General features: G+C 43.0%; 2 protein-coding genes across 2 annotated transcripts; both read right to left on the reverse strand.

Moving 5' to 3' along the window:
• Positions 1-21,535: 21,535 nt before the first annotated feature.
• Positions 21,536-29,870, reverse strand: MMP10 (matrix metallopeptidase 10). Its single transcript, XM_053562825.1, has 10 exons — positions 29,769-29,870; positions 28,455-28,699; positions 28,215-28,363; positions 27,670-27,795; positions 26,062-26,226; positions 25,720-25,873; positions 24,709-24,842; positions 23,444-23,603; positions 22,665-22,768; positions 21,536-21,642 (listed from the first exon to the last, which is right to left on the reverse strand). Exons 1-10 carry the CDS (start codon positions 29,868-29,870, stop codon positions 21,542-21,544), a joined length of 1,440 nt encoding a protein of 479 aa, XP_053418800.1. The 3' UTR covers positions 21,536-21,541.
• Positions 29,871-50,123: 20,253 nt separating this feature from the next.
• On the reverse strand, positions 50,124-57,634 carry MMP1 (matrix metallopeptidase 1). The gene is made up of 10 exons (XM_053562826.1): positions 57,477-57,634; positions 56,740-56,984; positions 56,497-56,645; positions 56,178-56,303; positions 55,332-55,487; positions 55,078-55,195; positions 53,311-53,444; positions 51,789-51,951; positions 51,181-51,284; positions 50,124-50,704 (listed from the first exon to the last, which is right to left on the reverse strand). Exons 1-10 carry the CDS (start codon positions 57,573-57,575, stop codon positions 50,595-50,597), a joined length of 1,404 nt encoding a protein of 467 aa, XP_053418801.1. The 5' UTR covers positions 57,576-57,634; the 3' UTR covers positions 50,124-50,594.
• Positions 57,635-72,089: the final 14,455 nt, after the last annotated feature.

Consider the following 72,089-nt stretch of genomic DNA (forward strand, 5'->3'; position numbering starts at 1 on the left):
TTCCAGCTTAGTGACAACAATATGTGGAAAGTCCACATTCCAGAGGGTGTCTGTGATATAATGCAGTCTCTCACAAAACCCCTGAAAGATATGTACCATTTAATATTTTTTGCAAATAAAGAAAAATTGGGACTTAAATTTTCCTCCCTAGGGTGGGACAAGGGGTAATGTAATAGATTTATGCCCCAAATGAGCTGTATTCAAAGTCAATGTTCCTTCTGGTATTCGTGCTTTATAGCTTCAACTGATGACTTTGAGGATAGTTATACATGCATGAGGAAGGAGGAAGTTGTTTTGTACCTTCCACACAGTGTTTGAGACAGAGTTAGAGTCAAAGGTACACTTGATCAGAGCTGGGGTTGAGCCCCAGCTCTACCACTCATAAATACTGGGAACATGGAGAAGTTTCTAGACTGTGGAATGCTCAATTGTTTTAAGGAAACAACAATATTTAGGCCACCAAATTATTATAATTATAGTATTATAGACTTTTTTTTTTGGTAGTGTTTGGCTGGGGCGGGGTTTGAACCTGCCACCTGCGGTATATGGGACCGGTGCCATACTCCATTGAGCCTCAGGCGCCACCCAACATATATTTTTATGAACTGAATTAATAGAACACTAATCATTATTTCTCTGGTATTAAAAATTTTCTCTGTGATTAGGTGTTTTTTTTTTTTTATTAAATCATAGCTGTGTACATTGATATGATCATGGGGCATCATACACTCGCTTCATAGAACATTTGACACATTTTCATCACAATGGTTAACATAGCCTTCCTGGCATTATCTCAGTTACTGTGCCAAGACATTTACATTCTACATTTACCAAGTTTTGCAAATACCCCTGTAAGATGCACCACAGGTATAATCCCACCAATCCCCCTCCCTCTACTCACCTCCCCTCCCTTTCCCCCTTCCCCCTATTGTTAGGTTGTAACTGGGTTATAGCTTTCATGTGAAAGCCCCAAATTAGTTTCATAGTAGGGCTGAGTACATTGGGTACTTTTTCTTCCATTCTTGAGATACTTTACTAAGAAGAATATGTTCCAGCTCCATCCATGTAAACATGAAAGAGGTAAAGTCTCCATCTTTCTTTAAGGCTGCATAATATTCCATGGTCTACAATTTATTAATTCATTCATGGATCGATGGGCACTTGGGCTTTTTCCATGACTTAGCAATTATGAATTGGGCTGCAATAAACATTCTGGTACAAATATCTTTGTTATGTTGTGATTTTTGGTCTTCTGGGTATATGCCCAGCAGAGAAATTATAGGATTGAATGGCAGATCTATTTTTAGATCTCTGAGTGTTCTCCATATATCTTTCCAAAAGGAATGTATTAATTTGCATTCCCACCAGCAGTGCAGAAGTGTTCCCTTTTCTCCACATCCACGCCAACATCTCTGGTCTTGAGATTTTGTGATATAGGCTAGTCTCACTGGAGTTAGATGATATCTCAAAGTAGTTTTGATTTGCATTTCTCTGATGATTAAAGATGATGAGCATTTTTTCATATGTCTGAAGGCCATGTGCCTGTCTTCTTCAGAAAAGTTTCTCTTCAAATCCCTTGCCCAGCCTGCGATGGGATCCTTTGTTTTTTTCTTGCTGATGCGTTTGAGTTCTCTGTGGATTCTGGTTATTAAACCTTTGTCAGAGATATAACCTGCAAATATCTTCTCCCATTCTGAGGGCTGTTTGCTTGCTTTACCTACTGTGTTCTTGGCTGTGCAGAAGCTTTTTAGTTTGATCAAGTCCCAGTAGTGTATTTTTGAAGCTGCTTCAATTGCCCAGGGGGTCCTCCTCATAAAATACTCGCCCAGACCGATTTCTTCAAGGGTTTTCCCTGCACTCTCCTCTAGTATTTTTATAGTTTCATGTCTTAAGTTTAAATCTTTAATCCAATGAGAGTCTATCTTAGTTAATGGTGAAAGGTGTGGGTCCAATCTCAGTCTTCTGCAGGTTGCCAACCAGTTCACCCAGCACCATTTGTTAAATAGGGAATCTTTTCCCCACTGAATGTTTTTAATTGGCTTGTCAAAGATCAGATAATGGTAAGTAGCTGGATTCATCTCATGGTTCTCTATTCTGTTTCAGACATCTACTTCTCTGTTTTTGTGCCAATACCATGCTGTTTTGATCACTATCGATTTGTAGTAAAGTCTGAGGTCTGGTAGTGTGATTCCTCCTGCTTTGTTTTTATTTCTGAGTAATGTCTTGGCTATTCGAGGTTTTTTCTGATTCCATATAAAACGAAGTATTGTTTTTTCAAGATCTTTAAAGCATGACAGCGCAGCTTTAATAGGTAGTGTGTTGAAATTATATATTGCTTTGGGTAGTATGGACATTTTAATAATGTTGATTCTTCCCAGCCATGAGCATGGTATGTTTTTCCATTTGTTAACATTTTCAGCTATTTCTTTTCTTAGTTTCATAGTTCTCTTTATAGAGATCTTTCACGTCTTTTGTTAGGTAAATTCCCAAATATTTCATCTTCTTTGGCACTACTGTGAATGGGATAGAGTCCTTAACTGCTTTTTCAACTTGACTATTGGTGTATATAAAGGCTACCGATTTATGGATATTGATTTTGTAACCTGAGACGCTGCTGTATTCCTTGATCACTTCTAGGAGTTTTGTAGTAGAGTCCCTAGTGTTTTCCAGATACACAATCATATCATCTGCGAAGAGCAAAAGTTTGATCTCTTCTGACCCTATATGGATACCCTTGATCGCCTTTTCTTCCCTAATTGCGGCGGCTAAAACTTCCATTACAATGTTGAAAAGCAATGGAGACAATGGGCAGCCTTGTCTGGTTCCTGATCTGAGTGGAAATGATTCCAATTTAACTCCATTCAATATGATATTGGCTGTGGGTTTGCTGTAGATGGCCTCTATCAGTTTAAGAAAAGTCCCTTCTAGACCAATTTTCTTGAGTGTTCTGATCATGAAGGGATGCTGGATATTATCAAAAGCTTTTTCTTTTGATAATATCAAAAGAATATTATCAAAAGAATATTTTGATAATATCAAAATAATATTTGATAATATCAAGAGAATCACATGGTCTTTGTTTTTTAATTTGTTTATGTGCTGGATTACATTTATAGATTTACGTATATTGAACCAGCTTTGAGATGCTGGGATGAAACCAACTTGGTCATGGTGTATAATTTGTTTGATGTGTTGCTAGATTCTGTTTGTTAGGATCTTGTTGAATATTTTTGCATCTATATTCATTAGTGATATTGGTCTATAATTTTCTTTTCTTGTTGGGTCTTTCCCTGGTTTGGGGATGAGGGTGATGTTTGCTTCATAGAACGTGTTGGGTAGTCTTCCTTCTTTTTCTACATTTTGGAACAGGTTGAGTAATATAGGTACTACTTCCTCTTTAAAGGTTTGGTAGAATTCTGACGTGAAACCATCCGGTCCCGGGCTTTTCTTTTTAGGGAGGTTTTGTATAGTTGATGCTATTTCCGAACTTGATATGGGCCTGTTCAGTATTTCCACTTGATTCTGGCTAAGTCTTGGAAGCTGACGTGCTTCCAAGTATTGGTCAATTTCCTTCAGATTTTCATATTTCTGAGAATACAGTTTCTTGTAATATTCATTAAGGATTTTTTGGATTTCTGATGAGTCTGTTGTTATTTCGTCTTTGTTGTTTCTGATTGATGATATTAGAGATTTTACTCTTTTTTTTCTGATTAAGTTGGCTAGAGGTTTATCTATTTTATTGACCTTTTCAAAAAACCAGCTTTTTGATTTATTGATCTGTTGTATTATTCTTTTGTTTTCAATTTCATTTAAATCTGCTCTAATTTTGGTTATTTCTTTTCTTCTACTGGGTTTGGGGTTGGAATGTTCTTCCTTTTCCCGTTGCTTTATCTTCATTGAAGACTTTATCTTCAGTGTCAGAAATCCTTTCTGTTGCTTGAGATGTCCCATTAAGTTGTTAACTTCCTCTCTTTCCATTCTCTTGAGGAAGGCTTGCAGTGCTATAAATTTCCCTCTTAGAACTGCCTTTGCGGTGTCCCAGAGGTTCTGATAGTTTGTGTCTTCATTGTCCTTTTGTTCCAAAAAATTAGCGATTTCTTTCTTACTCTCATCTCTGACCCAGCTATCATTCAGCATAAGGTTATTTAACTTCCATGTTTTTGTATGAGTATGTAGATTCCTGTTGTTACTCAGTTCAAGTTTTATTCCATGATGGTCTGAGAAGATGCAGGGAATAATTTCTATTCCTTTAAATTTACTGAGGTTAGACTTGTGACCTAAAATGTGGTCAATTTTGGAGTAAGTTCCGTGGGCTGATGAGAAGTATGTGTATTCAGTTTTGTTGGGATGAAATGTTCTGTAGATGTCTGCTAAATCTAAATATTGGATGGTTAGGTTTAAATCTAAGATTTCTTTGCTCAGCTTCTTGCTGGAGGATCGATCCAACACTGCCAAAGGAGTGTTGAAATCTCAGACGATTATGGAGCTGGAGGAAATCAAGTTGCTCATGTCTGTTAGAGTTTCTCTTATAAATTGAGGTGCATTCTGGTTGGGTGCATAGGTATTAATAATTGAGATCTCATCATATTGAGTGTTACCCTTAACAAATATGAAGTGACCATTCTCGTCCTTCCTTACTTTTGTTGGTTTAAAGCCTACTGTATCTGCAAATAAAATTGCAACACCTGCTTTTTTCTGATTACCATTTGCCTGAAATATGGATGACCATCCTTTCACCCTGAGTCTGTATTTGTCTTTTAAGTTAAGATGTGACTCTTGTATGCAACAAATATCTGGCTTGAGTTTTTGTATCCAGTCAGCTAACCTATGCCTCTTTAGAGGACAGTTTAAGCTGTTCACATTCATGGAGAGTATTGATAAGTCTGGTGGAATTTTGGGTATCGAATTTTTCAAAGGTCCAGTGGACATTTTTAATCCTTTCGCCAGTGTGGAAGTTGGAGTTTGATCCGAAGTTTCTGAGTGAGTTTACTTTAGTGGTATAGGATTGGGTTGGTCATTGTGGAGGATAGGTCTGAGAATATCCTGAAGAGCTGGTTTACTTATGGCAAATTTTTTCAACATATGAATGTCATTGAAGTATTTAATTTCTCCATCATAAATGAAACTCAGTTTAGCTGGATATAAGATCCTGGGTTGAAAGTTATTTTGCTTTAGGAGGTTTAAAGTCAATGACCACCCTCTTCTGGCTTGAAAAGTTTCAGCAGAGAGATCTGCAGTTATTCTAATATTCTTTCCTTTGTATGTAATGGTTTTCTTTCACCGGGCTGCTTTGAGAATCTTCTCTTTCATATTAACTTTAGTGAAGCTAATTATGATATGCCTGGGGGATGACTTATTGGGGTTGAATTGTGCTGGGGTTCTGAAGCTGTCTGGTATCTGAATTTCAGATTCTCTAGGCATGTCTGGAAAATTTTCTTTCATAATTTCATGCAGAAGGGCCTCTGTGCCCATCGAGGCCACTTCATCATTCTCAGAAATCCCAATTATTCGTATATTGATTTTCTTCGAATTATCCCAGAGTTCTCTGAGTGAATGATCCGTTTTGCTCTCCATTTCTCTTCCTCTTTGAGAGATTGGGAGTGTTCAAAGACTTTATCTTCAATGTCAGAAATCCTTTCTTCTGCTTGCTCCATTCTGTTGCTGGGGGATTCTACTGTATTTTTCATATCTTTGAGGGCTGTTAATTCTTGCTTCAGTGTTTCTAAGTCTTTGGTTGTTTTGTCTTTAAATTCATTAAATTCTTGAGACAACTTTTGAATTTCTCCTCGAATTCCTAACTCCATTTTATTAATCTTGTCTGCAATCCAAATTCTGAATTTGATTTCTGACATCTCAGCCAGTTGTTTATGAATGGGATCTTCAATTACATCTGCTGTATCTTTTCTTGGGGGGGGGTTGATTTATTCTGGTTATTCACGTTACCAGAGTTTTTCCACTGATTCCGCCCCATGGTTATTTTACTCCCTTTGATTTTTCCCCTGGGGCTTTATCAAGGGCCCGTACAGTGTTGTGGCCTGAGAAACTGGGGCCCTGTCTTGTGTGGTGGGGCGAAGTGGTTCTGTCTTGTTTTCAGCTGGTTTCTGTTCAATCCTATTGTAACATTTACTCTGGCTTGAAGTCTCAGCTGTGCGGAAAAAACTAGCAATTACGTCACCCCGCCCGCCCACCTCTGGCACCAATTAGAAAAGGAAAATCAAACCTTCCTACAACCTCATACCCAGGGCACTGCCTGAAAAGTCCTCAGTCTCTTAGTTCAGTTCAAAAGGTCCAAATCAATCGTCTCAATCAGCACCTGTCTCAGGTGGGAGAGTTCAAGAGGTCTCTGGGAACTGGATCACAGGGGTCTGGTGACTACTCTGATATGGCTTACTCCAGTGCTGCGTGGAGTCAGGAGGAGCCACCTAGCAAATAGATCAGTCTGGGAAGGTCTATTGTCTCCTTCCCCACTTTGCCCCTCTGTCAGACCCAGTCACTGGTATCTTTGTAGATGGCTAACCCAGTTGCCTGTAGTGAACAGATACTGCAGGGGGTTGCACCTGCCTGAATTGCAAGGAAATCTGCCAGGCCCCTGCAGGCTGCCGCTATCTAGCAGGAGGAGATGGGGCCTGACATCTTTGAGTGCTTGATGCAGGTGGGAGGGGGCGGAGGTGTTCACTCAGGCTTAGCCTCGTCCCTGATTGATGTTGCTAACAGAACAGAACAGAACAGAACAGAACAGACAACTTTGCGGGATTCTGTCTGTTTCTGCTAAAATCACCTGCAGAAGACAGGCTGTTCCAAGTTCAAATGACTTTGCTGCTAGAGGTTTGTGTCCGATTATCTCTCTGAGTTGGCCCTGCCCTGGAAGCTTCTGGGGTTTGTGAGCAGTGTCAGGCAAATCCTTTGCTCACTGGTGGCCTCCTCTGGTTGCCCAGGGAGACAGGGGGTGTGGCTTCAGAATATCCAGAAGTGAGCCGTTTTGCTGTTAAAGAAAAAACGGCTGTTGATTTGCCTCCAGGAACTGCTGTTCTGGTGTGGGAACCCAGCTCACCCTTTTCTCCTCTGTCTTGTACCCCAGAGTCAGCACTGAATGGCCACAGTTTATGCTATGTCCACACCCCTCGAGAGATCTCCCAAGAATCCGGACTCCTGAGGGGCAGGCCCCCAGACCCCCGAGTAAGAGTTGGGGGGAGTGCTGGGAGTTGAGCGCTGGAAACGGGGAAGGTACAGTTTTACTCAGTTTTATGCCTGGCCGTATTGTTGCCCGGGGAGGGCTGCTGCACCGCGCCGCAGGGACTCCCCCTCAGTGGAGTGCCCTCTCCTCGCTCGCGTGTCTCAGAGTCAGCGCTGACCAGTTGCAGCTCGGGTACTGTGTACTTCCTTTAAGAAATCACCCAAGGGGACGGCACCTGTGGCTCAGTCGGTAGGGTGCCGGCCCCATATACCAAGGGTGCCGGGTTCAAACCCGGCCCCGGCCAAACTGCAACCAAAAAATAGCCAGGCGTTGTGGCGGGTGCCTGTAGTCCCAGCTACTCGGGAGGCTGAGGGAAGAGATTCGCTTAAGCCCAGGAGTTGGAGGTTGCTGTGAGCTGTGTGAGGCCACGGCACTCTACCGAGGACCATAAAGTGAGACTCTGTCTCTAAAAAAAAAAAGAAAGAAAGAAATCACCCAAGGATCCGAACTCCTGGGGGACAGGACCCCAGATCCTGAGTGAGAGTGGGGGGGAGTGCTGGGAGCTCAGCGGGGAAGCTAGAGTTTCATTCAGTTTTATGGCTGGCCGTATTGCTGCCTGGGGAGGGTTGCTGCACTGCGCCGCAGGGAAGTGCTGCCGAGGCGTGACTCCCCCTTAGCAGGGTGCCCTCTCCTCACTTGTGTGCCTCAGAGTCAGCCCTGACCAGTCGCAGCTCTGGGACTGTCCACTCCCCTTTAGAAATCACCCAAGAATCCGAACTCCTTGGGGACAGGCCTCCAGACCTCAATGTGAGTGGGAGGGGAATGTTAGGGGTTCAGGGTTGCCGGCAAAGGATATTTAAAGTTTTATACAGTTTTATGCCTGTCAGGAGAATGCCATGGCGCCCTAGTAGGGGAGGTAGGTCCAGTTTTTAGAAGGTCTCTCCCGTGGAGTGTAGTGGGAGGGCCTTTAATTTCTGCCCATTTGTTTAATTGTGGGGCTCTTGAGCCGGTCTCATGGGGGAGGGGGACTCCCATCCGCTTGGTGATGGATTTTGTTCCTTTTGTTTGTGTCCTTGTGATCACAGCTTGCCTCAGCGGTGTTGATGTGCATTCTTCAACCTTCTCTCTTGGTGCAGCTCAAATCCACCAGGATACTTACTAAATTTTTGTCCCTTAACTCTCCTTCTGGACAGGAGCCTCTGTGGAAAGCTGGCTTCAGTCCACCATCTTGTCTCTCCCCCCCGCCCCCTGTGATCGTGATTAGGTATTATATAGTAAGAAAAGCTAAACAGAGATACTCAGGGAAATGTAGCTCATGTTCTTGGCACGTGGTTAGTATCTTCTTGCTTTAAAAGAAGGAATATAATCAGGCCACTAAAAATATGAGATGACGTGTAAACCCCATGTGATCATCACTCTAAGTTGCTGCATTGCAAATGCTGGGTAATTTCATACCATGAGCTCATGGAATGCTGAATGAGGGGCATAATGTGAAGGTAGGATTTAAGCGTGAGGTAGAGATTTAGATAGAGATTTGCAATAACCCTACTCCTTACTAGATATGTAGGCTCAGTTAAGTTCAGTTCCCTTGACTAATGCATTATAATAATAGCAATAACACCCCCCAAAATGGTTTTCAGAAGAATGAAGCAAAAACTTGTATACACATTTTAAGAGCTGTTATTTATGTAGTACTTTTTGAAGTTGAAGATACTGTGAACTGATCAAGTGTACCTAGACATGCTATGTATATCCATTTTTCCTGCAATTCCATGCATCACAGAGGATGATGAATTTTACTTCCAACAAGATTGCTTAAAATGTGTATACATTTTTCTGGCATCCCCAATATACCTATTTCAATGTTTGGCACATAGTGTTTGAGTGCTGTTTCTTCTTAGAGTTGAAAGATATGTAATTATAGTTAAAAATATCTAGTTATCAAGGGTACAAAAATACAGTTAGATAAAAGGAATAAGACCTAGCATTTGATAGTGCAGTGGGGTGACTACAGTTAATAATAATTTGTAATATAGTTGAAAATAGCTGGAGGGAGGCTGGGCACAGTTGGTCATGCCTATAATCCCAGTTCTTTGGGAAGGTAGGGCAGGAGGATTATTTGAGGCCTGGAGTTCAATACCAGCTTGGGCAACATGGTGAGACCCCTTCTCTACAAAAATTTTAAAATAGTAGCTGGGTGCAGTGACCTGTGCCTGTAGTCTCAGCTACATAGAAGGCTGAGGTGGGAGGATGGGTTGAGCTCGGGAGTTCAAGTGAGCTATAATTGGGCCACTGTACTCCAGCTTGGGTGACAGAGCAAAATCCTGTTTCAAAATTTAAAAATAAATAACTGCATGAGAGGAATTGGAATGTTCCCAACATAAAAAAGGGGTGAACGTTTGGGATTGATGGATGTCCTAATCACCCTGGTTTGATCATTACACATTATATGCACATATCAAAATATTACATGTATCCCCAAAATACATACAACTATTTTGTACCAGTAAAAAAAATACCTAATTAATCTTTCACACACTGTAAATGAGGAAACTGAGACCTTGATATTCTTAGTTGTTTTGTTTCTTTGAAAGCAAAACGATGTGGCTATGATTCAGCAGACAGGGTGCGTTCATTTTAAGAATTCACCGAGGAAATGACTCGTGAGGAAATTATTGCTGTGTGGTGAGATAAAGCAAGGACAAAACAAATATTTTATGCTGAATCCTCATAATAAACCAAGTAGAATCATCTTCTTTAAAGCAATTTATTTATAAATGGCTTCCAAGTATAAGCAGGTCTATCACTCACATGTCCTTCTAAACATGTCCTTGACCTAGTGGGGGGAGTTAGGAGCTGAATTCCCTGCTGACCTTGCAGGGATTGAGCTGGTTATATGGATCTTACACCACCTCTTTTGATCCTTAAGCAACTAGAGCACTCCTTTGGTGCATGCTTTTTCCATCGCTGAAGTAATTTTTGCCTATTTCATAGTTGCCAAGAAAATGTATTAATACTACACATGGAGGGGAAACTTGGGTTACATAGCTGAGGGAGAGAGAAATTTAGTTTTCATTAACATGCTTCCTACTTCAAAGACAAATATGAAGATGAGATGAAATGATAATTAAATGAAAAAATGTGCTCCATGGGTAACTAAATGAAAAAAGTTGATGAGTTATAAGATTCAGGGAGAAATTTTACTCAATTGCCTTATCTACTGAATGGAGTGTTTCATTTAGTTTCACACCCTTAATCACATGTTAGAAAGTGGGTGCTTTCTATGTTTTCCCTAAAGTATAAATCAATGTGACCATCCTCTCTTTGACTCTCTCAACTGCTCCCTTGAGATTCCCAAACACGTCCTCTAACATCTCCACGTGCACACGATGGCCTTCCTTTGGAACACCTTCCTCTCCAGACTTGAGGCCTGGCAAATCCAACCCAGTCTTCACATTCTAAAGTCAAATGTTACTTTCTTCCTACTTTTAGGGAGGTTTCCATGCTTTCATTCAACAGGGATTTACTGAGTACCGACTATGTGCCAGTCTCTGAGTTACAGTGGAACTAAACAAAGGAAGTTGCAGTCTATCGTGGGGTGAATTTGAGGGGACAGTTACCACACAGAATAAGTGCTGTGATGGGGGTATATTTTGGGAACTCACAAGAAGCACACACAGCACAGCCCAGGAGGGCCAGAGAGAGCATCTCCTAGGAGAAACTGGGGCTCCCAGTCCTGGAAGGCAAGGTGGGAGCCAGCAGCGGGTATGGACAGATGGGTGGAAGAGCTTTTGTTGTTGTAGAAGTTTATATCCTTGAAGGGTTGCTTGTTTTTTTTTTTTTTTTTTCCTGTTTTTCTTTTTCCTTTTAATGAGAAACCATCGAATTGGAAGGGACGTTTATTGTATAGAAACAGAGGATTCTAATAGAACTGAATAATAAAAGCTTTGAAGCTGGGGCGGGAAGAGGAAGTTGGTGCTAATCCCTCCTTCAGCTTTACCCCCAACCTTCTGTGTCATTTCCCACGTATTGAACTAGCCCAAGGCCCTGGATGTGGTGAGAATTCAACTGCTACAATTCAGCCTGGGGCAGGATGAGTCTTTGAACACAGCTCTCTGCAGTCTGAATGCCACCCACACCCAGAAAGAGTTTGGCAACAGAATTCTCTTATTCTTTTCCTTGTGTTTTCATCCAGATACCCCTGGACTATAATATATCTCTAGTCCTGTGTGCTGTAGACAAGGACTTCTGAAAGTCTGGTCCATGAATCTGTGCTGATTCATGAACTGTTCATTATTGGCTTGTGATAAGCTCCTCAATGGAGCGTGCTTTCAGGATAATTTGATAAGGTAATTTTATGTCTGTTGGATGTAATCTCATAATTCAAAAACTGAGCATTTAAAAATGTCTTTGGTTATCTCATTTTCATAGCAATTTCCTTTCCTAGTATTTTATAAAAATACCGATCCATGATGAGTTGGAAATTTAAGGAACTGGTCATTCAACTGCAGATGGCTTGAGAAGCGCTGCTTTGGGCTACCAAGAGTAACCAACACCCTCCATTAGTAGGTTTCTTTCTTGGATACTCTCCTCCTCGTTCCCTAGTTCTTTTGCTTTGGTTCTCCTTATAGACGCTTCCTCCTCTTACAGGCCTCCTTGACCTCTTAGTGTTGGGGACAGAGACCCTCCGGGGGCTCCCATAGCTCTGTGTGCTTCCCCCACTGTGGCCCTCACACTTGGTAGCTGTCTCTTCTCCACTTCCCTCAGGAGAATATAACCTCTGCCAAGGGTGAAGCCATGTCTGCAAAGCTCTGCTCCCCCAAGATGGTGCTTACTGTTCAGTAGACACTCGGTAGATATCTGTTAAATGGATGAGGTAACAATGAATGATGGAATGAAGAAAGGAGGACTGTCTGACCCTCCAACTTCCCAGAACCTGCTGCATGTGAGCATCCGTTTCTCTATTTTTTATAATTTCAGATTAATATGAGGGCACAAACAATTAGGTTATAATGTTTCATTTGTTAGGTGAAGTCCCTGTTGTAATTGTGTACCACACCCAGGAGGTGAACCATATACCCTTATATTGTGCCCAGTAGGTGGGAGCACACCAATCCCCTTTCCTCCCTCTACCCCCAACTCGAATCGAATTGAGTTTTTCTCTTTACTGTTCATTTACTGGCTTCATATGAGAATTGAATACATTGGATACTTGCTTCTCCATTCTTGTGATACTTTACTAAGAAGAATGTGTTTGAAATCCATTTAGGTTAATACAAAAGATGTAAAGTTTCCATGTTTTTATGGTTGAATAAAAAGCATTCCATGGTATACATATACTACAGTCTGTTAATCCAGTGCTGGGTTGGTGGACATTTAGGTTGTTTCCACATCTTGGCAATTATAAATCGACCTGCAATAAATAATCTAGTGCAAATGTCCTTATGATAAAATGAGTTCGCTTCTTGGGTGAGCAGTCAAGGTCACCCAAGGTTTGCTTCTTGGGTGGACCAGCTTGAACTCTCTGTGCTCCTGGTCCCTGAGGCATGAAACCCCCTGCCGAGTTGTCTGTCTCACCCCTGCGTTTAGGAAGAAATGTCCTTCTAGGATACTGTCCCCTTGCAGATCCCCAGGGTGCTTCTGAGGTGGCAGGATGCTCTGTGGAACTGCCTGACACAGTCCTGCGTTCCAGCATGTTCTATAACGGGAACCTTTTCCTCCTTCACTCACTTTGCCCTTCCCTTTCCCTCCACCAATTCACAGGCTTCCCCTTCTAAGGTCAGCTCATACCTGGATCATCTTCCTGCATTGCAAATACGGTTCACACCCTCTTTCCTACATTTGTCTTGTTACCATCACAACCTTTTCCCTTCTCTCTGTCTCTTTTTCTGTCTCTCCTTCTTGTGGAAGGGCGTGTGTGTGTTTTGCTCTGCCTCTCCGTTTCTTAGCCTCTTACATGCACATTCAACACACGTGCCCTAATGTATGTCAATAGCAAGACAGGAGCAGTTAGGCTTGGCGCCTGTAGCTCAGCAGCTAGGGCGCTGGCCGATTCGAACCCGGCCTGGGTCTTCCAAAAAACAATGACCACTACAACCAAAAAATAGCCAGACGTTGCCAGCCAGTCCCAGCTGCTTGGGAGGCTGAGGCAAGAGAATTGCTTAAGTCCAAGAGTTTGAGGTTACTGTGAGGTGTGACACCATGGCACTCTACCAAGGGTGACATAGTGAGACTCTGTCTCAAAAAAAAGAAAAAAGAAAGGAGCATTTGTACTCACTCACCCCGAATTTGATTTTAGTAATTGTATTAACGACTGCAAATGCTGTGTTTACTGCTGCTTGGTGCCTGGATAGAGAGATGAGTAAAGAACGGGAAGATAAAGGGAAAGACACCACAAATCAAGTAAGGGCATTGATGACTGTTTTCCCCACTTCAAAATTTCGCCTCAGCGTGTACCAGACACAGTCACATGTCTCTCCATGTCAAGGGCGTCATTGCCAGATTGTGAGCTCCAAGTGGGTGGGACATTTCTGTCTCCAGACCTTCTTTAGCAGAACTGGATTTTGAATTATCTGGATAATTGTTACGTGACTGGGGTTACACTTAAGATCACTCAATATATTAGATATCTAAGGGTGGCGCCTGTGGCTCAGTGAGCAGGGCGCTGTCCCTATATACCAAGGGTGGCAGGTTTGAACCTGGCCCCTGCCAAACTGCAACCAAAAAAAAAAAAAAAAAAAAAAACTTAGAAAATTATACATGTGCTAGTCAATATTAAAACTTAACTTCTTTGTTTACACTTTAAGAAAAAAAAATATATATGAGATATCTATTTTGAATAGAAAATAATCCCCAACTGAGCAGCTTAAAGCAACACACATTTCTTGTTTCCATTTGCGTAGGTCACGAGTCTGGGAATAGCTCAGCTGGGTCCTCTGCAGAGGGTCTCGAAGAATCGGCTAAGTTGCGTTCGCATCTGGAGGCCTGGCTGGGAAAAGCTGCTTGCAAGCTCACTGTGGTTGCGCTTACTTCCTGTCTTGTCTGTCTCGTCACCAGCGTTCTGGGGTATGCCCCTGTCTTTCCAAAGCCAGGGCCTTTTGTACCCTTCCTGTAAGTGTGGGCCTAGGGCTAATTTTCTGAAGCCGCCTGACCTCAGTCAGGTAAGAAGCACGGACACGTCACCTCAACTGTTTCTGGGAACCCTCATCAATTTGCCATCCATGCTGGTCTTGTCCTGATTTGAGGTTCTGGAAATTAAGAAGTAGTATACTTGCCGGCGGTCCTCGCCCCTAGCTCCTGACTCCGTACTCCCCGTCCCTTGGAATTTCACAAGTGATGGTGGTGCTAGGAGGGTCTTTTGTTCCAATGTTCGGTCTCTGCTCTGATTCCTGAGACAGAGCTCCTGGTAGGTGGGTCTCGCATCCTAGTATTTGTTTGGGGACTGTGGCTCCTGACACAGAGCACTAAATCTCTTAGAATTTCCTGGGTGACAGCATCATCTTTTGTTCTAATGAGGTGAGTCCGAGTGGGCTCTTGGGTAGGGGCTGATCACCAGGAAGACAGCTTGGAACTTTCAGTCCCACCCCCATCTTTCCAGCAGGAGCTGGAGACTGTGATAATAACTGGCTATGCCTATATGATGAACCCCCCATAAAAATCCCCAAAGTATAAGATTCATAGAGCGCCCACGTTGGTGAACAAATCTCACCGAGATGCTGAGAGGGTGGTGAGCCCAGAGAGAGTGCGGGGCTGCGGGTCCTTCCTTCAAATCTTGTCCTCTTCCACTTCTGTGATGTCCTTCCTAATAAATGCGAGGAAATGTTTCTCTGAGTTCTCTGAGCTATTCTAGCAAATTTCTGAACACGAGGAGGGGGTTGTCGGAACCCTCGGTTTCCAGCTGGCCTGTCAGAAGGGCAGGAGGCCTGGGCATGCTACTTCGTCTGAAGTGAGGGCAGATGCTTACAGGACTGAGCGCTAACTCCGGGTATTCAGAGTCACAGCTGAATTGCAGGATACCCCGCTGGTGTTGGGGGAGAGTTGAAAAAGTGCTTAGTGCAAAAAAACCCTACACAGGTGGGGTTACCAGTGTTGTGAGTGTAGAGAAGAAAACAGTCTGGTTATCCTGTGCAGATTTTAAGTCTATTCGAAATCTTTGACTGAGTCCTTAAGTGCAAGGAAGCTATTTAGTTTCTGCTCAGAGATGCTTGTTTGGATACTAGGCCTGCACTGGCCTGCCCCCTTCTTGGAATTACGCTACGCTCTTCCCTTTAACAAGTAGTTGGGCACCCCCTGACGGTGGCATCCAGCCTCCCAGGGCCAGCTGCTGGCCTGCCCACCTGGGCTTTCACAGTCCTCCTCCCACCCGCTGGGCTCTCCACTGACTCACCTTCCGGCATCATCTGCTTGACTGGGGTATGACTGGACTCCGCTTCACACTCCTTTGAATGTGTGTTTTGCCCACTGGATCGTAGCTTCTCATTAGCACCCGAATCTGTGAGTTTCTTTACACCAGTTCAACCCCATCCCTGTTCTGAACAGATACTCGTTTGCCACCTGATGCTCTAAGAAATTGCTCATGACAAAATTGATTCCAGGACTCTCTGGGTCTCTGTCAGAAGCTAGTTTTATGTGGGAGGGTACCGTGAATAAAGTGGAAAATGCTCTTTGAAGGGTGGTTGGTCTTCCACAGGGGGTGAGGAAGGTGAGAGTTGCTGAGAGGGGAGGCGGCGTGGGCACAGACTTGTAGGTCGGCCACTAGAGAGACCGAGTGACTTGTCCCGTGTGTCCCCTCCCGTCCACTCTGCCTCCGTCCTGCTGTGCTTGTGATTTCGCCCTCTCTAGACATGCCACAGGCAGAATGTAGAAGACACGGCGACTGAGCAGATGTGGCCTGTGGACAAAGTAAAGCAGCCAAAGACCACTGCGGTTTTGAGAGGAGGATGTGAGGGGAAGGTGGTGCTGGCTCTGAACCGGGGACACTGGAGAAGGGACGCGTCTGCTCACATCATGCTGCTGGCTCTGAACTGGGGACGCTGGAGAAGGGACGCACCTGGTCACATCATGCTGCTGGCTCTGAACCGGGGACGCTGCAGAAGGGATGCGCCTGGTCTCATCATGTTGGAGTGGCAGACCACAGGAGTCATATTTCTCCTCTCTTCATGTACCTAAAGGATTCCGTGTGCTATTTCTGAGCCTAAGATCTCCAAACATGCACACAAACACAAAAGGGCCGGGAAGCCAATGCTTCTGCAGTAGTTCTGAGGATGGATCCTGGGCCCGTGTCAGGATCCGGGCCAGGGTGTGTTTTGCCTCGGTGCTGACCGTCTCAGACCACACACCAAGGGCTGCGAGACAGCTCAGCAAGCTGAGACGACCACGGTGTCAGCACACTTTGTGTTCCGAAAGCAAAAACATTGACTAGAGCGTGATGGAGACAAACTTAGGCTAGCTTAGGCTGCTTTGTCATCAGTTAACTTCGCTCAAAAAGAAGATCTTTGAAGCCAGAGCATTCTGGAGTAGAAATTTGGTGCCGCTACTCACCAACAGCAGGCTTTGTGAAAATTCATCCTGCTGAGGCTAAGTTCCATGAAAGACACTATTATTTTCTCTGGTTAGCATGAGGCCTAAATAAATTGCACGTGTAAGAAACTGTATGGATGCCGATTCAATCTTTACAAATTGTATGAATATATTAAATTATCATGGGTCCCAAAACTATGTACATCTACTCTGTATTGATATAAATAAATAAATAAAGCACTGTACTTGTACAGTATCTATAAATTAAAGTTTTTTTTTGCTTTATTACCCCCTCAACCAAATAAAGGTATACGTTAGAACCATAAGTCAAGCCTGGAACCCCCAGAGAAAACATTTCCTACGAGTGCTTCCTTTGCCAACATCTTCCACGCTCACTGTCTTTATCATCTGTCTTTGCACACTGTTCCTACCGTCTCATCTCACAGTCACTCCTCGTGGAAAACACTGATGCTCGACTGGGCTGAGATTAAACACCCCCCCTAAACCCTACCCTACCGCCGCCACCCTTGAGTCTACGCCGATGCTGGTGGTCCTGCTCGTGTTTGGTGGTGACTGACTCGTGGCTCTGTGACCAAAGACAGGCCAGCCAGGACAAAGTGGAGAAATCTGGTTTGAGCACAGAGGTAATGCATAAAAGAAATGTGATGCCTGCAGCTGTGAGGCCACCAGGAGGAAACCTCGTGTAAAGGATGAAGCCATCATTCAGGATACAGCCGAAAGAATCGGAGAAGAAACTGTCAAACGACAACTGAAACTACCCCCAAGGCTACCCCCAAGGCTTTTCTTGTTAGTTGGTGAGTCAATGAGCTTGCTTTATTAAGTCCACCTGTACCAAAATCATCCTAAAGGGTACTTGGCTCAGATTTCTGCCCCCAGGTCCATCCATGCTGCTGCGTTTGGAATCATCTAAATCAGTGAATTGCTTTTCCAGGTCTGATACCTAACTCTTAAGTGAGATTGTTTTTCAACAGATGTACTCACACCCATGAAATGACATATGTAAAAGGATTTTAATTACAGTATTTCTTTTAAAAAGCAAAATAGTGAAAACAAACCCAAATGTGTACCAATAAAGGATTGTTAAATAAATGACAGATTCACACATTGCGTTACTCTATAAATATTTAACAGGATGGGGTGACATTGTGCTACTGATGTAAAGCCATCTCTGAGATATGTGAGTTAGAAAAAGCAAAGGGTGATTCACAGACTAGATGAAAAGCTTCAGAAGAAACTGGTAGCATGCCTTACCTCTGGAAAAGCAAATGAGGTTGCTGAGATGAGAGGGGAAAATTTTTCTACTAATTAATGTTCCTTTCATTTTGGATTTCAAGTCATTTGCATGGAATCCAATTCAAAAAACTAGCGTGAAATATGTAAAATATCGAAAAATACTTATTTTTTGGCAAGAAAAAGTCCTTTGTGATTGTTATCAGTACTCTCTACTAAATATTTCTGATTCTCCTTCCAGGTATGTGTGAAGATACCGTTTTCCCATATTTGGCTTTAGGGAAGGCAATATCATTTTTTCTGGCCAATGGAATGTGGCAGAATATGCTATTCGGGCACTTTGGGAGTCAGTGTGAAGTTTAACATCATTATTTCCCTCTGCCATGCTGGAGAGCAGAGCTCAAAGTGCTGGTGGCTGCGTTAGCCCGCGTCTCAACGTGAAGTGGAGATCCCAGTAGAATCCCCCGATGTACTTTCAATTCCCAGCCACTGAAGTGTGTTCATTGCCACAGCATAACCTGGCCTAGCCTTAGTGACAGTCGATTTTATAAGGTTTAGTCCTGAACATCTTCCATCTCTGCAGTCTTCCCGATAACCTCATCTATTTCCATGACTTGACGGATGCCGCTGACCTCCGGCAGACGTATCTGTGTCGTTTTGAGCACCACATTATTTTATCCAACGGCCTGTGAATGTCTTTACTTGGTTGTCTTCTGGGAATTTCTATGTTTTAAAAATGAGAAGATTCCTACTGATGCTTAACTACGCACAAAATTACTTCTCTGGCAGTCTTTGTTTCGCTAACTCTGTTGAAGCTGCCATCATCCAAAAAGTTGTTCAAGCCAGAAATCTAGGAGCTATTATTTTTTTCCTTTTTGTAGAGATGGGTTCTCATGATATTGCCCAGGTAGGCCTCAAACTCCTGGCCTCTAGCAATCCTCCTGCCTCAGCCTCCCAAAGTTCTGGGATTACAGGCATGAGTAGGAACTATTCTTAATACCTCCTTTCCCTTTTTATTTAGTCCATTATTAAATTTGAGTGATGTGAAAATATGAGGGCTGTCTGGAAAGTAACTGGCAATAGACTATGAAAAATTTCATTGACAATGGCTGGATACTTTCTGGACAGCCCTCACATATCTTAAATCAAGTTATCTTTTCAACTTCCCCTCCTCTGAGGGTTCCCTGTCATTTATAATAGCCCTTGACCTATATGCCAACTTTCCTCATTGCTTTGTTCCAATTATTTCCAGCTAGAATAATTATTCAAAATATGTAATGGATTGTGTTACTTCTCTGTTTAGGACTCTTTCAACAAACTGACAATGCACCAAAGATAAAATACAGCTCTTTCTTCTCAGTAAAGTGTCTCAAGAATAGAAAAAAAAAAATCCAATGTATTCACCCCTACTATGAAACTAACTTAGGACCTTCACATGAAAGCTATAACCAAGTTACAACCTAAGAATGGGGAAGGGGGAAAGCGTGGGGAGGGAAGGGGGAGGTGGGTAGAGGGAGGGGGATTGAAAGGATCACACCTGTGGTGCATCTTACAAGGGTACATGTGAGCCTTGGCAAATGTGGAATGTAAATGACTTGGCAAAGTAACTAAGAAAATGCCAGGAGGGCTATGTCAACAAATGAGATGAAAATGTGTCAAATATTCTATGAACCAAGTGTATAGTGCCCCATGATCATATTGATGTACACAGCTATGATTTAATAAAAAAAAATACAGCTCTTTAATATATCTGAGGCCCCAAATGATTTGATTTGGCTTATCATCTTATTCCATCTCTCCCCTCCAGCATTCTCATCAGTGCCCAGCTTCTTTTAGTTCCTTAACCATGCCAGGATTTTTTCCACCACTGGGCCTCAATGCTACTTTGCATTTTCTTTTCTTGGAAGGGTCTGTCTGCTCTACCCATCCACTGCCCTGGCCAAGTGGCTTTAGATGCTTTTATTTTTTCATTATTGTCCCCGAGACACTTTCTCTAATAACCGAGCCTTACCATTTTGTTATTTCTCTCTCTGCATATAATGTGTAGTTATATATTAATTTTTGTTCTTTTGTTTGATTTTTCTCCTTTCACACAGAACTCAGCGAGGTTGGGCTCAGTGTGTTTTCCTCCCTCTTCTATACTATGCATGTGTGACAGTGCCTGGCATTTAAGCGAGCCCATAAAAGAAAGAACCAGGTTCCGCCATGTGCCTGGTACGGTGTGAAGCACACTGTGGTGGTGACACATTCGCTATGCCACTGGCATGTGCACACAGATGACTCAGAAGTGTTTATTTAGTCCACCCAGGAGCCACCAGGTACCAGATAGCAACTAGAGAAGATTCTAACGAGAGGGTGAGGACTCCGTGAGGAATTTGGTGTCTGGGGCAGGCAGGGAACACTACTGAAGAAAGATTTGGCTTCTACCAACAGCTGCTAAACTTCAGACAGGTGCTATTTCCCTACCTATGCAATTATAAAGCTGAGTGGATGACATGCCAAGTTCTCAGGCTCAACACTTTAAGAATTCTATTTCTTAGTTTGGTTCAGAACCAGAACCACAGGGTAACTCTTGACCTGCCTCTTTATTTCTTAGGTGTGTAAGAAACACTTACATTATCTATGAGGTGAAAGTAAAGACGGTAGCAGACCATATAGCTCATGAGAAGGAGAAGTGAGAGTTCTAAGAAACACCTGTAACAGCTGGCTCATATGACACCTTGGTGATTAGGGCCTGGGGAAGGGATTCAGCTCTCCTAACCCGAGAGCTCGGGAGACGAGAGCCTCAGTGACTGGCAGTCTCTACACCTGGGGTGCAAGTAGCCGCGAGACCCTGTCTGTGATAAGCTGCAGAAGGCAGCCCCGGACCCCTCACGCGGACTCTCTCACTTCTCCTGCCTGCAGGGCACCTGTCTGGCATCTCACCCGGAAGACTGCTAAGATTGACTTTCTTACTGAAACTGTTTCTCTCCCTCAAAGCTATTTCTCTCTCTCTCTCCCTTCAGTTAAGGCGAATAGCCCTCAGGCACCGAAGGGTAAATGTTCTGGAACAGGATAACATAGCGGTCTGTGTCCGGACCACAGATAAGCGGGGTTGGAGACCTGGCCAGTCCTGGCCCAACAAGTGGCGATGAGGATGGGATAGTGGACAGCCATTGGCAGAAGACCCCTTGGGTCAGAGACTAGGAGAGGGTAGGGGACAGCCATGTGGCCCATCCACGGAGTGTATGCACTTACTACACCTACTGGCAGAGTACCTATCAAATGCTCAGTCCCCAGTGTGCTCAGTTATTGAACATGTATTACTCTCAAAAGTAAGGAACAGGCCAAAATAAAGACATACTTATTAAATAATTAACAAAAACACCCCTAGAAATCCATCTTCTTGTCTGTGGCACATAATTCTCAGTTCTAGTCAAAGTAATTCAAAAGCAGGTGGCATATTCCAGACAAATGCTCCCTGACACACGAAGATGTTTCCAAGGCTCATCTTTAGCCACAGCAGATGCAGGAATCATTAACTATTTTGACTCATAATAAAAAAGGTGAATACTTGTTAGGTTCATTGAAAATGCCTGTGTTCGTCTTCGCTCTCACCTAACAATGTAACCAGCTGTTACTCTTCAATATGTGCGTCACCATCCTGGCATTGGGGTCAAACTCAAACTGTGACGATCCACTGAAGAAATAGAAAAATCCTATAAATATAGATGAGGAACATGATGAGACATCTCCCAATAAATCATATGGCAACACGTATAACTTAAAAATTAAAACAAGCTAATAATGGACGGCATTTGATAAGTGCCTGCTCTGTACCAGGAGCTGAGCTAAGACCTTTTTCACATGTCATCTCCTGTGGCTGTCAACGAGGACAAAACTGGAAATCAGGAGAGGTTTTCATTCTCCACATTTTCACCTCTGTGATGGAGGGAGAACTATATCTCATCTGTCTAACTCACAGCCAGTGCTCTAAAACGTTAGATTGTCCTGCCTCTAAATTGCACGGCCTCTTGTTTATTTTCCCCAAGCCCTTCTCCCCCACCTAGGTCCTAACACACAGCTTGGGAGAAAGATCAGACCCAAGAGAATCAGACCGATGGTGAACACAACCGAGGCCCATTGCACACATGTGGTCAAGTTCAAGTCATTTTAGCAGCCAGCCTGGCGGCCTCAGGAACCCTGTGCTATCAAGCCTGGAAGCTGCCTCTGAACTTCCCTCTCTGTAAGCAACCACACGCTTTGCATTCCCCTCTGTCCATTACCAGCAATCAAATTTTGTCTATTTTGAGGTTATGGGAGGATACCATTTATCTACAAATGAATAATGTAGCCAATTACAGGCCATGACAGAAACGCAGACAAGGCCTGTGGGGATGGGATGAGAGAAGAGGGACCGCAGGATGTGAGAGAGGAGAATGACACCCCGTCTCATACTGGTTGTATTTTTACAGCAACATAATGACCTGGAAAATAATGACTTCAGCATGAGGACACATCCTTAGATTTCGTGCACAGGTATAAAACAGAGACATGGAAGTTATTAAGAAAAACAAAATGCAAACACAATTTGCATAAATTGGAAAGTTAAAATTTTCAGGAGTTAGGAGAAAGAGTATAAGACTGAATGATTTGAAAACTTTTTCGATTCTCTATTTCATTTTGAAAGTATAAAATGCCTAGAAGGGCCCCCATTGGCCATGAACACGTGTCCTCTTACCGAACGCCTGTAATGCAGCATCAACCTTGGGTTCAACTCCTGGAAAGTCCTCAGCTATGAGTCTGGGGAAGCCTAGCTCCATGGCCTGGCTATTTTCATCAAATCTGGAAAGAAATACAGCTCAGCTGTGTGTGGAAGTGGCCTTACACCCAACAGAAGGATGCAATTTTCCAGGGTGGAATCCGATAGAAACTTTTCAAGTTGTGTGAAGAGGAGTTAAACATTTTTAGGAGTATAATAATATGTGACTTTCCTGGGCTTACAAGTTTAGCACATAGAACAATATTTTCCCCAGAAATAGGGACATCATGCCATCATCCTACAAAGGTTCCACACATATGTTAGAGGTCACTTGCATAAGCCTGGCCCCATGGAACCCACGTGAAGGTATAAGGTGCATAGAGAATCAAATCATTTGGCTAACAACCAACCTCTGCTTCTCTCTAGCACTAGGACCCTGAAGACCTTGTCTCCACAGCCTGCTTCCTGGAGAGGTACACTTGTTAGGGCAGCCACATGGGGACTGGCCATGGCAAGAGAAATGAATGTGACTTGGACCCAGCTGGCCGCTCCTGATGTCTTTTGGTGTCCGGATAAATGGCTCAGTGATCACCTCTCTGACAGCCCTGTGTATATGGGAAGCTGAACAACTACACGCTGTCCTCTTAAGGGTCAGAAAGTTGGAAGTGAAGGGTGGGAGTGGGGGATATCCTCATAGAGAGAAAGTAAGTGCCCTAATTAAGCTCCACACAAGCAAAGTCACTCGAGTTGCATCTCACCTCCAGTATTTGTCTTCCACAAAGAAGTATGTTTTCTTCTTTTCCTTATCAGAAACAGCAGCATCAATTTTCCTTATGGTTGGAGGAAAACCCAGAATATGGATACTTCTTGGGTAACCGGCTTGTACCTCATTTCCTCTGACTGCCCAGAACCGATTTCCTATTGACAAAAATAAGCCCAAGAGATTTTGAGTGAAGCCATTGGTTTTAGAAATGATTACAGGGCATTGTTATGGTAAAGAAGTCTTGGTTTTACTTCCCACCTCAAACGTAATGCTCAGTTCACAAGAGGTATTTAATAAAAATTCCCCGAATGAGTGGATGAATGGATGAATGAATAAGCAATAACTCAAATGATAACAAAATAATACTCTGAAAACTTTGTGCCGATGGATTTGAAAACAGACAAGATTGGCGAGTTCCCAGAAATAGATACTAACAAAGCTGACAGAGACAGCAGCAGAAACTCAAAAATCGTATTAGTGATAAGACAAATTGAAGAAAGGGTAGTTTAAAAATCTCACAAAGGAGCTAGCAGGTCTGAGTAGCTCCATTCGTAAACTGTCTATCCCCGCGCTGACACTGCCATGTTTTACTTGGGCTTTACAACACGCAGCTTTGCTCCCCTTGTTATGCTGAGCGCGTCCCGGCTATTCTTTGCCCCTGCTCTTCCACATAAATTAGGGAACTAATTTCTCAAGTTCCATAAAAAAAATTTTGCCATTTGAATTGAAAAATCCCTTGAATCTATATATTGACATTTTTGCTATTGAGTTTTTTATCCATGAATATGAGATGTCACCTATCACCTCATTAAATGCTTTAAAATAACGCTGATAAGGTTCTGCACACACAAGTACATCTTATTTCGGTACTGGCCTAGCTCTTGCAGTAACAAACCGTCTAAAATTTAATATAATGGAGAAAACTCATGTCAATGAAGTTTTTGCCATAAGATTTATTCCGGTTTAAAAGTTCCTGTATAGGGCGGCGCCTGTGGCTCAGTGAGTAGGGCGCCGACCCCATATGCCGAAGGTGGCGGGTTCAAGCCCAGCCCCGGTCAAACTGCAACCAAAAAATAGCCGGGCGTTGTGGCGGGCGCCTGTAGTCCCAGCTGCTCGGGAGGCTGAGGCAAGAGAATCGCGTAAGCCCAAGAGTTGGAGGTTGCTGTGAGCCGTGTGACGCCAAGGCGCTCTATCGAGGGCGGTACGGTGAGACTCTGTCTCTACAAAAAAAAAAATAAAAAGTTCCTGTATAGTGCTTACCTTTAAAAATGAAAACAGTATCCTTACTGTGATCTTCATAGGCAGCATCCAAGTTCGATGGCAGAGAGGGCCAAAACGCAGAAATCAAATGAAACTCAGGTTTGATGTTCCAGTGGGTCCTGCGCCAGAAATATCTGTAATCCAGAAAAATTATTTGCGTTTGTCTTTCTCCTTTGGATAAATGAAAAAAGTAATACGTTTTTTTTTTTTTTCTTTTAATCAATGCTACTTGAACTATCCTGCAGGTGATTCCAGGGTAATGAAATCTATGGCAGGAACTGTGACCAGTCCAACACAACTATTTAGCTTGGCTCCATTCTACAAGTCTATAAACAGAATGCATATTATGTGCCCACCAATATCATTTTTTTTTTTGCAGTTTTTGGCCAGGGCTGGGATTGAACCTGCCACCTCTGGCATATGGGGCCGGCGCCCTACTCATTTGAGCCACAGGTGCCACCCTCCACTAATATCTTTTAAAAATATGTTGTGTATTTATGTCTCTATGTCAGTAGAATGTCTTTGTAAAGAAACGAAGGAAATTGTATCAGTGGTTGTACAGATCAGAGATGAGAGGTATTTTTAATTCTTTATCTTTTGGTACTGTTTGAATATTGTACCATAAGCACATATATATATCATTTTTTTCTAAAATTAATTAATTTAAATGATGGCATTTGTTAGCAAAGGTAAAGATATTACCCTGCTTCCAAAGACTCACGAGTGCTTTTTGAAGTTCCATGATCTGTCATATTGCAAAAGAGATAAAACAGATAAAAACAGATAAAACCCTCTGTATTCCATTCATCAAGCTGACATTCTATCAATTCGGAATCATCCTTAGTAAAATGATCTGGTCAGTTCTAAGGAGATGTTAAAAATGCAACATGATACAGATCTGAATGATTTCAAAATGTAGAGGAAGTATTTTATTTAAAAATCACTGTGAAGTTTTTGTTTTTCTTTCTAAGCATTGCAGATCAAAAGAAAAATACCATTTTCTGTTCTGACCTGTCTTTAAAGAACAAGACTTCTCCCCGCAGGGTGCTGACTGCATCGAAGGACAAGGTGGGATCACACATGGCTGGTGTCTCAGGTGGTGGAGGTGGTGGAGGGACAGATTCCGTGGGCACGGGGGTGTCATCAGAGGAGGCCGGGGGAGGTCCTAAAGGAAACAGATTCGGGGATGCAAACGTTAGGGAGGAGTGACATGTCTGGGAATTTATATGCTTTCTGAATGCTCTCAAGGTTCTTTGTGCTAAATTACAAATGCTTTACATAGCATGGTAAGGCTTTCCTGCAGACCGTCCTTGCAAAGGCTACATAACGCCTAATTTTTCCAGTGTCACTCACCATAGAGGGACTGAATGCCGTCCACATCATCTTGAGCAAGGTGGAACCGGGTCAGGTCTGTGAATGAGTTGTAGACTGGGTACATCAAAGCCTCAGTGTTTGCCGAGTGAAAGAGACCCAGGGAGTGGCCAAGTTCATGAGCAGCAACCAGGAATAAATTGGTCCCTTTTAGAAAGAGCATAAATGTTCAGAATCTAACAGATGTTTGTTTCCTGAATCAGTGTCTGATCCTTATTTGTGAATTGGTTCATGGATTGCATAGTCTATGCCTCATGGAAATTCATGTGTTTTTAAACTTTAAGACAGCTTTTCACCATATCCCTATTTCCTGTCCTTGATCAGGAAAACTAGGGCACTGTTTCTATATTGATAATGATAAGTGTTGTTTCAAAAGGATATTTCTTTGGAGGGAGTAAGATGAATAGCATGGAAATAAATATAACTCTTCATTGTCTAAAAATAAAAAGATAGTCATTGTTCAAATTTAGTAACATGTACTAGTTGCAACCTCAGTTGAAATTAATCATAGAATATTTACGTTATTCCCAAACTCTTACGCAACAAAACTCTGGTTATTTCCTCTGGGGACTTAGGCTGATTTGTTCTCCTTTCTCTGTATCATCACAAAATGATTTTTAATGGCCAAAAATCTTCCCAGTAGTAAGTTCCCATTGCATATGTACAAACTTCCATTTAAAACAGAAACATGCCCAATAACAGTTTTCTGCAGCACGAACACAGCTGGATTCAGCTTTTCTTTATATTATAAAAAGAATTTTGTTTAATTTAGTAGTAGAAATTTTTTGACCAAGGCTCCAAGCAATTAGGCAGAAAGGAATACTTGTTTAACTAAGACTATATCATTTTATGCTGCACAAACTTCAGATTTGTACTCAGTAAAATAACAACAGTTTTCGCATTTACGGGAAAGACCCCAATTAATCTCAAAAACAGTGACTCTTTCGACAGTGGGTTTCCAAACCTCACAAGCCATTGGAAAAAGAGAAAATACCATGCAGTTAATTTTAGTCCCTGTGTTTCAATTCCGTGAAGGCCTTCAAAAACAATTTAGAAAAAAAACTACACTCCTCAGTTAATGGCAGTGACATGCTTATTTAAACAGATGGTCTAACAATTTTTTTTAATTTCCTGAAATATTCTCTTCATCACTACTTTTAAGAAGGAGAAAGGCAAATGAGAAGCAAGGAAGAAACCCAGGGGCAAATTTTAGAGTTGGAACTGATTCAGTGGAATTCATCTACCCTAATCATCTATGGTTGAAGTGATGAAAAACATTAATTATGCTGACCCCCAACCCTTCACAGGATTTTGAATTGTGGAGATAAGATTGAAGGGTACTTACTATAATTTTGCTTGGTCAGGGCAAAGACAAAAATTCAGATTTTTTAATAAAATTCATCAGTAATGGCTGAAGTGAAGAATACTTCTGCTTACTACTCAAATAAGAAAAAGTGTCAGTTATTAGCGTATTCCATTTTAATTCATTTTAATGATTTTTAGCCATTTTGTGTATTCTGGATCATCCAATTATTCTTGGATAGGGCTAGACATTATTCCCGGAATCATCCTAAGAGATTTATGACCTACCTGAGGCATCCTCTGTCCATTTCTCATCATCATCAAAGTGAACATCACCGTAGATCCCAGGACCAGGTGGATAGGCGTGAGCCAAACTCTCTCCTGGTCCATCAAAAGAGAAGAAGTCTCCATGTTCTGATGGGCAAAAAAATTAATGGAAACATAAGTATTTGGAATTTTTTTCGCACTTTTCAATAAGACAAAACCAGATGTTGAAGGTTGGTATTACCCTCAAATGCGAATGTTGAAACTTAATACCTAATGTGACCGTGTTAAGAGGTGGGGCCTCTAGGAGGGAGTTGGGCCATGAGGCCTCTGGTCTCGCGAATGGGATTTGTGCCCTTGTAGAGGAAGGAGCTTGGGCAGCCTCCTGGCCCCTTGTCCCACAGGAAGATACTAGATACAAAAGGTGCCATCCATGAGGAACAAGCTCTTGCCTCCAAAATTATCAGCAATAAACTTCTGTTGTTTGTAAACTACCTAGCCTAAGGTATTTTGTTACAGTGGCCTGAATAAACTAAAACACCAGATAATGAGATGTGTTATTTTTTTACCTCCAACTGCAAAAGAGACCATTATGTCCGCCTCTCCTTCATACACCCTGGAGAATGTGAGTGGAGTCACCTCCTCCCAGACTTTCAGAGCTCTTTCAATGGCAGAATCAACAGCCTCTTTCGGCAAATCTGGTGTGTAATTCACAATCCTTATGAGAAAAATTAAAGAAGATAGTATTTCCTCCTATGACACAGCTTATACAACTTCAATCTCAGGTGGAAACTCTCTGGACTCATTACCTGTAAGTAAGTTGGGTTTTCCTCCACTTCGGCATTCCGGGAAAGGTACGGAAGTGACCAACGTCAGGGACGCCACACCTGGGCTTGAGCATCACCTCCAGAGTGCTGGAGTCCAACTTCCCTGTCACCTCCAACCCAAGGAACTTCTGCATTTTTTGGATTTTTCCAACAACAGTGTCACTGTCCCTTCTTCTGAAAAACTGTCTTGTTTCTTTTGTGAGACCGTAGTAGTTTTCTAGATATTTCTAATGGAAGAATAAATATAATTTTTAGGTCATTTTAATGATTTTTAGCCATTTATTCAAACTTGACATCTATATTAATTTTTCTCTGGTTTCTTTTATACAAAAGTAGGCATCACATTTAATTTGACGTTTCGTGAAGACTCTTCATTGTTTTGTCTTCATACAAATGTTAGATTTTTTTGCAATTTAATTGGCTAGTCAGGAAAGGAATTTACAGTTGAAAATTTAGGTTTAGCATGTTGTTTTTCTTTCTTTCTTTTTTTTTTTTAAGGAATTATCCTTTAACATAATTGTGTGACTACTTTGGGCAGATATGTTTAATTTTTCCCACTTACCATTATTCAGACCTGGTTGAAGACTAAAGTGGGGTAAATTCTTTTGTCCTAACCTGACAAGTAACAATATAAATATTGGCACCTGATATTATTTGAAGATCAAACTTAGCATGTTCCCCCTCCCCAATTAGGTCAACTAAAGACATTGTAAAGCCAGAGGAGTTTCATGTATTTTTCATTTGTTCTTTTCATTTAGCCCCAAAGCTAATGCTACTATTTTATTGTAACCTTAAGTAGTTATATTCCCCTCTTATGCCTTTCATTCTCTGTTAAAATGAAGAGAATTTCTGCCTCCAATACTCTTTTGGGGAGGGCAGAATCTCACTCTGTTGCTAGGCTAAGAGTGCCGTGGCATCATACTAACTCACAGCAACCTCAAACTCCAGGGTTCAAGTGATCCTCCTGCCTCAGCCTCCAGAGTAGCAGGTACTACAGGTGTCCACCACAATGCTTGGCTAACTTTTCTATTTTTAGTAAAGACAAGGTCTTGCTTTTGCTCAGGCTGGTCTCCAACTGTTGAGCTCAAGCAATCCTCCCGCCTCAGTATCTGAGAGTGCTAGGATTACAGGTGTGAGCCACCGCAACCAGCCAACCTCTGACACTTTAATAGTCTCTGATGCTACATTATTCCAACCAAATGACTTCTAATCAGATCAGCCTGCTTCATGTTGAAAGACCAAGTCAGCACCCTTGTTCCCCCACTACACCTGGCCAGCGGCTGCAATAGTAATTACCTGGACAAGACCCATCCTGGAGTCCTCCTTTGCTGCCCTCTTCAAGGTATAAGCCGAGCAGACTGGCAGACACCACAGCACAAGCATGGCCAGATGCTTCATTTCTAGAGTCTTTATCTCAGGAAACTGCCTTCTCTCTCCACTGGCTTCTAGGTCTGCTCTCCAGGGACCTCCCTTTATAGGGAGGCAACACTTAGATCCCCCACAGCATGATTCATGTGTTTGTGAGTTTTAAATCTGAATGACAGCAGGAGTGGTCAGCACCATTTAATGTAAAGAAAATTCAGCTTATATCGATAATTTCACTCAACCGTCTCAACTTGAAGGAATGATTAATTTCCAGGAAGTGGTTTTGTGTAAATAGTAAAAAGAATTGGCTACATAATTCATGTCTGTGTATTTACCAAGAGAGCTCAGAAAAGCCTGGTAAAATGTCAAATATTTAGACATTTTAAAATCAGTACAACTTTCCTTTCAAAAGAGTATATTTTGCACACAAATATAAGCAGGTAAGGAATAAGTCGATTAACGAAATTCCAAGTATAACTATGATCTAATCTGGGACATCTAAGATGATACTAAAAACAACTATTTTCTCTCCCCTCCCCTCCCCTCCCCTCCCTCCCTCCCTCCCTTCCTTCCTTTTTCTTTCTTTCTTTTTTTCTGAGACATAGTCTCACTCTCATAGTCATGCTAGGTAGAATGCCATGGTGTCATCATAGCTCACAGAAGTTTCAAACTCTTAGGCTCAAGTGATCCTCTTGCCCCAGCCTCCCAAGTAGCTGGAACTATAGGTGCCCACCATGACATCTGGCTAAACTTTTCTGAGTCCTTGTTTACAATAGCTATTACTGATTTTCAGATAGATCTCCTGGCTCTGGAGCAGGAGTGTTGTGAGAAGGAGTGGGCCATGGAAAGGGGGATCTGTAGAGGGAAGACGAAGCAAAGGCGTAAACCTTTGGCATCCACTCATGCTACATTTCAGAGAGGCTACTATGATCACAGTAACTGCTCCATAAAAACTTGTTAAATTGAAATAAATTAAACTGCCTGCTAGACTGACATGTCTCTCCTACTTTCCTTCTCTTCTTTGCTTTTAAAAATTCTTTCCATCGGGGTCTCATGGTGACATAATTGGCTTAACTCAATTATCCAAATTGATCACAGTGCACAGAACAATTAGTGAAGAAGAAAAATAGCCCCTGACTTCTTTTTAAGAATATAAAACAGGTTGAGAGCAAGATGGCGGCCGAGTAACAGCTTCCTTGCATCTGGGCACTGTGAGTCTGGGGAGATAGGACTCCAGGCATCTCTGGCCGGTAGGATCTGCCTATCATCACCCCTGTGAGGATACAGGGAGTCAGTGAGAGACTTCTGGACCCCAAGAGGAGGACTAAAACACTGGAAAAATGGCAAGTGGTTGCGTGTGTTCAAGCGGTCTAAACCCGCCCGCAACTGTAAGTTCAGTAGCAGCGAGACTGCAAACCGGAAAGACCTTACCTGTGAACTATTTTGGTGTCTTTGGACTTGGTATTCAGTTGAACTGCCTTGGGGAGAGCCTGAGTGGTAGTGCAGAGAATTTTGGCTGTTGTCTAGGGCCCCAGTCTGAGCCCTGGGCAACAATTTCCAGCCCAGAATTCTGTACCCTGCTAAGCTAAGCTTCAAAATTGATGGAGAAATCAAATCATTTACGGATATACAAACATTGAGGAAATTCACCACAACAAGACCAGCTCTACAGGAAATACTTCAACTTGTTCTGCACACTGACCACCACAATGGATCAGCAGCAAAGTAAAAACTCAGAAATTAAAGGACAGAAACTAACCTCCACACTGATGCAAAAGATAAAACTAAGCAATGGACTCTCACAAAATAAGACGAATAGAATACTACCACACTTATCAATTATCTCAATAAATGTTAATGGCTTGAATTCCCCACTGAAGAGACATAGATTGGTTGACTGGATTAAAAAACAAAAGCCATCCATTTGCTGTCTGCAAGAAACACACCTGGCTTCAAAAGACAAATTAAAGCTCCGAGTCAAGGGTTGGAAAACAATTTTTCAGGCAAATGGCATTCAGAAGAAAAGAGGAGTTGCAATCTTATTTTCAGATACATGTGGATTTAAAGCAACTAAAGTCAAAAAAGACAAAGATGGTCACTTTATATTGGTCAAGGGAAAAATACAACAAGAAGATGTTTCAATTCTAAATATTTATGCACCCAATTTAAATGCTCCCAGATTCTTGAAACAGACCTTACTCAGTCTGAGCAATATGATATCTGATAATACCATAAGAACAGGGGACTTTAACACTCCTCTTACAGAGCTGGACAGATCCTCTCAACAGAAATTAAGCAAAGATATAAGAGATTTAAATGAGACCCTAGAACAACTATGCTTGATAGACGCATATAGAACACTCCATCCCAAAGATAAAGAATATACATTCTTCTCATCACCCCATGGAACATTCTCCAAAATTGATCATATCCTGGGACACAAAACAAATATCAACAGAATCAAAAGAATTGAAATTTTACCTTGTATCTTCTCAGACCATAAGGCACTAAAGGTGGAACTCAACTGTAACAAAAACGCTTGACCCCACACAAAGGCATGGAAATTAAACAATCTTCTGTTGAATAACAGACGGGTGAAGGAAGAAAATAAACAGGAAATCATTAACTTCCTTGAGCATAACAACAATGAAGACACAAGCTACCAAAACCTGTGGAATACTGCAAAAGCAGTTTTGAGAGGAAAATTCATCGCTTTAGATGCCTACATTCGAAAAACAGAAAGAGAGCGCATTAACAATCTCACAAGAGATCTTATGGAATTGGAAAAAGAAGAACAATCTAAGCCTAAACTCAGTAGAAGAAAAGAAATATCCAAAATCAAATCAGAGATCAATGAAATTGAAAACAAAAGAATCATTCAGAAAATTAATGAAACAAGGAGTTGGTTTTTTGAAAAAATAAATAAAATAGATAAACCATTGGCCAGACTAATGAGGAATAGAAAAGAAAAATCTCTAGTAACCTCAATCAGAAATGGTAAAGGGGAAATAACAACTGATCCCACAGAGATACAAGAGATCATCTCTGAATACTACCAGAAACTCTATGCCCAGAAATTTGACAATGTGAAGGAAATGGATAAATATTTGGAATCACACCCTCTCCCTAGACTCAGCCAGGAAGAAACAGAGCTCCTGAACAGACCAATTTCAAGCACTGAGATCAAAGACACAATAAAAAATCTTCCAACCAAAAAATGCCCTGGTCCAGATGGCTTCACACCAGAATTCTATCAAACCCTCAAGGAAGAGCTTATTCCTGTACTGCAGAAATTATTCCAAAAAATTGAGGAAGACGGAATATTCCCCAACACATTCTATGAAGAAAAAATCACCCTCATACCAAAACCAGGAAAAGACCCAAACATAAAGGAGAATTTCAGACCAATCTCACTCATGAATATAGATGCAAAAATTCTCAACAAAATCCTAGCCAATAGATTACAGCTTATCATCAAAATTGTCATTCATCATGATCAAGTAGACTTCATCCCAGGGATGCAAGGCTGGTTTAACATACGCAACTCCATAAACGTTATCCACCATATTAACAGAGGCAAAAATAAAGATCATATGATCCTCTCAATAGAAGCAGAAAAAACATTTGATTAAATCCAGCATCCTTTTCTAATTAGAACACTGAAGAGTATAGGCATAGGTGGCACATTTATAAAACTGATTGACGCTATCTATGACAAACCCACAGCTAATATTTTACAGAATGGAGTAAAACTGAGAGCTTTCCCTGTTAGAACTGGAACCAGACAAGGTTGTCCTCTGTCACCTTTACTATTCAACATAGTGCTGGAAGTTCTAGCCAATATAATTAGGCAAGACAAGGAAATAAAGGGAATCCAAATGGGAGCAGAGGAGGTCAAACTCTCCCTCTTTACTGACAACATGATCTTATACTTAGAGAACCCCAAAGACTCAACCACAAGACTCCTAGAAGTCATCAAAAAATACAGTAATGTTTCAGGATATAAAATCAATGTCCACAAGTCAGTAGCCTTTGTGTACACCAATAAAAGTCAAGATGAGAAGCTAATTAAGGACACAACTCCTTTCACCATAGTCTCAAAGAAAATGAAATACCTAGGAATATACCTAACGAAGGAGGTGAAGGACCTCTATAAAGAAAACTATGAAATCCTCAGAAAGGAAATAGCAGAGGATATTAACAAATGGAAGAACATACCATGCTCATGGACGGGAAGAATCAACATTGTTAAAATGTCTATACTTCCCAAAGCAATCTACCTATTCAATGCCATTCCTATCAAAATACCAACATCGTACTTTCAATATTTGGAGAAAACGATTCTGCATTTTGTATGGAACCGGAAAAAACCCCGTATAGCTAAGGCAGTTCTTAGTAATAAAAATAAAGCTGGGGGCATCAGCATACCAGACTTTAGTCTGTACTACAAAGCCATAGTGCTCAAGACAGCATGGTACTGGCACAAAAACAGAGACATAGACACTTGGAATCGAATTGAAAACCAAGAAATGAAACTAACATCTTACAACCACCTAATCTTCGATAAACCAAACAAGAACATACCTTGGGGAAAAGACTCCCTATTCAATAAATGGTGTTGGGAGAACTGGATGTCTACATGTAAAAGACTGAAACTGGACCCGCACCTTTCCCCACTCACAAAAATTGATTCAAGATGGATAAAAGACTTACATTTAAGGCATGAAACAACAAAAATCCTCCAAGAAAGCATAGGAAAAACACTGGAAGATATTGGCCTGGGGAAAGGCTTCATGAAGAAGACTGCCATGGCAATTGCAGCAACAACAAAAATAAACAAATGGGACTTCATTAAACTGAAAAGCTTCTGTACAGCTAAGGAGACAACAACCAAAGCAAAGAGACAACCTACACAATGGGAAAGGATATTTGCATATTTTGAATCAGACAAAAGCTTGATAACTAGGATCTATAGAGAACCCAAATTAATCCACATGAAAAAGCCAACAATCCCATATATCAATGGGCAAGAGACATGACTAGAACCTTCTCTAAAGATGATAGATGAATGGCTAACAAACATATGAAAAAATGCTCATCATCTCTATATATTAGAGAAATGCAAATCAAAACAACCCTGAGATATCATCTAACCCCAGTGAGAATGGCCCACATCACAAAATCTCAAAACTGCAGATGCTGGTGTGGATGTGGAGAGAAGGGAACACTTTTACACTGCTGGTGGGACTGCAAACTAGTACAACCTTTCTGGAAGGAAGTATGGAGAAGCCTGAAAGCACTCAAGCTAGACCTCCCATTTGATCCTGCAATCCCATTACTGGGCATCTACCCAGAAGGAAAAAAATCCTTTTATCATAAGGACACTTGTTCTAGACTGTTTATTGCAGCTCAATTTACAATCGCCAAAATGTGGAAACAGCCTAAATGCCCACCAACCCAGGAATGGATTAACAAGCTGTGGTATATGTATACCATGGAATACTATTCAGCCATTAAAAAAAATGGAGACTTTACATCCTTCGTATTAACCTGGATGGACGTGGAAGACATTATTCTTAGTAAAGCATCACAAGAATGGAGAAGCATGAATCCTATGTACTCAATTTTGATATGAGGACAATTAATGACAATTAAAGTTATAGGGGAGGGAAAGCAGAAAGAGGGATGGAGGGAGGGGGGTGGGGCCTTGGTGTGTGTCACACTTTATGGGGGCAAGACATGATTGCAAGAGGGATTTTACCTAACAATTGCAGTCAGTGTAACCTGGCTTCTTATTGTACCCTCAATGAATCCCCAACAATAAAAAAAAGAAATTCTCTCCATTCTCTTTTCCTGCTTCCTGAGTGCAACAGAGGAGACAGGTTGAGATTTGGGGAGATGGGGAATGGGGAATGATTTGAAACCCACTTTCTCCTTCACATGCCTAACTATCTACACCTGACAATTAATCACATTTTATCTCTTTTTTCCTCAGCCAAATAGAGTGATTTTCACACAGTAAGTCTGCAGTAACTTTTTTGTCAAATTAACCTACAATATGAAGCACCCTGAGATTCTTGTTTTATAGAATTATATTTTTCTTCACTAAAGAAACATGTACTATGATGAAATATGTAATTTCAAAGTAATAGGAAGTTAAATTAATAAGCCTGGAATAATGATCTTTTCAGTATCACCCACCCTCTTCACTCTACTTGAGGTAGGCTGGACAGGTGGGACTTCCAGGAACTAGGAGGCTCTGAGACTTCCCAGCCAGAGTCGGAGACAGACTTGGATCCCCACTAAGCCAGCCAAGTCAATGCGTGGCTTAACGTAGCCAAGACATTCGCTCTACAACATGGGAGATTTCAGCTTGAGAACTGGAGGGAAAGGGACTGACAGAAAGACTCAGATACTAAGTCTCCTAGACTTTGAGTAAGTACAGGCAGGGAGTGTGGAACCAAGTATAGTCACATGGTATATTTCAGTCACCAACAGATTACAAATAGGACGGTGGTCCCACAAGATTGTAATGGGGCTGAAAAGTTCCTATCACCCAGTGACATCCTTCAAAGCTCAAAGGATGAATATATCCCCATGGTTAAGCAATGTCTGACCGTACTATAGCCATCCATAACACCACAGCACAAAACATTGCTCTTGCATTCATGGTGATGCTGGAGTCAACATACCTACTCTGCTACCCATCACATAAAAGCGTAACACACTCAACTGCATACAGTGCATTACACGCGATAAGAATAACAAATGGCTATGTTATGGTGCATTTGCCATATATTTTATCATTATTTTAGAGTGTTTTCCTTCTACTTATTTAACTGTAAAATAGCTTCAGGCAGGTCCTTCAGGAGGTGTTCCAGAAGAAGACATTGTTACTAAAGAAGATGATAACTCCGGGAGTGTTTTTACCCCTGAAGACCTTCCAGTGGGACAAGATATGGAGGCGGCATGTGGTGATGCTCATGACCCTGACCCTTTGCGGCTAATGTGTGTGTTTACATCTTACTTTTTAACAAAATAGTTTGAAAAGTAAAAATTTAAGAAGAATTTTAAATAGAAAACCGTTTATAGAATAAGACTATAAAGAACATATTTTTGTACTTCTTTATAATGTTTGTATTTTGACCTAAGTGTTATTATGATAGCGTGAAAAAATTTTAAAATAAAAAGTTAGTAAGGAAAAAAGTTACAGTAAGGTAAGGTTAATTTATCATTGAATAAAAGAATTTTTTTTTTTTTATAAATGTAGTGTATCCTGAGGGTACAGTGTTTGTAAAGTCCCCAGTAATGTACAGTAGTGTCCTGGGCCTTCACCGTCACTCACCACTCACTCACTGACTCACCCAGGAAATTTGCGGTCCTGGCAAGCTCTATTCATATTAAGCACCCTATACAGGGATATCGTCTGTTATCTTTTACAACATATTTTTACTGTGCCTTCTCTATATTTACATACAAAAATACCCACCATTGTGTTACAGCTGTGTATAATACTCAGTACAGTAACACAATACACAGATTAATAGCATAGGTGTGTAACAGGCCATATCACTAGGTCTTTATTGATTTGATTATATATTTTTTGAGACAGAGTCTCACTCTATTGTCATGGGTAGAGTGCCATGTTGTCATAGCTCACAACAACCTCAAACTTTTAGGCTCCATTAATCTTGCCTGAGCCTGCCAAGTAACTGGGACTACAGGCACCTGCCACACCACCTCGCTAGTTCTTCTATTTTTAGCAGAGACAAAGTCTTGCTCTTGCTCAGGCTGGTCTTGAACTTCTAAGCTCAAAGGATGAATATATCCCCATTGTTAAGCATCGTGTGACTATATGCAATTTCTTTGGGCCATTACTTTGTCATTTATAAAAATGAGGTGAATATAACCTCACCCACAGGGTTATTATGTATGCTTTATTCTGGGGAGCAAATCTCTTCTTATCTCACTCTAACGCCTTTCACAAAGCTTGTCGACCTGACAAATGTATAACAGTGCCCCCAGGCACCGATGTGACAAACGGTGAGATGCTTCATTTTCGTTTGAGTCATAACTTTATGGGTGTTGGCACATTCAGTTATTACGCTGTAATGATACAATGAATGTTTACTTTCTGTCAGTCCCTTTCCCTCCAATTGTAAAAGCTACAATTATAATCCAGAGTCTGGCAGAGTAGCATGTACCTCACAGGAGTAATGGCATGTGAACTTACTCTACATCAAACTATCGCTCCTGGAAGAAACTGGTGACTCAGGACAGGTGATTCCTATGTTTACCTTTAAATAATTCATTGCTTGTTAAACTTACTGACGTACATATAGTTTAGGCAAGCAGGCATAAAGAAGTCATCCTAAAAAGATAGGGGAAGCCCCTGGCATACAGTGTCCACTGTTTGCTGGGTCCTAACTGTGTGCTAGTTCTGATTTTTGAAACAATCCAACAAGGTTGAGATCAGAATTAGAAATAGTGAGTAATGAGCTCAAAGGTCAGAAAGCTACCACGGGGTAAGGGTTGACTCAGAGCAGCTGGATACAACCCTAATCCCTGCATTTTATCTATCTACTGTGGCGTGACACTAACTTCAGTATTTTACAACTTCTTCTTTCATAGGAAATCACTGGTTTTATTACAGGTTGGGGTTATTGTGTTAGGTCACAGACTCAGAACATTTGAGAAGTTCACTCTTTCCCATGCTTACCAAGTTGATTACTTCAGAATGGGGAACACACTTTATTGCTGAGTTTTTAGCCATTTCATCTCTCTCCTTTAGACAAATATTGTAGATCATCCATCTTTGCCAGAGAAAATATGATCAACTGAAAGAGGCAAAGTACCCAAAGAGATGCCGGACAGAGCTCAGAATCGCAGCCTCCGTGTTCATTGTAAATATTAGAAGGTATAATTATGAGACTTTAAGACAGAAGTCTGACAACCTCATTTGCTGACAAATGAACAAACTTCTCTTTTCTTCTCTTCAAACCACCTGTCCTTGTTTTTGTTCTTCTAATGTGGCCTCAGGGACAAGTGCTGAACTTTGGTAACATCCTCTGATAGCCATTGCAGCCTCTCTGTCCAGCAGAGTTGATTGCATTTACCTTATCTCTGATGAGTAAGTGTGGCCATCTACCCATTTGTCATTCTGAAATCTGATCATCACTAATGATGCTAGAGAGACCAATTCCACAGCAACATCCCACAGAGAACAACTCACCCAGCGTATCTCTGAGATACCAGTGTGTCCCTTCACGAGTGTGTTCCTTACAGCCTCAGTGAAAGGGGTGTCCTCTGGGCTTTCCTGGAGAACCAAGATTGAGAGTTGCTTCTCTAGCCTCATGTCATAAATGCTCCTAAGGCTCACAGCACCCTGTGCTTTCTGACTCTTTCCTGAATACCTGAGTACAGATGTTCCGCATCTCCACCTCTTATTTTATGGGCCAGACATCATTGCAACCAATATTTTGGCAGTAGATAAGCTCCTGGTTTCCGTTCCAGAGTATTGAATGCCAAGTCATGGGTCAATGTCAATGCCATATCAATAAATTCTTCCCTGTGTAGCCTTATGTCCTCCCACCTCGATCAAATGCTTCTAAGACCCACTCCCACCCACGTTTCCCTGGTTCCTGATGATACTTAGTGGCCAGGTCCCATAAGTCTATGGATTGCAAGCTATTTCCTACCATATCTATGCTGAGACCTAACCCTAGTTATTTATCTGAAAAACAAGGAAAGGCAGTGAAGGTATTTTGAGACAAGGGCAGGCATTTATTTTGTGAGGCGTTGACTCAGATGTGGTCTCTAGCAGTTCTGTATGTAAAGGTAGTTTGCTGTCTTCTGACAAGAGGGAGGAACTGCTTCTGCTTGCATAGAGCTTTCAGGGAAAGGTAAGCACCCCAGACTCTCAAGATCATCTACCACGATTCCACCTAGAGAGCGCTCAACTTTGCAATTAGTTTTGAGGCTGATTTTCAGCACAGTTTACAATTGAAGAGGAATTCTTTTCTTTTCAATGATGTCATTCATGTATGTCGAATTTCCCAGTGCATCTCGAGTTGGTATTTGACTTCCCCGAGCTTATAACTTTATGAGATTCCCAGAGCAGTTAGCCAGCCCACACCACACTTGTCATCATGACAGCCGCCGGGTAACCTTGTGTCTCACCATTCATCTTTAACTTTTCACAATCAACCACGAGTCTTAGTAACTGTTAGGACACTACACACCAACGGTATCACCACCCTGCTTCCTGCACAAGTTATCCTAGTCTGGCATTCCTAGAAAGCAGAGACTGAGACCAGGCTGTAAGTGTAAATACAGGCAGTCCGCAAGTTACAAACAACCGACTTGTGTATAACTCGCACTTCCAAGGAATGGAGGTTATTACGATAAGTCCATGAGTTATAAACATCTGACTGAATATGACTCACACTTATAAATGGAAGCTCTTGCAGGGAATAGGTAAATGTACCTGTTCCAACTTACATACGAGTTCAACTTAAGAACAAAGCTAAGAATCTATCTCATTTGTAACCCAGGGACTGCCTGGACCTATTGAGGCCTGTGATCCAAAGACAAGCTGGATTGGAGAACAAGAAGAACAAAGCAGGGAAAAAGAAAGAGGGAATGCGAGGAGAAACTGTCAACTGGACAGAAATCCGAGCAATGCGCTGGTCACTTGTAAAAAGTCTTAGGAACGCCCTCCTGAACAAAGAAGGAGAGAAACGTTCTTTTTTTTTTTTTTGCAGTTTTTGGCTGGGGCTGGGTTTGAACCTGCCACCTCTGGTATATGGGACACCAGCACCCTATTCCTTTGAGCCACGGGCACCACCTGAGAGAAACATTTTTCTCACACTGGTAAAATCTTTGCTCTGCAAACGATTCCTCATCTCCCCTCAAGGTGCAGATGCGCAGGTTCTAAGTGGGTTTCCCAGCCGACTCTGAAGCAACCTCAACAGAAAAGCCGGGTGAGCCTTAGGCCTTGACACAGGAAGCACAGGGCGCAGGCCTGACCAGGGTGGTGCCGGCTTCAAAGCCGGTTCAGAGCCTGTACAGAGCCAGTGCCTGTGGCCACCGCTGGGATCAAAGATAGAAGAGGCCAAGGAATAATCTAAAGAGCTATCTGGTAGTCTCTGTGATTCAGGGGGCATATAATCCAAGTGGAAATGCCTACATGTTGTGCAGCTTTATAAAAGCCCCCATGTGGTGACAACACAACGTCTGTCAACAGCCAATGAAGCATGAAAATGTAATGTTGACGCAGTAAGACGGATATAAAAGAATACACCCTTGATCCAATTTAATTCAAAAGTAGGCAAATTTAACCCAAGGTATTAGATGTCAGTGTTGTGGTTGCCTCAAGTCAACAGAGACTTGCACAGTGGGTGCTGTTGCTGCTGGCTCTGGGTCACCATTACCATTCTGGGCACCATTCTCCTGGCTGCTGTTTACAACTCACAGTTGTCCCTCATTCCTTTGCCAAGCAGGAGCTTCTTGCCTGGGAAGCTTTGCCTTCTGTTTCAAACCAGACTTTGACTGATGACTGGTTGACAAAGGGCTGGCCCCTTTGTCACGGGTGGGACTGACTTGTTAGGATATTAGAACTAGGCCATCCCCCCCCCTCACTAAGATGACTCAACTATCCACAGACAGTTGGATAACTGCCCCACCTGCGCGTGGGCTATGGCTATGTCTTCCGGAACGCTGTAACCGCTGAAACTGCCCAACTGCCCCACCTGCGCGTGGACTATGCGGTTGGTTTGTTCCTTTAAAAGGGGCCTGAAACCCCAAACCGCGGCGGACTCTTGTAAACCAGTCCGTCCGGGTGCTGCACTCGAATAAATTCCTCCTGCTTTTGCATCAAGGATCGGCTCCGCGTTTGATTGGGTGTTCTTCTCAATCCTGAGGGGTCTTTGAGGCCCTTACATTTGGGGGTTCCACCGAGATGGAGACGACCACCCCCTCAAGCGCTGGACCCGCTATCCTTGGAGGTAAGAGGCCTCTGTGAGTCTGTGTGGTCTGTCCGTGTCTGTGAGTCTGTGTGGTCTGTCCGTGTCTGTAAGTCTTTGTGCCGGCGTCAGGTTTAGGATATCAGAGCAGCGGTGTAGGACGTGCCGCTGTCTGTCAGGCTGGGGGACGCCCCAGAATCAGGTCTGGGGGACGCCTCAGAATCAGGAGGTGACCACCTACTGTCCACCTACTGTTGGTTACCGTCAGTGAGGCGACGGGCCCTTCGTCAAGGTCCAGGCCGTGTCCGGTCAGGAGGGCTTAGCCCTTTGGAAGCTGTTAGGTTAACGTGTCGGCCCTGTTGGGTTCGGTGTCTGTGTTTTCTGTTTGTCTTCCTCTTTGTCTGTGTGTTGTCCTATGTTCATTTGTTGTCTTTAAAAATGGGTCATGGGATGAGTATGCCTCTATCTCTCACCTTAGATCACTGGAAGGAGGTTAAGAAACGGGGGTGTAATCTCTCGGTCCTCATAAAGAAGGGACCGTGGCAAACTTTCTGCACCTCTGAATGGCCCGCCTTCAATGTGGGCTGGCCCCCTGAAGGTACCTTTAACCTCTCCCTTATCTTTGCCGTTAAAAAAATTGTCTTCCAAGCAGGTCCTGGCTCGCACCCGGACCAACAGCCAAATATTATCGTTTGGCAAGATCTGGTGCGAAACCCGCCCCCCTGGGTCCGTCCATGGCTAATACCAGCCACCTCACAGGTCTTAGCCCTCCACTCGCCAGGAGCTAAGAAGCCTTTGGAAGACCCCCAGAATGACCAGCTCCTCCTAGATGATGTCCCACCTCCTTATCCTCACCCCCCCGCCGCCTCCAGGCGCCCCACAGGAGGACGTCATACTACCCTCCGCGCCAACCCTTCCTCCCCCAGGAAGGCCGGTACGCGGAACCAGAAGGGCCCGCGGACGGCGAGGAGAGTTTCCCTCCCCAGATTCCACTATTACTTGCCCCCTTTTTCTGAGGAACCCCAGCGTTTGACTGGGCCGGTGGAGTCGCTGATGTTCTCGCACCAGCCCACATGGGATGACTGTCAGCAATTGTTGCAAACCCTCTTCACTACAGAGGAAAGGGAACGGATCCTCCTTGAGGCGCGGAAAAACGTGCCCAGGGTGGACGGGAGACCAACGCAACTCCCAAACCGCATCGAGGAGGCTTTTCCCCTTTCCCGACCAGACTGGGACTACAACACGGCTGACAGTAGGGAGCGACTGACAGTCTATCGCCAGACTCTAGTGGCAGGCCTCCGGGGGGCAGCAAGGCGCCCTACTAATTTGGCTAAGGTAAGGGAAGTGACCCAGGGAATCACGGAGTCCCCCTCCGTCTTCCTTGAGCGTCTCATGGATGCTTTTCGCCGCTATACCCCTTTCGACCCAACGTCAGAGGGGCAAAGGGCCTCTGTTGCTATGGCATTCATAGGGCAATCCGCCTCAGATATTAGGAAGAAGCTCCAGAGAATAGAGGGCCTGCAGGACTATACCTTGCAAGACCTAGTTAAGGAAGCCGAGAGAGTCTACCATAAGAGGGAAACTGAGGAGGAGAAGGAGCAGCGTAAACTAAAAGAAGAAGAAGATAGGGAAGTCAGGAAGGAGCGCAGACAGGAAGAGAATTTAACTCGCATTTTGGCCACAGTAATAGGTGAGTCAGGTCAAACTGCGTTTAGGAGAAGGCAGGCAGGGAACCTGGGCAAGTCAGGAAGACAGACTAGCCAACCACCACTGGATAGAGACCAATGTGCATTCTGCAAGGAAAAAGGACACTGGAAGAATGAGTGTCCCAAGCGAAGGGGTAAAGGGGACCCAGTCATCCTGACCCTCGGAGGGCATAACGCCTAGGGGCAATGGGGCTCGGAACCCCTCGCCGAGCCCAGGGTAACCTTATGTGTGGAAGGGAAGCCCATTGACTTTTTAGTAGACACAGGAGCTCAATATTCTGTCCTGACTACACCAGTTGGGCCGGTAACGGGAAAGAAATCTTGGGTCATAGGGGCAACAGGACACCAACAATATCCATGGACCACCCATAGGACAGTTGACCTGGGTAGGGGAACAGTAACCCACTCCTTCCTGGTGATTCCTGAGTGCCCGATGCCACTCTTGGGACGAGATCTCTTGACCAAAATGGGAGCCCAAATCAGCTTTACCTCCGAGGGGCCCCAAGTAACTACAGCTTTAACCACCCAACTAAGTGATGAGCACCGGCTTTTTGAAGATACCAGGCCGAGCACCCAACCCCCGCCTGACTTACTTGCCAAATACCCCCAGGTCTGGGCTGAAACAGCTGGGACGGGACTGGCGATAAATCGCCCCCCCCTTAGTGGTGGAACTGAAGGCAACTTCTACCCCTATTGCGGTCCGCCAGTATCCTATGCCCCGAGAGGCACGCGAAGGGATACGGCCCCACATCCAACGCCTTCTTCAACAAGGTATCCTACGAGCATGCAAATCCCCTTGGAACACCCCCCTCCTCCCTGTCAAGAAAGCAGGCACCCAAGATTATTGTCCAGTCCAGGATCTAAGAGAAGTGAACAGGAGAGTGCAAGACCTACACCCCACAGTGCCAAACCCCTATAATCTGCTTAGCTCCCTCCCCCCAGATAAAATCTGGTACACTGTCCTAGACCTCAAGGATGCCTTCTTTTGTTTACGCTTACACCCTTCCTGCCAGGACATCTTCGCTTTTGAATGGACAGATCCGGATAGCGGCAGCACGGAGCAACTCACCTGGACCCGACTACCGCAGGGCTTCAAGAACTCTCCCACCCTCTTCGATGAGGCACTTCATCAAGACTTAGCCTGCTGTCGTGTCCGCAACCCAGAGGTAACCCTCCTACAGTATGTAGATGACTTACTACTTGCAGGGGATACCGAGGAAGACTGCCAACAAGGCACAGAACGTCTACTTCAGGAACTAGCAGCCCTAGGCTACCGAGTGTCCGCTAAAAAGGCCCAAATATGCCAGAAAGAAGTCACATACCTCGGTTACCAGCTCAAAGAAGGGAAAAGATGGCTGACGACGGCAAGGAAGTATGCAGTAACGCAGATTCCACCCCCCCGGACACCTCATCAAGTACGTGAGTTTCTGGGAACCGCAGGGTTTTGCCATCTCTGGATCCCTGGTTTCGCTGCTCTAGCTGCTCCTCTTTATCCCCTTACTAAAGAGGCGACCCCATTTCTATGGGGTCCCCAATAACAGCAAGCCTTTGAGAGTATTAAAAAAGCGCTACTATCTGCTCCAGCCTTAGCTCTGCCTGATGTAACTAAACCTTTCACCTTGTATATTGATGAAAGGAGCGGGATAGCCAAAGGAGTTTTGACCCAGTCTCTAGGACCATGGCAGAGGCCAGTTGCTTACCTCTCAAAAAAGCTCGACCCAGTCGCCAGTGGCTGGCCAATGTGCCTGAGAGCAATAGCGGCAGCCGCTGTGCTGATCAAGGATGCTGACAAGCTAACCATGGGGCAAATCTTGACAATAATTGCCCCACACGCTCTCGAAAGCATTGTCCGCCAATCCCCTGACCGATGGATGTCCAATGCCCGCATGACTCATTATCAAAGCCTCCTGTTAGACCAAGACAGGATTCGCTTTGGCCCTCCTGTCACCCTTAACCCGGCTACTTTACTACCGGAGAGTAGGGCCTCAGGAGAGGTCCTGCACTCCTGCTCTGACATTCTCGCTGAAGAAATAGGCACATGGCAAGATCTCCGTGATCAACCTCTACCAGATGCACAACTCACCTGGTTCACGGATGGAAGCAGCTACCTCCTAGAAGGTAAGCAAGTCGCCGGGGCTGCCATAGTGGACACTGAACGAACTATATGGGCTGAGCATCTACCCAGAAACATTTCAGCCCAGAGGGCCGAACTAGTCGCTCTGACTCAGGCCCTCCGGTTGGCAGCAGGCAAAAACGTAAACATCTACACTGATAGTAGATATGCCTTTGCCACGGCCCACATACATGGGGCTATTTACAGGCAACGGGGGTTGCTCACCTCAGCGGGAAAAGACATTAAGAACAAGAAGGAAATTTTAGACTTACTGGAGGCCATACACCTCCCAAAGAAGGTAGCCATAATTCACTGCCCCGGACACCAAAAAGGGGCCTCCAGCATAGCCACCGGGAACCGCCGTGCAGACCTCGCAGCCAAGCAGGCTGCCCAAGGCATTCCCACCTTCTCAGTGTATCTGCACCCCCCCATCGCAGCACCTCCCACCTTAACTTTTAACTATGCGGAAGCAGACTTCCAGAGGATGGAAGATTAGGGACTCAGACAAGAGACCCCTGAAGGAGTCAGATGAACCCCTTTGGAAGACAAAATCCTACCAGAAGAACAAGCCCAGTCCTTCATCACCTACCTACACAAACTCACTCACTTGGGACCCAAGCACCTCCGAGCTCTAGTCCGATCCTCCCCTTACTATGTCTTTAACCTGAATAAATTAACTGAAGAAATAACCAAGACCTGCCAACCCTGCCAGCTAGTAAATGCCCACCCCAGTACAGCAACCTACAACAAACGCCTCAGGGGAGACCGCCCTGGCAGCTACTGGGAAGTAGACTTTACTGAAATAAGACCTGCCAAATACGGGTACAAATACTTACTAGTGTTTATAGACACCTTTTCAGGATGGGTGGAAGCTTTTCCAACAAAGACAGAAACCGCCCAGATCGTGGCCAAGAAAATTTTAGAAGATATCATCCTGCTGTATGGCATACCTAAGGTACTTGGCTCAGATAATGGCCCAGCATTTGTTGCCCAGGTAAGTCAGGGACTGGCCAAAATCCTGGGGTACAAACGGAAATTACCTTGTGCATATAGACCCCAAAGCTCAGGACAGGTAGAAAGAATGAACAGAACTTTAAAAGAGGTCCTGACTAAATTATCCGTAGAGACTGGCATAACAGACTGGACAGTCCTCCTCCCCTACGCCCTCTTTCGGGTACGAAACACTCCTACCCCTTTCAAGCTGACCCCTTTTGAACTACTATATGGTGCCCCCTCCTTTAACTGCCTCTTGTACCCCTATACCCAATTCTCATTCTTATCCGTTTCTACACACCAGACTAAAAGCCCTAGAAACAATACAGAAAGAAATCTGGAGCCAAGTAGCTGAAGCATACATCCCCGGTGATCTCCAAGTGCCACACCAGTTCCGAGTTGGGGACTCAGTCTACATCAGACGACATCGAGCCGCCACCCTGGAACCCAGGTGGAAGGGACCATACATAGTCCTTCTCACCACCCCAACTGCAGTTAAAGTCGATGGCATCTCATCTTGGATCCATGCATCCCACATCAAACCCGCCCCGCCGTCTGCAGGCCAGCAATGGACGGTGGAGAAGATGGAGAATCCCCTCAAGCTCCGCGTTAAACGGACTTTTCCTCCTAATTCTAGGTCTCCCTCTGATAAGTACCCAAAGCTATAACCCACATGAGCCCAAACGCTTGACCTGGCAAGTCCTTACCAGCCGAGGTCAGGTAGCCTGGGAAACCAAGGGGCAACACCCCTCACATACCTGGTGGCCTTCCCTCACCCCGAATGTGTGTGCCTTAGTCACAGGTTCAAACACTTGGGACATCCCTGAACTAAGCATTGAACAGGCTCTAGCTCGTGCCTCCGGACCCCTGGCACGCATCCAGTATTTCCTGGGGTCAGTAGACACGGGAAGCGGTGGAGCCATAGGATGCCAGACAACTGGGCATCGCACTCTTTTGAGCAGCACTCCCTTTTATGTCTGCCCCAAAGAACAACCCCCAACCCTTAAACGGGCTTGCGGGGGACCCGATCAATTCTTCTGTGCACAATGGGGCTGTAAAACCACCGGTGACGCCTATTGGCATCCCTCCTCACGGTGGGACTGGATCACTGTACGGCATAACAGCTCAGGGCAATGCACCCTCAATATTACTTTCACTGAAAAGGGGAAAAAACCCCGCAACTCGAGTTTGGCAATTTCCCCCAACGGCACTTGGTGGGCCTGTACAACAGGGCTCACACCCTGCCTCTCTATATCAGTCTTCAACACCTCCCGAGATGCTTGTGTTTTAGTCCAAATACTCCCACACATCTCATATTACACTGCTGAAAACTTCCAATCCTTTTTCTCAGACCTACCACCCAGAATTAAGAGAGAGCCTACCTCCCTCACCCTAGCCGCTCTCTTAGGCATAGAGGCCGCTGCCGGTCTTGCTACTGGCACCGCTGCCCTAGTTCATACCCCCACTCTCGTCACAGAATTACAAACAGCCATAGATGAAGATTTAAAATCCATTGAACTCTCCATAATGAAACTAGAAGAATCCTTGACCTCACTTTCTGAAGTGGTTCTCCAGAACCGACGAGGATTAGAACTCCTCCTTCTCAAGGAAGGTGGACTTTGTGCAGCTCTTAGAGAAGAATGTTGCTTTTATGCAGACCACTCGGGAGTAATTCGAGATTCTATGTCCAAACTTAGAGAGCGTCTCGACACCGTAAACGGGAATGAGAAGCCGCACAAAGCTGGTTTGAAAGTTGGTTCAACCGATCCCCTTGGCTCACCACTCTTCTGTCCACACTCACAGTCCCCCTCGTCCTCTTATTCCTCCTGCTCACTTTCGGCCCTTGCATCCTAAACAGGCTAATCAACTTTGTAAAAGAACGCATCAGTGCGGTCCAAGTATTGGTACTTCAGCAGAGGTATCAACCACTCCCCCAGGATCTCTCTCAGTTTCAGGATTGAAACTCCCAACAAGACAAAGGGGGGAATGTTAGGATATTAGAACTAGGCCAACCCCTCCCTCACTAAGATGACTCAACTATCCACAGACAGTTGGATAACTGCCCCACCTGCGCGTGGACTATGCGGTTGGTTTGTTCCTTTAAAAGGGGCCTGAAACCCCAAACCGCGGCGGACTCTTGTAAACCAGTCCGTCCGGGTGCTGCACTCGAATAAATTCCTCCTGCTTTTGCATCAAGGACCGGCTCTGCGTTTGATTGGGTGTTCTTCTCAATCCCGAGGGGTCTTTGAGGCCCTTACAGACTGTCTGCTTCAGGTTTTTGCTCCATAGCTTTGCTTGTGAGGTCAGAGCATCTTCATCTGAGACCATGCTCTTTAGCTTTGTTCTCACATGTCCGTCACTCCTCTCCTCCTGAGAGCATCCTGCTCCCACCAACCCCACCAAGGAATCCCTATTTTAGGCTCCCCTTCTAGTGAACCAATGTGAGACGGAGTCGAGCAGGGTCGAGACAGCCTCAAGGGGGCTGCTGTGGAGTTGGTAACGTTCTATTTCTTAACCTAGGTGAGAATGGTGTGGGCTTGCTCATTTTGTGATAATTCATTGATGTGAACATTTATAATTTGTGCATTTTTCTGTATTCATGCTATACTTTAATATGAAAAGTTTATTTTGGAGAGAGAGAAGAGAGATTTATTTGGTCAAAGGAGAAGATGCATTGCTTTCCCAAATCTGGAGTTGAGAACTGCCTGAGAATTATGAGGGCTGTATCCTCCAGGGGGTCTACCTTCTCGGAAAGTGCTCCCCCACTCTGGGCACCCTTTGAACTCCTAATAAAATCTGTGGGGCTCAGAAGCTGCCTGTAGGACACCCGCTGCATGAGCTTCCTCCCAAATCAGTCATGATAAAGCAGGTAATGCCGGCAAACGCGGCGATGCGGCCTCACCAAGCCTAAATGCTTAGTGGCCTACGCAGTGAAAGTATATTTCTTACTTCAGCACAGTGTACTGAGATTTGGGGTGATTTGGGGGGTGGTACTCTAGCAATTCTAGCTTCTTCCATTTGAGGACCACACCACAGCAGGGACTAGAGAACTGAAGATATTTGCACCAGCAGTCATGTGTTTTTGTCTGGAAGTGATATTTGTCACTTTCACACAAGCCACTGTCCAAAATACCAAATGCCGTACCCCTGGTCACCCACGCCCTCTGTGCAGCCTGGAGGAGCTGGGCCCTGGGACAATGGCCCTCCCACATGCTCAGAAGAAAAGGGACACACGCTTAGAACTCTACCATGTCGTCGCTGATTTGACCTAAAACCAAACCTGAAATCCTTATATGGGAAAAGGGAAGTAGATTTCCCCGCTGTATATGGTGTAAGTTCCATGAGAATTGAGAATGTTTGAATTTTTTTGTAATTTTGTACATTGTCTATTCTCTTCTGCAAATCTGAAAATTAATCTGTAAGTGTGGCTGAATAAGCAGAAAATTACAACATAATAAACATAATGGAAAATGTATGGAAACAGTAGAGACAAGGATGGCTTTGATCCAGTCATAAAACACTTTATTTAGTGTAAAAAGAGCTGCCACTTGCATATCAGGCTGGTGACTGTTTGTGCGCTCTTGAGCCACTTTTCCTCTGGTGAAGACTCAAGTCTCTTGCCTTTTTCTCTCTTGAAAAGAGCTATTCATTGCTGAGGCTGCTGCTCTCCAGGGTCAAGGATGGACTCTTACACTCTGGAAAAAATCTTCTTTGCAACACTTGCCTGTATGAATCTATAAGCCCTGGGCTTGACCTTTATTTACTTATCCTTTGTGGCACTAAATTGTAACAGTATATAAAATGCAACATTCTAAATTGTAAAAAACACATGCAGAATGAGGTATAAATAAGGTTATACTTAATAGTTCTGTGTATCAGTGGTTCTAGAGGTTCAAAAATACTGAAAAATGTATGGCTTTTCAGGAAAACATCTTTCTTGGGCTCATGAAATATATTTTTCCATTCAACTTAGTACTGGTGATCAGTGTTTTCTGCAGTTGAACCAGCTGTTGGCTTTCAGGAGAGTCAAAATTCTCTTTGTTTTCAGGTCAAATTTGTATTGTCTTGTTCCATGAAAGAAATAGAAGAATTCTAGAAATAAAAGACAATTACTACATTATACAAGTTGTTTCTAGGTTTAATTTATGTGATCCTTAAGAAACCAGTTCATTTATTAGCGCAAATAGTTTTGACATTTGCTGTTCCAACTAATACTGATGCTATTACCATAGCAACAGAGTGTGGGAAATACATATATAATCACTTACTATCTTTTTTTTTTTTGAGACAGTCTCACTCTGTCACCCAGGCTAGAGTGCTGTGGTGTCAGCTTAGCTCACAACAATCTCATAATCCTGGGTTCCAGGGATCCTCCTGCCTCAGCCTCCTGAGTAGGTGGAATTACAGGCATCCACCACTGGACCCGGCTAGTTTTTCTATTTTTAGCTGAGATAGGGTCTCACTCATACCCAGACCAGTCTCAAACTCTTGAGCTCAAGGGACCATCCCAGCTTGGCCTCCCGGAGCATATGATTACAGGAGTGAGCCGCCATGCCCAACCCACTTACCATCTTTCTTGAAAACAGCATCAACTTTGTGGCCAATTCCTGGAAAGTCATGTGCTATCATTTTGGGATAACCTGTGTCCATGGATTGTTTATTTTCATCATACCTGGTCAGAGAAGCATTAGAAGTGTCAGAATCTTTTGCTAAACATGCAAAGATTTAAAAAATCATTTTAAAAAATCATGACAGGAAACACATCATCAGGAATAGATCTTTTGTAAAATGGAAAGCGGATGAGTTGAGATAGAATGTTGGATAGACTGAAAGTTTTATGGGGTCCCTCTGAAATGCAAGCTCTAATTCTCCAGTGCATTCCACACTGCCATTTAGTAAGGTGAAATACTACGAAAGATAAGTTCCTTTGGTTGAAGTAGCTCTGTGAAAATGAATAGCCGCATTCTTATATCTTTTTAAAATCTAGCCCCACATGCTCTCTGGGTTCCCAGCTCAGGCCTGTGTGATGATAATTGGTCAGCAGGCCCCCTTGACAGCCTGGCTCTAGTCTTTACCAGAGAGCATGTGGGCCAAGGTGGTTGGAGACTCATTTTGAAATGGTCCAAACTTTCTATGTGGAAAGAACTGGTGTCCTAACATTTTCTGCAGTCTTTACCTCCAGTATTTGTTGGCGACAAAGAAGTATGTTTTTCCAGTCTCTTCCTCAGAAACAGCGGCATCGACATGCTTCACAGTTCTAGGGAAGCCGAAGGAGCTGGAGATGTCCTTGGGGTATCCGTGCAGCACATCCTGTCCCCGAACAGCCCAGTACTTATTACCTGCCAATCAAGAAACAGTGATGAAAATACTCACTCACGGTTCTAACAGATGGCAGGTGGATTTCCAGCTAAGTGCTCAGTTTTACATGTAGAATAGTGCCCTGGCTAGTGAGATTTTAAAAAATACCAATGCCTGGATCCTATTCTAGACCAATTAAATGAGACTAGTTTTTGAAGCTTCCTAGGTGATTCTAATCTGCAGCAAGCTTTGAGAATGACTAGTTTAGGGGGACTGAGAGCTTCTTTCTAAAGCCAGATGTTCAAATGACTAAAGAGCTTGTCATCTAATCTCAGAACTTCACTTCTTCAGGTTGCTCATGGGCTGCAGACCTATAGACCAATGGGATCCCAAAAGTCATTAGATGTTGCTGTAAAGACCTACAACATGTAATGACTTGCAACCCTGGATTCAAGTCATTGCAATTAACTAAGATACACGAATTTGCTTATCTACCCATTATGAAAAAGGAATTAGAAACATTTTGTATCTAACATCGTATTTGATTTCATGATTTAAATGTTATTTCAAAGTATTTTGCTTATCTGGACTGCATTTGATTCTTTGCCTTAAGTGTATGGCTGGGTCAAGCCTTTTGTCTGTATTATATCAAATACTATTTGCAACAGTACTTGAGTTTGGAAGTGTCTTCAAAGCCAGGAGCTGGTCATTGGATTGTTTTTCATTCTGATAGAATCAATGAAGTTTGTCCCATTTCATTGACAGTAATTCAGGACTTTGATGTGCCTATAAATTTCCTAGGAAATGTGATAAAATTCAGATTCTGTCAAAGGTCTGGAGTGGGACCTGAGATTCTGTCTTTGTGACATACTGCAGGGCGGTGCCAATGTCCTGGTGTGAGGGTCACGCCCTCACAGCAAGACTGCAGCACCTCTATCGTCTGCCCAGTGGGGGCCTCCCCAGATCTCAAGAGGGTGCTTTGTATTATATTAAGATATGCTCTAGCAAACCACCCAAACAAAATTTTTCTGTTCCATCCTCTTTAGTATTGGGCCAAGTTTCGAATTTTCCTCCTGAGTACCTCTAGGAATGTGGTGGTGGTGGTGGTGGGTGGGAGTTAAATACCTACACAGTTTGCATAGAAAAGACTTCCATAAGTTTAGATCCATAAACATGCCAGAGCATTTCCACTCCTGGTCATTTGCTTTTCACTTAAAATGACTCAGAAATATACTCTGTCATTTTTAGTTAAGCTGATGGACTTTTATCTATTTGGTTGGTGAGACTGTTAGATTTTCAAGAGTCTCTGGACAGCAGGGGGCTAGTACCCTATGACTCAGACCAAAAGTGAATTAAAAAATTAATTAATACAAAAAGTGAAAAATAAGTGGAAGCATTACCTTTGAAAAACCGGATTTCATCTCTATCAACAACTTCATAAGCAGCTTCAAGTCCACTTGGCAATTGTGGCCAGAACACAGAAATGAAATTGAGCTCAACTTCCGGGTAGAAGGGATTTGTGCGCATATAGAACCTGATTGGACCAAAAAAAGCAAAGGTCACCATGGCTAACCTCCAGCGACCTCTGGCTGGTGTCCAGCTCCTTGTTGCTGACACTAGCAGTATGCGGGTAAAGGTTTAACAGCCGGCTCTATGATGGGTGGGGATAGAGGTGGGGACAAGGCCTGGTTTGTTGTGTTTGCTTGTTTCCCTCAGCTGAAATACAGTAGACCCCCCCCCCAACTGACCACCTCCCTCCACTGACCACCTCCTTAAGTTGACCTAATTTTCCCAGACAGGACATGCACCACATGTGTGCATCAGTACAGGAGGCGTACTGCCTTATGCTGACCACCTCCGTATGTTGACTGGTTTGTTACCGTCCTCTGAGCAGTCAACTTACAGAGGTTCTACTGTTTACATTATGGCAGGTCCCAACAGTCACAGTAGAGTGCCATTATACAGCACACAATAAAATAGGCACAGATAACCTCAGGAACATAAATAGTAAAATGTAGTAAAAATAATTATGAAATGATGAATTTTGATTATTTTTATTACCTTTGATTTTAATATAATTTTGTTTATATGAGTTAAAATTTTGGAGGGGGGGTTATTTTTTATTTTTTTGTTTTGCAGTTTGGCTGGGGCTGGGTTTGAACTCACCACCCTCAGTATATGGGGCCGGCACCCTACTGACTGAGCAACAGGCACCACCCTATATGAGTTAAATTTTAATAATGGCTGTGGTTCATAACCAATTTGCAAAATTCTTTAAAATTGAACAGTTGTTCTTAGCGAGCCTTTAGGAGCCAGCTGCAGCACCTTCCTGGCTGGAACAAAACACCGACATCCTGTATTTAGTGTGTCCTCACAACACTGCAGGCCCATTACCTGCATCAGACCTCATCGAAAAAGCCCTACAAGACAGTGTTACTCCCATGTCAGAGATGAGAAATGGAAGCTGAGGAGACTAAGGGCACTTCAGTCTCCTAAGGAGACCAGGAGGCTTTTTCTTTATACATTGGGAGAGCCATCTTTTTTCCAGAATGACAGGGGTGATGCTTAAAAGGTGGCTCTGCAGCCCTCGCTGGCATGACGGTACTGTGAAAAGAACTGATTTCTTCTCACAAAGTCCTAACATACTTCTTATCATAAAGAGTTGCGTAATAAAAAGAATCTCAAAGTAGGGGGGAAGAAGACCGAAACTGCTCTGTCACCAGTGACCTCTGTGTCCCCAAAGGCCTCTTTCCTTCTCTCTGCCTCACTTTAGTGATCTGTTAATCAGATTATTCTTATTGAGTTTTCTACTTCAGTGATATTTTATGAGAATCAGATGACTTAATATATGTGGGGGAAAAAAGTTGTTGTAAATACCTTATGTTATACAAATGCAAGCAATTGCTGCCGTATATTTATAGATGTAAAAAAAATAAGATAATAGCACATGAAGGATAATAGTGACACATACCCTGTTTCCCCGAAAATAAGACAGTGTCTTATTTTAAGGTGTGCTCCCAAAGATGCGCTAGGTCTTGTTTTCAGGGGACGTCTTATCTTTCCTGTAAGTAGGTCTTATTTTCGGAGGATGTCTTATTTTCGGAGAAACGGGGTAGTAGTGAATGTTGTTGTTACAAACACAGATTACAGAGAAAACAATGCCTCACCTGTCTTTAAAGAACATCACTTCCCCCCGAATCGTGGTTACAGCATCAAAGGTTAGCTTACTATCACACACTTGTGGAGTCTGTGGGCCTATTGGCTGGATGGGATTTTGGGAAGGTCCTAAACAAAATAAAAGACCTGGAGTTAGTTTTGCTTAGGAAAACTGGACAAACAGTGAAGGTCATCTACTTAAATTTCTTTGAAACAGATGTTAAGACCCGGAGGCCATTGCTCATGGCTTTTTCTTCATACTCACCATATATGGCTTGGATGCCATCGATGTCGTCCTGAGCTAGCTCAACCTCACCACTGAATGCGTAGGTGGGGTACATCAAAGCCCCGATGTCAGTAGAATGAGAGAGTCCAAGGGAATGCCCCAATTCATGAGCCGCAACGCGATACAAATTGTAATCTAAAAGGGCCAATAAACTCACTTGCAATTATTTGAAATCCATTCAGATTTGAAACTCTTAATTAAAAAATAATCTACAAGAACTAATAGTCATAGTTTGTCAGTGACTTTTTGAAATATGTATATGTCATTTTTTTGCAAAGGCAGGAGGCATGCATTTATTAATAATAAATAAGACACAAATTAGAGTCTAAACCCTATCATTAGCCTGATACAATTAAAAGACAAAGTCAGCTGCCTGAAATTCTAGCACAGATTTGAAAGTCTTTTTAATGATTAGAAAGGACATATGATTTCTCAGAGAAGCAATAAAATTTTATTAACATTTAATATTTTTTCTTATTCATAAAACCGGTAAGTGCTTACTGCTGGAATTTTTAGGGCATACAGCAAGTTGTCCTCTTTCTTAACTTCCACATAAGCTTACTACAACTATTCAATTTTGCTGTGTCCTTCTAATAAAAAAAGGTTCAATGTAGATGACCACAAGCAAAACATTAAGGTTTTCAACATTTTCAGAATAGAAATTTTAAAGCAGCCTGTTTGCCACCACTATGATGTTGTTAATTTTCAGAGTGGTAATAGAAAAATGCATATTTCTATTAATGCATTCCTTCAGCTAATCAGCCAATATTATAATGAACTCTGAAGAGGTAGGAGAAGTGAGAGAAACAAAACTGGTTGACTTACTTCTCAAATTGTTGGTCCACCTTTCATCTTCATCAAAATGAGTGTCCCCTCCAATACCCGGGCCTGGCTGGAAAGCGTGAGCCAGGTTCCCTCCAGGTCCATCAAAGGGAGAATTATCCTGATGATCTGTAAGAAACAGAATTCAATAAAGATCCCTCTTTCTTGTTATTCAGGGTAACCCAGGAGGGCAAGCATTATCTTTGTTAAGAGGCCAATGGACTTCCATCAAAGGTGGCATAGTTTCCCTCTTAGACAAGGAATTCTAGCTGCAAAGGTGAAGTTAAGTTGACAATACTTTGGTGTCACAGGAGCACCTTACCTCCCCTGACAAAGGATATCATGATGTCTGCTTGACCCTGAAAGACCTTGGTGAATGTCAGGGGGGAGGCATTACTCCAGAGTCGAAAGGCTTTCTCAATGGCATCATCCACATCTGCTCTTGGCAAATCTGGTGTGTAATTTTCAATCCTTAAAATGAAATAAAATAGAGACACAATCAGAACTTACTTCTTACTGCTCCAACAGCAAATCGCATTCTCATTCTGGCACCCAGTCGGGTTACCTGTAGGTCAGATGCGTTTGCTCCCAACGAGGGTTCCCCGGGGTGAGGGCAAACCGTGCCACATCGGGCACCCCACATCTGGGCTGCTTCATCACTTTCAGGGTCTCAGTGTCTGGGGTCCCAGTCACCTTTAACCCGAAGAATTCCTGCATTTGCTTCAATTTTTCCACCACTGGGCCACTGTTTCTCTTCCTTTCAATTTGACTCCCATCATTCTTCAGGTCATAGTAGTTTTCCAGATATTTCTAATAAAAGATAAAATCATTGAAACACCAAATGGGAAATCTTTCTCATTTTTCAAAAAATTAATGGCATCAAGTTTTTGCCTAGACAGATACCTACTTTTAAAGCTTGTGTCTAGATTTCATGATCCATCTTACTCTTATCATTTGTGTAAAAACGCAATTTCAGAGTTGAAATATCTCTGCCATTGTTACTATGAAGTTCTCACTGTGAGGAATTCATAGTAAAGTAAGATTGGTGGAGCAGGATTTTCCAACTGTTGCAAAGCTTCAATTCGTAGCATGAAATGTGTGCATACTGTTCCTTCGGTTGCCTCTCACCTCCATCTGCAACGGGGCAGTCTCCGTAGGGCTAGATAAATTTGTTGGGAGGGTGCTCTTCCTGACAAAAATATTCCCTCTGTGGGAGATCTATCCTTAAATAAACTTATATTATTGTGGAAAAAAATGCAAACTAAAGACTTGCATTACAGGCACAAGTAATGTAGCATTTACCTGAACTATCTCCACATCTTGCTCTTGGGGTTCTGGAATTGCTGGGAAGGCGTGGGACCCCAGGCCCCAGAGCAGCAGCAGCAGCAGGAAGCTGGGCATGCTGGCCTCCGTCTTCCTTCTCAAGGTGAGACCACTGATAGCTCCTGCCTGTCTGCTGCTCCAATGTCTCTGCTGGGAAGTTCCCTCTTTATATAGAGAGTACTTGCCCTCCCAGAAAGCTGGAGGCTATCTGAGTCATGGTATTTTTTTTTTTATTAGATCATAACTGTGTACATTCCTGCATTTATGGGGTTCAATGACCTGACTCTCTATATAATCTAGTATGTTCACATCAAACTGGTCAACATTTCATTCCCCTCAGTTATTCAATTGTCTTTAGACATTGATACTCTACTATTAATATATTTGACATGTACGCCTGCAATGTACACAGCAGGTGAGGTCCCACCAATTGCCCTCCCTCCCCCCACGGCTCCCTCCCCTCTCCTTGAGTCATGGTTTATAATATCCTCATGATTAGCAGTGAATAGCCTGAGCAATCATCAAAAACGGTGACTCCAAGCAGATTATTTGGGTTTGCTTGGTGTTGCAATCTCATGATTAATACCAAACAGGATGTGTGTGAGGGAGACATGCTCCACCGTGTAAACATGATTTTCTCCCATTCGTTTCTATCCTATGTGAGAAAGGCCCTTGCTCCGTACAGCTTACAGAGCACTCCAGGGCTTTTTGAAAAATGGGGTTTGCTATTTGATTCTGCTGGTCTTAAAGAGCTCCAGGTTTCTGCACATCCGTTGCTCCTAGGACCGAGGGTGGGTTATTCAGCACCCGCTCTGACCACCGCTCAGCTCTGCACACACTCACTCTGTGGTGTCTCTCTGGGGTTCTCTGAGATTCCCTTCTCCCTTTGCTATGCAGCCTGGTATGCTATGGCAGTGGCACTTTGGCTCCCTTGGTCTTATTCAGGCTTAAGATTTGAGAGTCTTGCCTGAGAAGACCCCTTGTCTACAAGTGGGCTATGACATAACTCCCTGCTTGGTGTAGACGCTGCCCATTATCACCATGAGACAGATAGGATCCTTCTCTGAAAGCTCCCAGAATGTACCAAGGGAGCAGGAGGCCCAGCATGACTCTGGGGTCTTATTTTTAATCATCCTTGTCCCCCTTAATATAAGCACTTCTTTGCTGTTTGGGGCTGGCCATCATGCAGCAGACCATAAGCTTCAAGGAAAGGAGAAGCGAATGCTAAGCTTGGAAACACTCAGTGATTATAAGAAACACCTGTAACAGCTTGGTAACATAACACCTTGGTGATAAGGGCCTGGGGAAGGGATGCGGCTCTCCTAACATGCGAGCTCTCCAGAGGACAGCAGCAGTGACGGGCAGTCTCTACACCTGGAGTGCAAGTAGCCAAGAGATCACGGCTATAAGAAGCTGCGGGAGAGGCGGTCACCGACTGCTCACTTGGACTCTGTCACTTCTCCTGCCCACAGGGCATCTGCCCGGCGTTTCTCTATGAAAGACTGCTAAGATCCATTCTCTTATGAAGACTGCTTTTCTCCCTCAAAGACTGTTTCTCTCTCTCTCCCTTCTGCTAAGGCAAATAGCCCTCAGGCACCTAAGGGTAATTGTTCCCGAGCAAGGTAGCACAGTGGTCCGGGTCTGGACACTGGATAAGCCGGGCCGGAGACCTGGCCATTCCCGGCCCCGATGCCATCATTTATTAATTCTTTCATATCTGCATGCATTCATTCAAAAATATTATTTAGGACCAGGTGCGGTGGCTCATGCCTGTAATTCCAGCACTTGGGAAGCCGAGGTGGGTGGATTGCCTGAGCTCACAAATTTGAGACCAGCCTGAGCCAGAGCAAGACCTTGTCTCTAAAAATAGCCGGACATTGCTGCAGGTGCCTATAGTCCCAGCTACTCCGGAGGCTGAGGCAAGAGAACCACTTCAGCCCAAGAGTTTGAGATGCTGTGAACTGTGATGCCACAGCACCCTACCAAGTGTGACAAAGTGAGACTCTGTCTCTCTCTATATATATTTATTATTTAGCATCTGCACATTAAAATAAATACATGAACTGCATGACCATGTGATGAAAGGTATTCATTGCTGTATTTATGTTGCACATAAAATTGTCTTAGGTGCCAGTAGGGCCACCCCTGCCGCTGCGGGGGACAGGAGCTCTGTCTCTGTCCTTCCCACTCCTCACACCCCACCTCCTTCCCTGGAAGTGTTTACCTGACACACAAAGCGAGAAGCACCCGCCTGCCTTCCGCCCCTTGTCACCTTCCCCGGTGTCAGGTCTGCTTCCCAGGACTGTCTCATCTCATGGGTTACTGCTTTCCTCGCCACACCAAAGACAATAATTTATTCATAAATAATTCTCCAATATATCTTGAATTGATTTGAAAGAATTCATTTCCTCTCTAATCATCTAACCACAACTTCCTTGTCTAAGTGGAGTAATATGTGAGTTCACGAGGGTAAGAAATTCTCACAAAATGAAATCTTCTCTTCACAGGCAAGGTATGGAGACTGAAAACACTCCCAAGTGAAGTGACTTCAGCACAGGAGAGGCCAACAGTGAAAGGGGATCTCTATATTAGATCAGAGGTCCCAACTTTTTGGGCACCGGGAACCAGTTTCATGGAAGACAATTTTTCCACTGATCAGGGGTGGAGGGGAAGATTTCGGGAATATTCGAGCACAGGACATCTCCACCTCAGATTATCAACCGTAAGATTCTCAAAAGGAGTGTGCGATCTGTATCTCTCGTATGTGCAGCTTACAGTCGGACCCGAGCTCTAGGACACTCCACTGCTGTCGCTTATCTGATAGGAGGCAGAGGTCAGGTGGAAAGGCAAGCAATGGGCAGAGGCTAGAAATGCGGAGAAAGCTTTGCTTGCTCACCCCCCAGCTCATCTCCTGCTGTGAGGACCCGTCTGGTACCTGTCTAGACATGGGGACTGGGGACTGAACATAGACTATATGTTTTAAAAGTCAAGGGGTAGAAAACACACTCTGACTGTTAGGGAATCTGACCAGTGTGAAAGTTTATACCCCCAGCCCCACTGAGGCCTGGGAAAAGAGGGTCCGTAGCTCAACTCAGGAGAGCAGCATTGTGACCATCTGGGATTGTGCAAGAAATTGCACAAACTGTCACCCTGGAAGAGTGTCATAAAATGTCCCATCTGGCAGGAGTCTGTATATCTCACAGTTTAGAAGATTTCAAATTTTGGTAAATGACCGTATCCTTTGCTTAAACAAAATCCCTTTCGGGAAGCCAATTTGCAAACCATAGGGAAGCAGAGGTTCTCTGATGGAAGTTGGAAATGTGGCCCCAGAGTTCCACCCACATTTTCCTGCCCTCTCTAGCAAAGTCCACCCTGGTTTCCTGGTCTGAGTCCAGAGCCCTTACTCTGAGCACTCACAGTGTTTCATTCAGGGTTGCTCACGTGGATTGGAAACTGGTTGCTTAGAACAGCTTTTTGTTAAATTTCTTCCCAAAATAACATAGAATTTTAAATTAAGTTATGGTTAAGCAGCCAGCCGCATGGATTCACACGGTCCCGAATTTTGAAATTTCCAGTTAGGTGTTCACAGAAGAACAACTAATATAATACATGTGACTTCTGGTTTAGTGCTAGTGTATGATTTATTTGAGACTAAAAAAGAAAACAAAAAATCTAGAACAGAAAGCTGGGGATGAAATCCCATCATATCCTAACAAGGACTGGAATTAGCATAGTTTCCAAGAAGCTCAAAACATTTTAAATTTGTATTTTCCCTTTAACATCCAGATGATTTTTTTTCCTGTGGAAACATCTCCCCCCATAATTCCCTTTAGAATGTGATTTTGTGGAAATCCTTCTACCCCTATGCCCTGGCAGAATACCAGGCTTACGAGGGCTCTCATGAGTGTGGCAGAGTTGACGGACGCCTAATTGTTTCCAGGCAGGCAAATGATTTCCATGGTTGCCTTAGTTGTTTCATGCTGACTGCTCTGACGAAGCCCTCAAATATTTTTGTATTTTTCCTTATTAAGTTCAATATTGAAATGACAATCTTGCTTCATTTTTTAATACTTGAAAATCAGCCTCTTCTAATTGCATTCGGATTTTTTTTCTATTTTTTTCTATTACAAGTCTTGAAATAGCCTTTAGCCAGAAACTTTAACTATTCAATACTGTTTTGTTTTGTTTTAGAAGTAACATGTGGGGTAAAAACTGTCTCACTCTCTATATTCATCCTACATATGGCCACATGGCGGCTTAGGGATAACCCCTGCTGGCCAGGCTCTTAACAGACGCCTGGGCCTCAGTCATCAAGGCTACACTTTGGGTAGAAATGATTGACCCATCAACACTGAGTCCTGCGTCACACGGTAGTTAAGTGGCAGTCACTTGGTGAGCACAGGTCTGTGTGACTCCTGTCACGCCCGACCTCTCTCTCTCTCTCTCTCACACACACACACACACACACAGTGGGTTTAGAGATCTTGCTTCTCTGATGGAAAGAAAGTATCTGGAGACACAAGGAGCATCACATTATTTCCCTCATGTCCACACCAATGTCCCCAAGCCACCACCCTGTGCCTCAGGCCTGAAAGAATCTTCCCCTTCACGCTATCACCCAATCACTCCTATTTCCCTCCTCAAACTTCCCAAAATTGTCATTTGTACTAACCACCCCAGCTTACTAAGTGTTCATAAACGATGGTTGAATGAATGAATGAAACTTAAATGAACTATTTCTCATTAGGCTCAGTTGTCTGAAAAAAGTTTTGTGCCCATGATTAGGTTTCTCAGTCTTTTACTCTCTTAAGACTAAAATTATTTAAGTTATCATAGAAAGAATCTGGGTATATCTCCTGACTGGGCATTTTAAATGAAGCACAGCACTTTTTTTTGGTGATTTGTAAGCCATGCTACAATCATTGCTTAGTGTCTGATTATTTTGAGCACTTTATTAATTTGTCAGTAATATAGTCTCATCTACATAGTCTGTTAAACACTCTGAAAAGTGCTCGTAGGAAGCACATTCTTGAAACAGACTTTTGTAGCTGCAGCTCCTCTTTAAGGAAGTGCAAACCAAGGGCCCTGGGTGTGTGTGGGGGGGGCTGGGTCCTGCTTGCGCCATAGCTTGTCTGAGACCTGTCCAAATCCTTCTTTCCCAGCCCTCACATATGTGTATGTATTTGAGATATATGAGGGAGCTTAGGGCATCCCTATGAGATTCTGATCATGTGTCCAATCCATGACCTGGTCTCTGATGTCGATACACGTGCTGGCTCCAGACCTTTCATTCTATGATTTAGATTTCAAATTATATTCTGTTGTTGCAGAAATTTTCTGTATTTTTGACAAAGTGGAATGTTCTCTAAGCCAAACATCCAGCTCTTTTAACTTTCTCCTAATTACTCAGACCTCAGCTATAATTCTCTACAATGAGAGGGGAACTTGTCAGCTCATTTACCTTGAATGAGTCAACACTTGGGATTGCTAGGCGAAAGAAATCAAATTTAATGTTTGCCTTGGCTCTATCTATCATTGATATACGTGACTATGTTATCCTTACAATAGTTCTGTGGAATAGTTAGGGAAAATACTATTATTTCTAGTTCATAGATGAAGAAACTGTACAGCTTTCCAGGTTTTCCCACTAGCAAGGGTTAGAGACAGAATCTTAAAAATAGGTGTTTGGCTGCAAAACCAGGTGATTCCACTTTTAACACCAACATTTAAACTATAAAGACAGAGACACCTTTTTGTACTTGACATTGGGATGCATTTTTTAGTTCTAGCAGAAAATTATCAAGGAAACCTCCAATGAGACTGCAATCTCTCTTTGCGTAATCCGACATCTTCACCTGTGATTTCAAGACTCCCTTCCACGCGTTTTTTCCCCCGGCACAGATCTTTGCCTTCATCCTGTGAGAACGGCTGCCCTGAGAAAGAATGGATGATCATAGTGCTAAGTATTGTCACAACCTGCTACTTCTTGAGTATCTCCCTTCTCTCCACCATCAATATTATTACTTCACCTTAAACTTGACCTGGACTTGACCTGCTCACACTGCATTCTCCCATGTTACTACTCACTCCCACATTTGAAAACAGCAAGTGCCTTCTCTTCAGTTTACTTTCTCATCCATCCTTTTTAGCAGTTGATGCTCAGTCTTGGGAAGCCCTCTTTTCCTAGCTTGGGAGTTTCAGGGCTTTGCTTTTTCTTCCCATACGTCTTTCCTCTCCTTTGTGACATTTCTTCTTTTCCCTTCCTCCTGAATTTACTAAGGTCCTGTTCTGAGTCCTCATCTTTAATTTCTTTTTCTCTTCTTTTTTGTAGAGACAGAGTCTCACTTTATCACCCTCAGTAGAGTGCTGTGGCATCACAGCTCACAGCAACCTCCAACGTCTGGGTTTAGGCGATTCTCCTGCCTCAGCCTCCTGAGTAGCTGGGACTACAGGCACCCGCCACAACACCCAGCTATTTTGTTGTTCTTGTTGTTGTTGTTGCAGTTTGGCCTGGGCTGGGTTTGAACCCGCCACGCTCTGTACCTGGGGCCGGCGCCCTATAGACTAAGTCACAGGGCCACTCTCATCTTTAATTTCTGATCACTATTTTTCCAAGACATTCTCATCTACTTCCATAACTTCAACCAACATGCCCACAAAAACGCCATCCTAACTGGGGGGGGGGACCTAGTATTTTCCCTGAATATATCTCATAGTTTCCAGTGCCACTAACAGCCCTCCACCCGGATATGTCTGGCGTCCTTTCCTTTTAAACCAGGACTTTCGATCCTCACTTTACTACTCCTTAGCTACCACACAGCTTTCTAAACTAGCATCCTGGGGTCCAATCCCAACTCTGCCAAATATGCTAAATGACCTAAAACCCAACCTTTTTGATTTTCTCTTCTAATACCTGCCATAGATATCTGTTCTGAGACTGAAACATTATCTGTAAAATATGACAATACAATGATTGACACACAGTGAGGGCACAAAAAACATCTGTAAATATTTTTATGGATAAAATGACATCAGCATTTCCAGTGTCCAGCGGAAAAGCACATACAAACTAATGGCAACACTCAAGACTTTCTGTGCTCAGGTCTGAAAATGACTTGCCAGTTTCCATTCCCACTTCCCGACCCTCTTCCAAATAAACCAATTACATCGTTTCTTAAATGCTCACTGCACCCCATTTCCCTGCCTTTGCCTACTTCTATTCCCCTCTCTTTCTACTTAATACAATTCTACTCATTTTATAAGTTTGAGTTTAATGTTACTTCATTGACAACATTTTTTTTCTATTCTCCTTTTATGAGATAATTCTACTTTAAATTTTCATAGAGCATTATATTTTCTGAAAGTCTTTTTCCTATTTTCCCATATCTGGACTTTGCTCTCCTATTGGAGGTAATTTGTTGAAGAGAAGGCTGGTGTTGTGTGTCTGTGTGTCTCTGCCCAATCTCCAGGGCTTACTGGCTTGCTTTGCACAAATATGCTCAACATGGAAATAAGAGGTTAAATTCAATAGAATAGGAAAAGTGGCACATTAGTACTTTTGAGAGTAAATGTCCCTTCTTTCAGTAAGAATTCTTTCATTTTGCAAGGCCTCAGCCTTGTGTGTGCTGTGACCCAGTTAAACCTAAGGACCCAGACTGAACTCCCAAAGAAATTATATTTGTCAGATTGCCATAGTGTGTGTAGTCAACAACATATTAGTTAAGTATTCCTCTGACTTTTGTATAAATAATTTAAACACATATAGACTTAATTCACTCCCACTTAGTAAGCAGGTCTCATCTACAAGGTGTCAGGTTACATGTTAGGAATTGCAAAAATAATCACACACCAATTTTGCTCTCGGAAGTTAATTTTCACATGAAAGGATGCAGCTTAATTGTAGAGGAATGGACACCATGCTTACAAGGACAGTTACTAATTCTTATCACATTAAAAGGAAATGCTGAGAACAGGACAGTCTCCTGGCAAGCCTAGAGACGTTTTGTGACTTGGGGGCAATCCCCCAAGTAACTCAGTGTTCTGGAATGAGATAAGATGGGTCACTCCCTAGTAAGCATGTGTGAAACATGGATGCTGATGCTTAGTAGTTCTTCATGAGGGTTGTGGGGAAAGAACACAGGAGGAAAGAGCACGTGGCAATTCTTACTGGCAATCCTTAGGCATGCAGCCCTCGAATGTCATTACCTTAACTCTCCACACCTGTTGTGCATAACCTTAATAAATAGCCATTGAGGAGGGGGCTCAGGGCTGCCCTGCACTTAAGTTTAGCCCGCATCCTGTAAGCTTGTACTTCAATCTGTGTCATGCCTGGTTCCTTCATGCAGAAACCGAGTCCAAGGCTGTAGGGGTTTCAAAATCTTGTTCAGACAGCAGGATACTGTAGGATATAATAGGACACTGGGAACGCAGACCAAAGGGGACAAAGGACACTTGGAAGTAAGTGAAGACTTTGGTAGACAGCAGACAGAAGTCCCAAAGGGAAACTCCACTCAGAGAATGCAGGACCTTTGGCCATACTAGAAACAAAGGAACTCCACTTGGAATAAGTGGGGCCTTTGATAAATAATAAGCAAAGATATTTAAAGAACATAATGGGCAACTTCCTGTTTGGGGAGTCACGAGAATTAGCAACTGAGGAAGAAGAGTATGTTCGAGCAGAATTTGAAAGTGAGGAGAATAGTGAGAGGCTCAGTGGGAACCAGGAGCATATGAAGGCTTTTCTGGCCCTTCCTCGGGGGAGGAAGTATGTGATACAGACATGAATAAGCAAGAAAATACCCCATTGTCCATTATGGCAGCTCAGATTAAACACTTGGAAGACTGGTTGAATAGTCTCACAGTTAAAAATGCTAACATAGCCCTCAACGCAAGGGTTTGTCCTGGCTCTCACATGGGTGCACACATGGGGATGCACGCCTGTGGCCGCAAGCACCCTGGCTCAGGTCCATCCATTCCCACTGCATGATTTTCTCTTATACATAATAGTATTAAAAACAAACAAATAAAAACCATGCTGCTCCTCCAGACTTCAACTTGGAAAGGGTATGACACTACCCCTCCCCTAACTAACATTCCAATCTGCACTATGCCTATTGCTACCCATTTATAATGGGCGCAATGGACAACGGGCAGAGGCAAGAAACCCCGGGCATTAGTTAATACTTCCTATGGAAGCGTTATTGATTGGAGACCCCATGGATTGGCCCAAGACAAACAGTTAGGTGGAGAAATGCATTGGTTTTTGTAAGAACAACTACCATAGCCAACCATTCCCATATTGTTTGGGATGGAGGAGGCATGTCTCCCCCTGTGCCTAGCCTGGCTGGAACAACATAACATCTCTTTGGATAGATTTACAACATAAACCTGAAACCTTTATTAAATAATTGCAATCTGTCACAGGAACTGAAATTAAAAAGCATTTCCAATAGTGTCACTGACTTCTCTCTTTTTTCTTCTGTGAAGGCCCTCACTGGCACTACTGGTATAATTCTGTTAATTACTATATGTGCCCTCTTGTTGTTTTGCCTAGCAAGAAGAAGAGCTGCTCAATGAGAAGAACTATTGAAAGGAACAATGGCTATTTTTTCCCTTATCCTACCCAAAAATGTCTTAAACAAAAATGGGGAATATGTAGAGGAATGGACACCATGCTTACAAGGACAGTTACTGATTCTTATCACATTAAAAGGAAACGCTGAGAACAGGACAGTCTCCTGGAAGCCTAGAGATGTTTTGTGATTTGGGGGCAATCCCCCAAGTAACTCAGTGTTCCGGAATGAGATAAGATGCTCACTAGTAAGCATGTGTGAAACATGGATGCTCAGTACTTCTTCAAGGGGGTTGTGGGGAAAGAACACGTGAGAAAAGAGCATGCGGCAATCCTTACTGGCAATCCTTACGCATGCAGCCCTCATGTGTAATTACCTTAACTCTCCACACCTGTTGTGTGTAATCTTAATAAATAGCCATTGAGGAGGGGGCTCAGGGCTGCCCTGCACTTAAGGTTAGCCCACGTCCTGCAAGATTGTACTTCTAATCTGTGTCACACCTGGTTCCTTCATGCGGAGACTGGGACCAAGGCCATAGGGGTTGCAACACCTAATTATTGTATAAGTTATCATTTCTCCAAGTAGCTGTTAACATTTTAGGTGTAGATGAACAGAGGTGCATAAATCCTTAACAGAACACTAGCAATCTGAATCCAAAAGCACATTGAAAGGTAATCAATCCATCACAATCATGGCAGTTCACACCCAGGATGCAAAGAGGCTTCAACATATGCAAATCAATAAATGTGATTCACCACATAAATGGAATTAAAAAGAAAAGCCTTATGATCATTTTAATAGATGCAGAAAAATTCAATTAAATCCAGTACCTCTTCATGATAAAAACCCTCACTAAAAGTCATGTATGACAGACCCATAGCCAATATGGTACTGAATGGGGAAAAATTGAAAGCATTCCCCCTAAGAATTGGAACAAGACAGGATGGGTCAACTTCCACCACTTCTATTCAACATAATGCTGCCGGTCCTTACCAGAGTAATCAGGCAAGAGAATGAATGGCTGGAAAAGAGGAGATCAAACTATTCCTGTTTGCTGATGATATGACCTTATACCGAGAAAACATTAAGGACTCCTCCAAGGTTGCTAGAATTTATAAATGAATTCAATAACCTGGATTCTCAAGTTCCAAAATCAATGTACAAAAGTAAGTAGAATTTCTATTGCTAATAACAACCAAGCTGAGAAACAAATGAACCCAATCCTATTTCCAATAGCTACAAAAAAAAAAAAAATTACAAACAAACAAAAACCACCTAGCAGTATACTCAAGCAATGAGGTGAAAGATGTCTACAAAGAGAACTACCTAACATTGATAAAAGAAATCATAGATGACACAAACAAATGGAAAAACATCTCATGCTCATGGGTCGGAAGACTCAATATTGTTAAAATGTCCATATTGCCCAAAATAAGCTACAGATTCAATGCAATTCCTATCAAAATACCAATATCATTTTTCACAGATTTAGAAAAAGCAATCTTAAATTTCATATGGAATCAAAAAAGAGCCTGAATAGTAAAAGCAATCCTAAGTAAAAAGAACAAATCTGGAGGCATCACGTTACCTGTCTTCAAATTATTCTACAAGTCTACAGTAAGCAAAATAGCATAGGACAGGTTTAAAAGCAGATACAGAGATCGGCTGAACAAGACAGAGAATCTAGAAATAAAAATACATACAACCAACCGACCTTCAACTAAGCAGACATAAACATACACAGGGAAAGAACACCCTATTCAGTAAATAGTGCTGGGAAAATTAGATAGCCACGTGCAGAAGAATGAAAAGGATCCCTATCTCTTATCACAAATAAAAACTAACTCAAGATGGGTTAAAGACTTAAATGTAAAATATGATTCCATAAAAATTCTAGGTGCAAACCTAAGAAAAATTATTCTTGACATTGGTTAAGATGAAGAATTTATGACTAGATCTCAAAAGCTAATACCACAAAAACAAAAATAAGTAAATGAGACAATTAAACTAAATAGCTTCTGCTATTTAGCAAAAGAAATAATCAACATAGTGAATAGACAACCTACAGAGTGGGAGAAAATATTCACAAACTATACATCTGATAAAAGAGTAATATCCAGAATCTATAAGGAATTCAAACAAATCAGTAAGAAAAAAACAAATAGCCCCATTTAAAAGTGAGCAAAGACATGAGCATTTTTCAAAAGAAGAGAAACAAATGGCAAAAAAAATATGAAAAAATGCTCAATATTACTAATCATCAAAGAGATACAAATTAAAACCACAATGAGATACTAGCTTACTCCTGTCAAAGTGGCCATTATTAAAAAAGAAAAAAGGAATAGATGTCATCACAGATGCAGTGAAAGAGAACACTTATACATTGGTGGGAATGTAAATTAAAATAACTTCTATGGAAAACTGTATGGAGATTTCTCAGACCACTAAAAGAAGACCTACTATTCAACCCAGAAATCCCACTTCTGGTTATCTACCCAAAGGAAAGGAAGTCATTCTATCAAAAAGACACCTCCACTTATATGTTTATCACAGCACAATTCACAATTGCAAAGATACGGAATCAACCTAAGTGCCCATCGACCAATGAGTGGATGAAGAAAATGTGGTGTTTCAAATGCAAAATATATATTCAAAGCAATTTGGGAACTCTTTTTCTGGAATGGCCACCAGAGCTGTCATCCTATGCGGTCTGACAATTAAGTTTGCAAACTCATTCTGGAAAAAGTCCATTGAAGGGAGGACTAGCTGATGATGTGGGTGCATAACTTCCCCAGGGGAGAACTTTGATGGTGCCATAGTGATATTCAGTCCACCAGAGCTGTCATCCTATGTGGTCTGACAATTAAGTTTGCAAACTCATCTTGGAAAAAGTCCATTGAAGTGCTACATACCTTGTAGCACTTTTTCTGGGATGCGTTTGTAAACTTAATTGTCTGACCTCATGCAATGCTAATAATAATAAACGAAATAATGTCTTTTGCAGAAACTTGGAAGTAACTGGAGGCCATTATGCTAAGTGAAGTTAACTCAGGAACAACAATCCAAACACTGCCTTGTTCTCACAAGTGGGAATTGAGCTATAGGCATGCAAAGTCACACAGAGAGGAATAAGGAACTTTGGAGTCTCAGAAGGGGGAGGTTAGGAGGGGGAGGAGGGATGACAAATTACCGATTGTACTGTACAATGTGCACTATTCAAGTGACAGGTATGCTGAAAGCCCAGACTTCACGGCTATACAATTCATCAGTATAACAAAAAAAGACTTGTATCTTTTAAATCTATTGAAATAAATTAAAAATTTTAAAATTTAAATTTTAGGTGCAATTTCCATTATGCACCTGGATGTTTATTGGGGGTGTATAGCTCAAAGATTATTATGGAAAACAATAGAGAAAATAAGATCCAAAGTGCAGGTGTGTGCTTTCCGGAAAATTTATGCAGAAATCTACTCATGGCCAGACATTTATATATTATATTAACAAATTTAACCAAAGTCCCTTTTTTTTTTTTTTTTTTTTTTGTAATTTTTGGCCGGGGCCAGGTTTGAACCGGCCACCTCTGGTATATGGGGCTGGCACCCTACTCCTTTGAGCCACAGTGGCCACCCCGAAAGTCCCTTTTTTACTCCTCATCTAAGCACGCCTCTTTTAGGTCGGGTATGCAGCACTGATAACATGTCTTGTTGGCATCAGTGATATGGGCTGGACAGTCTTGGACTGGTAAGTGGAGAAGGACTTAAAGGCTCTGTGTGGTTAGACGCCTGTCTGAGATAGTGCTGTGTGGGGTACTAGGGAGCTAATGGGAGTGAACGGCTATGGAGCCAATCTGCACAGCAAAACGCGAATGAGTATTCTTGGGGATTTGGCACAAGGCTGAGAACATGAACTATGTTGTGGAGAATTTTGAAGATTCATCCCACTTCAGAAAGAAGACCGATCTCTAAAATGACTCATAAAAGAATTTAAGCTTAGATTTCAGTTGAAAAGGACATCAACTTCTGCTTTCCTATTTCAAGGCCTTCAAAACTGGGGTAAGATGATAACATTTTCCATAAAAATTATATGCAATGACAACAGTAGCTGGCACAGAACAGCAGAGTAAGTGCTACAGAAGAGTTAGACTTTTTGCTTTATTGTGCGAAAAATCATTCATCATTTTTTGTGCTCTAGCAACTAAATGCAACGTGATGTACAGTGCAGAGATGGCTGTTGCCTGCCACCTCCTCCTGGGTTCTGTGGCAGCCTGGACCTGGTGTGGTTCTGTCAGCTGAAAAAGGCATTCCCCTTCTGTTAGGCACAGCCTGCTTCTCCTCCCTGGCCTTGGTTTCCAGGCCACATGGCTTTCAGAAATAAACAGCTGTGGAGGAATGAGAAAACTGTGTATACACGAGATGAATCAGGTACAATGGTTCCTAGAGAAGTCGCAGAAGATTACAGCCAGAACCCCTCAGAAGGCGCTAGCCTAAAACCTAACCACTAAAGTTTCTGTTTGTTTTCTTCCCTGATTTGGGGGGCTCAGCTTGAGGCTACAGAACCCTCTCAGGTCCCCCAAAGTGTTCCCTCAGTTCTCTAAGGGCCCTGCTGTCAAGGTTATGAAAGCAGGCTTGGCACCTGTAGCTCAGCGGCTAGGGCACCAGCCACACACACCAGGGCTGGCGGGTTCGAACCTGGCTCGGGCCTGCCAAACAACAATAACTACAACCAAAAAATAGCCGGGTGTTGTGGTGGGCACCTGTAGTCCCAGTTACTTGGGAGGCTGAGGCAAGAGAATTGCTTAAGCCCAAGAGTTTGAGGTTGCTGTGAGCTGTGACGCCACAGCACTCTACTGAAGATGACAAAGTGAGACTTTGTCTCAAAAAAAAGGGTTGTGAAAGCAAACCCACATACTTGTTTACAGGGGGTGGGGAGGTAGCACAGTCTCTGTGTATAAAGGGACCAGTGTGTGTTCCGTATTTTACTTCTTTTTTTTTTTTTTTGCAGTTTTTGGCTGGGGCTGGGT

Source organism: Nycticebus coucang, chromosome 14 (genome assembly GCF_027406575.1).
Source record: "Nycticebus coucang isolate mNycCou1 chromosome 14, mNycCou1.pri, whole genome shotgun sequence".
Taxonomy (NCBI): Eukaryota; Metazoa; Chordata; class Mammalia; order Primates; family Lorisidae; genus Nycticebus; species Nycticebus coucang.

Coding starts and splice junctions, on each gene's coding strand:
- MMP10 (XM_053562825.1), bottom strand. CDS start 29,870: ATGAAGCATCTGGCCATGCTTGTGCTGTGGTGTCTGCCAGTCTGCTCG. Junction 26,227..27,669: donor ATGGACAGAGGATGCCTCAG/GTAGGTCATAAA, acceptor TCTTTCTAAAAG/GGACCAATTTATTCCTGGTT. Junction 21,643..22,664: donor TGCTGCATTACAGGCGTTCG/GTAAGAGGACAC, acceptor CTATATTTATAG/GATTTTTCTATTTCTTCAGT.
- MMP1 (XM_053562826.1), bottom strand. CDS start 57,575: ATGCCCAGCTTCCTGCTGCTGCTGCTGCTCTGGGGCCTGGGGTCCCAC. Junction 53,445..55,077: donor GTGATGTTCTTTAAAGACAG/GTGAGGCATTGT, acceptor TGGTCCAATCAG/GTTCTATATGCGCACAAATC. Junction 50,705..51,180: donor TGCTGTTTTCAAGAAAGATG/GTAAGTGGGTTG, acceptor TTTTATTTCTAG/AATTCTTCTATTTCTTTCAT.